Consider the following 72,089-nt stretch of genomic DNA (forward strand, 5'->3'; position numbering starts at 1 on the left):
TCTAACTATAGGTTCAGGGTAAGAGTTTTATAAAGTCTTGTGTGTAATCATTGTACAACTATACATCTGTGCACATTTATTCATTTTATTCACAAATGAGAGAGTGCTATGTTAAAACTTTAATTTTAATTATCTTACAGTGGAACATCTACAGCTAAACTTTGTTGAGTCAGTATTAAAAACTAATTTAAAAACAAATAATACAGTGACCCGATATGTCTTCTGTCTTTCAGGTCTATTCAGGTGAGTTTGGCAGTTGCAGTATAGTTTTATTCATGTGATACCAATTGTCGCACAATTCACAACAACAATTGTCCCAAGATGGATCACAGTTGGAGCAGTGGTAAAAATTTCTTTGAAGGCTGTGTGGGCCTCAGAGGACCAAGTGAACGGCACCTTAGTGAAGGTGAGACAGGTGAGTGGAGGGGCTACTTGACTGTAGTTCTTGATGAACTGCCTGGAGTTGTTTCTGAGCCTGTGCAGGAGGTGCAGGCCACCGCCTTGACCTTCCTCTGATCTGTCTTCATCTGCAGAGGTTGCAGAGAAAGAGGGAAGAAATTTGCATGTGGTGTGTCTGGATCTCACCAAGACCTCACAACTCTTACCACAACAAAGATGTGTACTCAGAGCCTTCTCAGATAGCTCCAAGGTAACATCAACATGGCTCAAATGAAGATAAAGTCAAGCAATGCAGAAGCATTTCCATCATCCAGGAAAAGTTGACTGAAAAATACTTTTATATTGGTAAAGATTTGATTCCTGCTGTGATAAGCTTGTGAAGAGCTTAGGGTTTTAGTATGGTGCACCCCTCAAGCACACTGACCTGGTAGAACGGGATAGGAAGTGTGCCATCGATGACCTGGAATCCACTGACAAAATTAGTCTCCCTGGCAAACTGAATTTGTGGTGCTTAGGACTTTTGCTTCTTTCCATGTCTCGTGTGGCCACTAACCTCATATGAGGTTCTGGTCACCGAGCTGGAGAAGCTGGAGCGGCTGCTTAGCTATGATATATTTCCATCTCCAAAAATCTTAGCCAGCGTTTTAGAGGAGATCCACTTGCTTGCTTTACTCGTCACCATCAACACTGAAGCAGACAGTGGTCAGCTACATTGTACACAGGACTGGAAGCTGCTGGAGGACCTAGGCCAAAAACTCTACTTCCCCCTTGAGATTGTCTACACTGACATTGTGCTATGGTGGGCATCACTCCAGTTTGTTTTACATCATTGACCTTACTGTACCATGAGATGATGCACTGGAGGAGGCCGATGAGCACAAGAAGCTAAAGTACACGGAACTGAAAACAACACAACTGGAAAGCAAAGGTCCAACCAGTTGAAATTGGCTCCATAGGTTTTGCAACCATTTTAGCAGGTTGCAAGGCTTTTCCAGGAGTTGGGAGTGCGAGAGTAGATCCATCAGCAAGTGGTGAAGAATCTCTCCAGAAATGCTGATAAAGGCAGTCATTGGTTCTGGCTCAAAAGACGGAACTTTAGTTTGGTCTCAATTGTGTAAGGAACATAAACACTTGCCGGACTTCGGCCAGGCCACAACTAGATGGTAGATGGTGTTTTGGGGGTGAGCCTGGGACACTGGGATTGACCACTAAACCTTCCAGAGATGTGGTTGGCTTATCAGCGAAACATCAAGGAAAAAGGTATGGAACGCCAGGACTGCCATAATGAAATAATTACACAAATTGTCGGGCTATAAGCCGCTACTTTTTGCACAAGCTTTGAACCCTGCGACTTTTAGTCAGGCGCGGCTTTTCTATGGATTGTCCATGATTTTTGTCATTTCGTAAGACGATTTGTTTTCTTTGTTCCGCTGTTGTACGGCACTACGTTGCCTGGCGGAAGGGCATGTGATTAGACACACAGTATCGGGGTTCAACAGTGGTATGTTGGTCACATGTCCATCCGCCAGGCAACATAGTGTCGTACAAGTAGCGCGAAAAAACAAACTTCAAAGTAGCGCTACGCGTTCAGCGGGAGACGTGGATGACGAGCGGCAATAAACTTGCGAAAAGCAAGTTATGCTCAACTCCACCGGTGGAATCTGACAGCGTGGAAAAGTGTGAAAACATCCATGATCACCTAATGTATGTACAAAACAGGATTTCCCCCTGATTTTAGCTTGTGCGGCTAATATTCAGGTGCGCTTTGTAGTCTGGGAAATACGGTAAATACACCATTAAATAATTAATTAAATGTGGCAATAATTAATTAAAATCAAAAATAATTAATCACATAAATATTTACGACACGAATTAATTAACTATTGACACATTTAATTAATTATTGACACATTTAAATAATTATTTAATAGCATATTTAATTAATTCATTTTGGCACAGTTGACTCCTTCTCTCATGGTCTGACCAGCCCTGCTGGGCGACCTGATCATTTATGTTTGAGTTTATTTTGCTTCCCCGGAGGCAGGTCCGCCGACCCGTAAGTACCTCCATTTGGAGCTTCGGCACACCGCCAATTAATCAACATTCGCCAGCTGCCATGAATTATCCACCATCAGACCCTGATGTATTTAACACGGTGACCAGGCTTCAGTCAGTGCTGGATCATTAGACTAAACTTATTAGTAGTGTCTTGATAGTGTGCTCTTTCCAACTCTCTTTCGGATTTCGGATTTTTTTGTCTTTCGCACCAGGAGGTACTTGTTTTGTTATCTACTTGTTTTGATTACATAATGTCAGACTTTTCAGACTTTTAGAAGAATAATTACAATTATTTAATGAAAGTGATTTAAACTGCAGCCATGCACCCTATGAAGACAAATGTTGCAGGTAACGTATAAAGCCTGTGCCACAGGAAGATTTCAGCACTAACAACAAATATGAAATTACTTTATTGATTCAAAGACTAAGAGAGACGTTAGTTACAAAACTTTCCTCTTGCTGATCTTCTATGAGTAACGCAAAAAACAAAAATAATGAAATCATCGGAGCTATGGTATAAGGTTTCTCTGAAATTAATTAAAGTTTTATATGAAACACAGACGTGATTTTAGTTTGAATACACTGACATTTGTAATTGTTTCACAGTTTCTATTATCTTGTATGAGAAAAGGGGGAGTTTCTTTCTTGACATTTGAACAAACAGAAAGTTTGTAGCAACACTGTTTATCAAAGGCTTTTAGCATTGCAATGAAACCACACGCAAAAATAGCTGAACTGCTTTCACATAAAAGTTTCACATCTCTCTTTCAGCTGTTTAGGTCAACTGCTTTAATGCATTTGAAAAGGGTGACATGCTTTTAGAAAAAAAAAACATACTGGTCCAGTAAGAGGCTCTACTCTGAATCCAAATGCCTGGTTAGCAACAGAGTTTAGAGAAGAAAGTCCAGGCTGGTTTCATTTGACAAAAAGCAGCAAAACTAAGTTGTGCCTCTGAGTCCTTTAAATTGTTCCTAATACTCAATGAGCTTGTAAAGGTTAATAATTTGCAAAGTTACTCAGGCAAGTCTGCTGGAGACGTGTGTCCCCACGTCCTTAATGCCTGTGCCCCCCAGCTGTGTGGAGTCTTCCATAAACTGTTCAGTCTGAGTCTGCAGAGGGTCTCAGTGCTGTGGATGACATCATGCCTCGTCCCTGTACCAAAGACAAAGACCCTGGAAAGGCTCATCCTGGACCAGCTCCGACCCATTGTCAGACCACATCTGGATCCCCTTCAGTTCGCTTACCAGCCCCGTCTTGGAACTTTGGATGCCATCATCTACCTGCTTAATCGTGTCTACACCCATCTGGACCAGCCGGCGAGCACTGTGAAGGTCATGTTTTTGACTTTTCCAGTGCTTTCAACACCATCAAGCCGAGCCTCCCGGGTGATAAGCTAACAACGATGCAGGTGGATGCTTCTCTGGCGTCCTGGATTGTTGATTACCTTACAGGAAGACCACAATATGTACGTCTCCCACAGTGTGTGTCTGACAAGGTAATCAGCAACACAGGGGCATCACAAGGGACTGTCCTCTCTCCCTTCCTCTTCACCCTCTACACCACAGACTTCAGTCACTGCACAGAGACTTGCCATCTTCAGGAGTTTTCTGATGACTCTGTGCTGGTTGGATGCATCAGCAGGGATGATGAGACAGAGTACCGGGCTGTGGTCGACTCCTTTGTCACGTGGTGTGAGCAGAATCATCTTCAGCTCAACATGGCAAAGACCAAGGAACTGATAGTGGATTTCAGGAAGACCAGGAAACACTTGACCCCTGTTTCAATCCAGGGGGTCAGTGTTGACATTGTGGAGGACTATAAATACCTCAGAGTATACATTGACAATAACTGGACTGGGCTAAAAACACCACAGCACTTTACAGAAAGGGCCAGAGTCACCTCTATTTTTTGAGGCGACTGAGGTCCTTCAACATCTGCCAGACTATGTGTGAGGTCACATATTTGCGACCCTTAGAAAACGGTCAGACGGGGTCGTTTACAGCCTAAATCAGCCAAGAGGAAGTGACGTAGTGTGAAGAGGACGGGCATGCGCAGTGAGAGAGAAGACGAGCGGAGCAAGAGGAAGCACACGTGTCCGGACGAGGGAAGACGCTTGGAAAGGGCCGCGGTCAGGGAAAGACCCAAGCAAAGTGTAAACGGGAGGTTAGCGAGACAGTGTACGGTACCACAGCGAGTCTAGGCTGGGTTTCCGTCCGTGTATAAACTCTGACTCCGGCTACAGCGGCCTTACGGGTGCAGCGCTGGGGCAAAGTGTCGGCGGAGATAGCGCTAGCAGAGGGGCTAATCGAGAGCTAAGGGCTAGCGGCCGCTCCCCTCCAATCTGCCTCAGTTTTTCCCGGCGTTACCGGTAGAGTTTGACGGTGAAGAACGTTTAGAAAGCGAGACAGCACGGCTGGCTGTCTGGCGAAGGACCAGCGAGTTTCCGAGAGAGGAATTGGGTGGCTTCGCTTTAAACTGTAAAGACTGGAAATGTTCTTTTGGTGTCTGACATTGTAAATGATGCGATGAGACTGTGTTAACCATCCTAGACAGGATAATTACTGTGTTAACCCCTACTGTTCTTCTGTATTGTGAGTGCTTTTCCTGTGACGAGGGTGGGTTGTGCGGAGTCGAGGACTCCCAACACTGGGCCTCGCCGGCCTGTTTTGATTTATTTTACCTCATTTTATTCCTTTCATTTCTTTGGTCCTGGGGAGGCTCCTTGCTGTTTCCCCTTTGCTCTCCAGGGCCCTGTGGACATTGTTAACCAAGTTTGGGTTTTTTGAGGGCTCTCCAGACAAATAAAAGGAGCCACGTTGTTTAAAAAGTCGTTGTTGAATGCTTTTGTCCGACCCAGGTTGCCTTGGAGTAGGGGCACCCGAGTTATTTGGTTAGGCACAGGACGACGGAGTTAAGTGGGACCGTGCTAGTATTCCGTGTGTAGGCGCTGCTATCATTACAGGTCCGGGCCTGGAGTCTTCCCTTTGTGCCTACTGTTGCCAGGTAACTAACCCAATTCTTACAGAAGTAAGTGTCCGGGTCAATTGTGCTAGAGGGGGTTACGGACTTAGATCCCACCACCCGCTAGTCGTTCAAGGCAGCCTGTGCGCCTCTCTACCCCTACATAGCCGGGCTAGTAGCCCCTCACATATGCTCAGGATTTTCTACGAGTCTGTTGTGGCCAGTGCAATCCTCTACGCCATTGCATGCTGGGGGAGCAGATTGAAGGTTGCTGATGCCAAAAGACTCAATAAACTGATCCGTAAGGCCAGTAATGTCGTGGGGATGGAGCTGTACTCCCTTAAAGTGGTGTCCGAAAAGGCGGATGTTGTCCAAAATAAAGAAAATGTTGGATAATACCTCCCACCCACTCCATGACATGCTGGTCAGTCACAGGAGCACTTTGAGTGACTGAGAGTTCAGACTCAGAGTACCAAAAAGCACCACTGAGCGACACAGGAAATCATTCCTGCCTGTGGCCAACTCTCTGTACAACTCATCCACTTAACACACTGTATACTGCAAAAAGCTACACTCTTTTTGCACACGCTCTTCTTCTTATTCAGCTATTTATCAATAAGTGACTTATATGTATATAAGTCATGTATATATTGTATATATTGTGTCCATTTCTTACTTAATGTATTCTCTGTCTTTATTAATGTTTATATTGGAGCACTGTAACCAAAATACTTTCCCCTAGGGATTAATAAAGTATTCTGATTCTGATCATATTTAGAGAGGATTACTGCAAGTACGTGTCAGACTGGGCATGTGATGTGAAAATAATTGACTGTTGAAGCCTTTGCAAAGACATCAATACTGCATGACCAGTCTTATCACAAGGATTGGCCAAAATTATAACAGCTCCTTTATACCCATTGTGTGGATACAGTGGGCATAAAGGAGCATTCTTTTCCATATTTGGCAATTTTCACCATCATGCTAATGCAGACCACACCCTGTCACATACCCCCATCACCCGACAGAGGCTAGGGAACATCTGGGCGAACCTACTCCCTCTCCCGCTTGAAGGAGTGCCCTGAACCGTTGGTGCCCCCAGCCTCCAGTGGTAGCGGCGGCACAGCAGCCGTGGAAGTGCGCTGGGGCTCCCAGCCGGCATCAGTCCCTCCATCTCCCCAACCTCGGACCGCACAGGTCTTTTGGGCGCCTTGACCTCAGGCTCAGGCCGAGCAGCCCCCCCTGGCAAGTGGACCTCTGTCTCCTCGCGGAGCTCCTCCACCGCTCCCGGCTGGATCTGCCCCTCGCACGCCTCCTCCACCACCGCCTGTGCAGCTCTTCATCTACTTCCAGCTGGAGCAGCCCCTCGCGCAGCGCCTCCTCTACCTCTGGCAGGCGCCTCCAGCGATAGCGTGGCAGGCCCCTGCCAGGCACAAGTCGTCCCACCCGAGGACTGGGGATGGGTGCGGCAGCAGACTGGGTCCTGGCTGATTGCATCCTGGGCGTCAGAACGGTCCGAAAACCCTCCACTCCCCTGCCTCCAGGAAACGCCGTTGGGGGTAGCAGCAGTGGCAGCCAAGCGCTGCCAGATTCTCGAACCTCTGCTCACCGTGCTCAAGCTGGTCCTGGAGTTCCAACCACTGGTGGCGTGACACTGGTCCTGCAATGTGGCCAGTTTGGGCCAGCTCCTTCCCTTGCAGGCCCGGTCCTGGGACGCACAGATGCGTCCATCACTGCAGACCACACCTGCCACAATGTGGACCACCACACTCCCTGTTTCTCTGTGCCTGCTTTAGTGTTTGGTTTTTGGATTTCACTGTGTGTCACGATCCTAGGTCTTTTGACCCAGTGCTTTAAGTTTTAGTTTATGTTTGATGTTTATGGTTTATTTTTAAGTTCATTAGATTATCTAAGCTCATTTGTTTATTTCGATTCCCCTTGTGTCTTCTACCCCTGTGTTTTAGTCTCCCTTTGCCCTTTCTGTGTTCAAACTGCATGTCTTATGTTGTCAAGTTTATATTATCAAGTTTATATGTCTGCGTCTCATGTTTCCTGTTTTATTTTGAAAGTCTGTCCTAGTTCAGCGTAGTCAGCTTTGCTTCCTTTGTCTCGTTATGTCAGATTAGTCTTAGCTGTTTCCCCATGTGTTTCCACTTCCCCTAATCACCCTTTGTGTATTTAGTCTGTGTGTTTCTGTTCATTCCTCGTCAGTTGTTCCACGTCATGTTTCCAGGATTTTCCGTGTTAAGGTTTTTTTTTGTGCAATATTCAAGATTTTGTTCTTTACGTTTTGTGTTTAGCATTTAGTTTTCCCAGTTTAGTTCTAGTTAGGTTCTTTCTTGTGTGCATCTACCTTTTGTTTTTGTACTTTTTTTATCAGCCATATTAAACGGTTCGCTTTTTGTTGATAGTCAAGTTTTGGTCCAAGTTCCTTCATGTCTACATTTTGGGTCCACTCTTCACAATACATAGTCTGTCTCTGCCAGACTGTGACACTGTGGTGGACTTGGCTCTCTTTATAGGGAGATGGTTGGTGGGGGTGGGATGTTGGAGAGGAAAGCATGTTCATTTTTTAATAAGTTTTTTATATATATGTATTTTTAGTGGCTAATGACTTATCAGAAGAATTAATAACAAATGCTTTCTGGAGAAAGGTCTTATGGGCAGATAAGACAAAAACTCAGGTATGTTTAGAGGACTGGTGAGTCTTTTGAACTCTGTACTAGCTGTTAAGCATGGAGGTGGTAGCTGTAAAGTAAATTTACAACAGATTTTGCATCATGTTCATTTGAAACATCTTTCCACTGTTTCAGGCTGGATTTCTGTATTGGGTTGTACGTTTCAGACCACCGTGGAGTGGGTGTGATGGGTTGTCTATGATGGAGAACAGATTTTTCAGTGACCTCCTGTCCTTTGTAGGTGGCATTATTTGATTATTATTTGATGTATTTTTAAAAAAAAAAAATTAATAATAAAAGTACTATGGCCTATGAAGTTTTAAGTCAAATGGAAGTTGAAACCCAACTTTGTCATATAACAGCTTTCGTTGTTATAAAAGTGTTGACTTATCTTAACTCAAGGACTCTTTGACTGTGACTTTAATGGTTCCCAGTCCGTGACCCAGTGTTTCTACATTTTTTTTTTTTTTTAGTTCTCATTTGATATTTTCTTGTTCTTCCTACTTTAATCATGTTTTTCTAGTTCTTAGTGTCTTCTTCATTTAATCTGTTCTCTTTTGTGCTCTGGTTGTTTTGGTGTCGTCTGTGTTCTCCACAGCTCGTCATGTCAATCACCCATGCCTGTTTCTTCCCCAAGTGTCAAGCCTGTGCGTCTTGGTCGGCGTGGTTCCCGTTTTATTTTGACAGGCTCTCATCCTGTGTTCAGTTTTGCTTCCTACTGTCCTGTTAGTTTGATTATTTCCAGCTGTGTTCCCTGTTTTCCTCTGCTTATTGTCGTGTCATTCCTGCTGCAGTGTGTTTCCTTGTTCCCCTTGTTTCCATCGCTTATCCTTGTTTCTAGCTTTTTGTTTCTAGTTTTAGAGTTTTGTGTTTAGCTATGGTTTATAACTTTACAGCAATAAAACTCCCTTCTTTTGTGTCTACCCTTTGCCTGCCACACATCCAACCGTGACACTATCAGCATTTTAACAACAACCAGCTTTTTAATAATGCATGTTTTTAAAGCTGAGAAAAAATGAAACATCACTCTTCTTCTTCTTTTAAAGTAAAGACAAAAAATAATCTTGCAAAAAGCCCTTAAAGACTAAACACGTGTGTCATGACTCTATGACCTAAACGCATTTAGCTTTGAAAGCAACACAAAACTCCCACCTCTATCACATTTATCACACTGTGGCACCCTTCCTGGTGAACACACCATCTGCGGACATTGCAGGGCAGCAGTCATGTGCACGATGATGAATGTGATACAAGCTTTAGCCCTTGCTTGTTTCTGTAAGTTTGCTCTATTACTCTTTGACATCATTAGCTAATCTTTTATTGCATTTTTAACCTATAATAATTTAAACACATTTGCTTATTAGTAACTTTACACTCACAGGTGTAGCACCATGTAGAGCAATTAAACATCTCATTGTTTCCACAGTTTCAGGCTGGATTGCTGCCTCAGGTTCTAAGTTTCAGACCTCAGAGGTGCAGGCAGGTGAAACTGTCACTCTGCAGTGCCCCAGGATTTACACATATAACGTTATGACTTTCTGGTTCAGACTGGTCAACGGAACCACAGTCAGCTCTATTGCTGTTAAGTCTGCAAGTGTTAAGTATAATGCTGAATTTCAACCTGGAAAATTTGAAATGACACAAACAACTTCTGATGTCGTTCTCAAAATCAAACAAGTGGATGTGTCTGACTCTGCGCTGTATTTCTGTGGATTTCTCTCAGAAGGACGTCTAAATTTAAGCGCCATGCAATTAAAGGTTGGAGGTAAGATTATTGTAAAGTCTTTGCCTCCTCATTCTTCGGTTATTACTCTTTTAATTTATATTACATATGCAATGTAATTATTGTCAACACGCTGTATACAAAGACTATGGTGGTTATAGATTAAGATAAATATAGAAATGAGGACTAAAAAAATCAAGGCTTTATTTTTGAATAGGCACCGATGAGCCTCAGGATGACATGGACTGCATCTCTAAACGTAAGTCAACATTTCTTTTATTGCGCAGATGATTAAAAACACATGAATGTGAAATAAATTTCAGCCGTGTTGCTTTTTACCTTTATTTTTGTATTAGAGGCTCACGAAGTAGCAAAGCTGACGAGCGTCACCCTGGGTGTTCTGTCTGTTTTCCTCTTAATGGTCATCACTGGTCTGGCTCTTCAAAACATGAAACTTCAGATGGGTACTTTTTGCAGCTACAAAATCGCTCTTATAATCTTTGCTCTTCACAAATGTATAATTGGTTTATGTAATAGAATAACACTAATTTGTTTTTTGTGGATCAGCAAATAAAGAAGAACAGAATCCGGACCACAGCACGGTGAGTCAATCTAAAAATGTACTTTTATGCTCTGATTAGCAGCGCTTAAACAAAATGTGCCTGTACAGCATTACAGTGCAAAATGACATCGTATAAAGGGAGAAATAAGATTTTTAGTTTGTATGTTCCAAGTAGCTGTTGACTAATTGTCGTCTTTCCTTTAGAAATGTAAGATAAACACTTAATTGTTATTGCTTATATTTGTCTATAATTATAATTAATATGTATATAATACTCATAATAAATGTGCTTTTCACAGAATCGTGGATCTGATGAGGTGAACTATGCTGCAGTGACAGTTCGACCAAAACCAAAAAGGAGAGCGATCGAGCCGAATGTGATCTATGCTTCCACCAGATAGAATCATCAGGCGACTTGAACTGACTGATGAGGTTATCATGACTTATTGGGGAAATGAAAAACTCTTGTTAGAAAAAAAAAATACTTTGCTGTGGTGAACCAATGCTAACTGAATTTTCTTATGTGTTTTCCTGTTAATTCTGAGTTCTTACTTTGTCCATCATATTCTATTTAGCCAAACAAACATGTAACGTGATTGTTAATCAAATGGAAATCTGCACACGACCTGAACAGAAACAGTCGATACTTGATGACTATAAATGTTCTTGAAAAATAAAGACTACATTCATGTGGAATATGGATATAACTGTGACTGGATACTGTATGTATTATCTTATGCTCTTATATGTCTTGATCAAAACACAAAACATCACAAAATTATACTTCCTCTTCCTGCAAAAGACCTGTTTTTATTACTGCTGACTACACACTTATATGAAACATTTCCTCTGGTTGAAACCTTGCTATCTATGCAGATAAAATCAGCTGCGTTTTCTCAGTTTGTCCTTGCTGTTGGTGACTTAGCAAGAGTTCTGGCAGCTTCATTTTAGTTTACCGAAAATTAGCCTCAAGATCAATAAATTGATGATGGGTTCTGTTGAACTATTTAACTTATTGTATTATCAATCATAAAAAACTGAACACTGGCTATAATTATTCAAATCAGATTCATGGCTCTGACGGCTCAAAATATGCTGCAGCGACATTTCGACCAAATGCAAAAAGAAGAGCGATCGAGACAGACACGATCTATGCTGCCACCAGACGGACTCACTATGTAACTGGAAATGATGCTGTATCATATTAATGATATGATGCAGCAATTCTAACTCTGCAGTGAAGAAACAATGCTACTGTAATTGTACATGTGTATGTGCTGTTTAATTAATTCTTAATATTTTCTTGCTCATTTAAAATCTTTGTCGCCAAACAAACATGATGCTAAATGTCTTGAACAAACACAACATATATAAATAAAATAGAGTCCAGTTAATATAAATACATCTGAAACTCTTTCATCAGACGATATGATGAAACATAAGGTCTCATATATCTGTCAGAGCTCGCGGGGCAAGCTGTGTGGAATTATTAAAGGACCCAAGATGCAGGCACTTCTGATGTGAGGGAGCTTAATTAATGGAGGTTGAAAATACAAAAAGGCAAGGGTGGCGAAAAACAGAACAGAGCCTGGACCCAAACTGGGAAAACTACACATTAAACAAACCTGAAACCTAGAGACACAAACGGAGATGCAAGGAGACGTAGACAGATGCAGGAAAACCACTCAAGATGACGGAGGGGAATAACACAGATGAACCAGCAACTAAAGGACGCAGACACAAGGTTTAAATACACAGAGTGATAACGAGGGAATGAGACACAGAAGGAGGGCACAGCTGGGAGTAATCAGACATGACGGGACAGGGGGAAACGTAAACACACTGACATCAGACACAGACCTTCAAAATAAAACAGGAAACACACACACGCAAAGACACAGACTCAGATGCGGGCTTAACACAGAGACCTGACTACACTAGAGGGGACACACAGGCAGGGATGACACAAAACAGAGGGAGCACAGAATGAACACTGGGAAACCAAAACACCAACAGTCATGATTCATAATAAAATCAAAAGTAAAAGTACAAAAAACAAAAACACTGGGTCTCCGACCCAGGACCGTGGCAATATCACCCTTGTTGCACATTGCTTTTATATTCATTTGTACGTAACATTGATTCCTGCTGCAAAATAACAGCACAATCCTGAAGTGTTCATTAGTGGTCATTGCTTTCCAACACTCATTCATTATAAGGTGTTTCATCTTTATAACAACTTTACTCTCCTTAAGCTTCAGTAACTTTTTGTCATGAATTATTCTCAAATGTAGAAATTCTCCAGTGCTATTCAGGAACTGTTCATGCATCTTTTGGTTAGTTGAAAGTAAACTGTTTGTTGCTTCTGCTTGTTTCAGACTGTACATCTGTGTCAGCTCCATGTGGACAACAAACTGAAGCGCTCAAGAAATCAGTACAAACACACAAACTGTTTGTGTGTAGTTTGTCACAGTGTATCTGCTTGTAAAAGGTACAGCTGCTCTGTTTCCCAGGGAGAGAAACAAGTGTGAGATCATTTTACTCAGACATGGTAAATGGCCTGGTTCTTATATAGCACTTTTCTACTCTGAGAACAAGTGCTTTGTACAACTTGTCTCATTCACACATTCAAAAAAGCACTTTTTTATAAGCTTCCTCCAGGTAAGTGCTTTCTATCTAACATTCATATACATTCATACATATACACACACAGAGGACTCGGCCAAGGATACTTGGCAGAAGAGGAAGAAGCAAGGTTATGTTTAAAGGTAAGGACAGCTTATTGACATTGGATAATAAATGATTTTTAAATCAGGTATTGGATCTTTATAGTATGTGAAGTTACATCTTTTTCATATTGTAAAACATCCAAAAAACAAACTGAGGTGTATACTTACTCTGTATGAAACAGAAGCATGGATTATTGTTTCAAAATGAGGCCTGGATAAAATAGGTCTTATCTATGCTAAACGCCTTAAATGATAAAAAAAAAAAAAAAAAAATGTGGACTTGACTGTTGCCCGAATTCGAGTGTCCAGTTTAAAATCCCAGTCCATCTTAAAACCCAGGTTAGTAACAAATGGAATCCAAGATGGCGCCGAGTATGGCAGCCTCGTCGCGAGCTCCCCCAAGCAACAGCTTTTTTCTGTGTTTAATTTTACTTTTCCTTCATTTTTTCGCGAGTAGCACATGTCTCCTTGTGTACGACCGACAAACCTTACTGGACATAAAAGACGGTCTTTCTTATAACTTTCCGGAGTTCAAGTTTTGCAACACGGACGCTCCGTTTGCAGACCCCCCATTCATCTCACCTGAGACGCCTTTGTTCTCTGGCCCTGGAGGCCGCAAACGCCGACGCAGAGGGAGAAGATCTGGCGTTCTGGTTCGACTGAGACGGCGCACTAACAGACCACCGTTACCCAGTTTATTACTGGCTAATGTGCAGTCTCTGGAGAACAAGCTGTGCGAGCTTCGGGCACGGATCTCATTCCAGCGTGAGATGCGGGACTGCTGCGTGATCTGCCTCACAGAAACCTGGCTATCGGACAAGGTACCGGACTCCGCAATACAACTACCGGGGTTCTCCTTGCATCGCGCGGACAGGTCACAGGATCTTACTGGGAAAAGCAGAGGCGGTGGTGTATGTTTCATGATCAACAACAGCTGATGTGAATATGCGAACGTGCACCCGGTCAAATCCTTCTGCTCACCGGACCTGGAGTACCTGATGATTAAGTGCCGGCCATTCTGGCTACCGAGGGAATTTACAGCAGTGATTATTACGGCTGTTTACATTCCCCCACAAGCCGACACTGACCGAGCACTCAGGGAACTGTACAGCGCGATCAGCAGCGAGGAAACCGCACACCCAGAGGCAGCGTTTATCACAGCCGGAGACTTTAATAAGGGAAACCTGAAGAAAGTCTCACCCAAACTCCACCAACACATCCATTTTAACACCCGTGGAGACCGGCTACTCGACCACTGCTACACCTCTTTCCGGGATGCGTACAAAGCCCTCCCCCGCTCCCCATTCGGCCAATCAGATCACCGCTTCATCCTGCTCCTGCCCGCCTACAGGCAGAAGCTGAAACAGGAAGCTCCAACCCGGAGGGCGGTGCACTGTTGGAAGGACCAATCGGAGTCTGCGCTGCGGGACTGTTTTGATCACGCGGACTGGGAAATGTTTCACGTGGCTGCTAGGGACATTGATGAGTACACAGACTCAGTCTGCGGATTTATCAGGAAATGCGTGGAAGATGTCGTCCCATCCAGAACAGTTAAATCCTTCCCAAATCAAAAACCCTGGATTAACGGAGATGTTCGCGCGGCACGGAGCACCGCCTTTGCCTCCGCGAACACATCGGACTACAAACACGCACATTACCAACTCCGGAAGACGATCAAAGCAGCCAAACGTGAGTACAGGGACAGGGAGGAGCAACAGTTTGACAACCCTCGGAGTATGTGGCAGGGACTAAACACGATCACAGACTTTAGAGGGAAAACCAGCACACCGCAGACCACGGCCTCTCTGTGTGAGGATCTAAACGTATTCTACGCTAGATTCGACACAGCGAACACCATGAGACCGGACAGTGTGCGCACCGCGGATGACGTCAGTGCGCACACTGTGTCTGAGGAGGATGTGCGGAAGTGCTTCAGGAAGGTGAACGCACGCAAAGCTACTGGTCCGGACGGGATTCCCGGCTGCGTCCTCAAGTCATGCGCGGCTCAGCTGGCTGGAGTGTTCACGCACATCTTCAACCTTTCCCTCTCTCTGTCTGTAGTCCCAGCCTGCTTCAAAATGGCCACCATCGTCCCTGTACCCAAATCCTCCACCATCTCCTCATTGAACGACTGGCGACCTGTAACCCTGACCCCCATCGTAAGCAAATGCTTCGAGAAGCTGGTCAGGGACTTCATCTGCTCTGCACTACCCAACTCACTGGACCCTCTACAGTTCGCATACCTCCACAACAGGTCCACTGATGATGCCATAGCCCTGACACTACATACTGCCCTGTCACACCTGGAGAAGAGAGACACGTATGTGAGAATGCTGTTTGTAGATTACAGCTCAGCATTCAATACCATCATTCCCTCGAAGCTGGACAGGAAACTGCAGGATCTAGGACTGAGCAGCTCCCTCTGCAGCTGGATCCTTAGCTTCCTGTCTGACAGACGCCAGGAAGTGGTCAGACTGGGCAGCATCACCTCATCCCCCATCACACTGAACACTGGTGCTCCACAGGGGTGTGTACTGAGCCCTCTCCTATACTCACTCTACACCTACGACTGCACAGCCACTAACAACTCCAACATCATTGTGAAGTTTGCGGACGACACTACAGTGGTGGGTCTTATCACCAATGGTGATGAGACGGCTTACAGGGAGGAGGTCAGCGCCCTGACCCACTGGTGTCAAGACAACCATCTCACCCTCAACGTCGCAAAGACAAAGGAGTTGATAGTGGACTTCCGGAGGTGCAGAGAAGTACACACCCCCATCACCATCAACGGCGCTGCTGTGGAGAGAGTGAGCAGCTTCCGGTTCCTTGGTGTACATCTGGCTGAGGATCTTACGTGGTCAGTACACACAAACAAAACAGTGAAGAAGGCGCAGCAGCGCCTCTTCTTTCTCAGGAGACTGAAAAGATTCAGCATGAGCCCCCGCATCCTCAGGACCTTCTATCACTGTGCCATTGAGAGCATCCTCACTGGATGCATCACCACCTGGTATGGCAACAGCACCGCATACAACTGCAAAGCTCTCCAGCGAGTAGTGCGGTGCTCTGAACGGATAATTGGAGGTGAGCTTCCCTCCCTCCAAGACATCTACAGGAAGCGGTGCCTGAGGAAAGCGGGGAGGATCATCAAGGACTCCAGTCACCCCAGCCATAAACTGTTCAGACTACTTCCATCAGGAAGGAGGTTCTGCAGCATCCGGTCCCGTACCAGCAGACTGAGAGACAGCTTCTTCCACCAGGCCATCAGACTGCTGAACACTTCATAGACACCTCAGCTTCACTACTGGAACTTTAACATTATGCACTCCATACTGTACAGTAATGCCACTGTTTTGCACATGTCTCAACTCTGTATATTTTTATATATTTTATTTATTGTTTACTCTATTTAATTTGGAAAATATGTGTACACACACAGACACACACACACGTAGAAAAATATTTAGTATACACATCCAGAAATGCATATACTATTATATATTGTACATATATTTATTAGTTTCAGATGTAGCCATTCTTGTATTTTGCTTGTTTACATTATTGTATTTTGCACAACTCTGTTGCTTGTGAAGCTCGCACACAAGAATTTCACTCACATGTGCTGTACCAATGTACCTGCACATGTGATGTGACAATAAAAGTGATTTGATTTGATTTGAGTTTAAAATACTGTGCCAGTGGTCCCAAATCAGTACAGAAAGAATCACAAGGTCGTCTAGGACCAAACACGACCACATCTGTTTGAATGAATTACATTTTAAAAAGTTTAGGGCAATCAAAGTTTTGATATCTTCTAGACATGCCAGAAGCAGTTTAATAGACAAGCAGAAATATTTTTCTGCTTCAGAGGAAGATAAATCGGGCAGTGTCAGAGTGGAGAGAGTGTGGATCCCAATGCAAACACAACATACTGAAACTGAAAACATGTCTTTAGTTGAGGCAGAGCAAACATAAAGGAAAGCCCAGAAATACAATAACTAAACTAACAAAACCTAAACAGGAAAGGAAAATATCATTAAAAACCTTTAAGAGTCCTGACTCAGTGCTAAGGAGGTTTTCAAAATCCGACAGGCTCACAGGCTCAAACTGGTCAAAAACAGCAGAGCAAGGGATCGAGACAGAAGGGTCAGACTCGGGGGCAGAGATGAGAGGCTGCGTAGTTCCAACCTTCCCAATAAAAAAACATAAAATTATTAGATATTTTCAGAGAGGCCTCCAAACAGCCTGATGGATGTGTGGAGTCACGATCGTGGGCTGCACCAAAAGCTCTTCTGTTACTCATATCTCCAGAGAAGCAACCGATTCCTTCTGTATTCAGGCACATTTGGGCAACAAATGCACCGTCACACCTGGGTAGTATCAACATTGTGCTGTATAAAGGTTGTATGCTCTAGGGGCATAGTACATGAGGAAAAGCTGTTGTGCTGGATGGCAACATGTGCTCCCTGCTTCTCTCCAGGTTTTGAAGATTGAAGATCTTCTAAATGAGTGTAAACCTCATCAGATTATGCGTTATATGCTTTAAGTTGTGTGTTTAAGAGTGATACCAAAGAGTCAAGCCTACATTGTGTTATGGGCATCACTGAGACAGCCAGTGGTTACCAAAGAAAAGTGTCACTACTGCTTCAATTCAATTCAATTCCGTTTTTTAAGTTTATCTTTGTTTATACGTATCTGGAGAGGGGGTTGTAGAGTGTTGCTCATCCAATTGCGAAATAAGGTACATCAATTCAGATAGACGTTTGTTTTCTAGTATATGAACAGTATGATATAATATGGCTTTCCCAAACCGTACTGTAGGCCATGCCAGGCGTAATGTTTATTCTTATAAAGATATCAGTTTGTTTGGAAATATATTCCACAAACTCTTTATTGAATTGAATTGAATTGAATTGAATGAATGCTTTATTGGCCATATGCAGGTTGCCCCACAGAGGAATAGGACCCCCCCCCCCCCCGACTTACACACACAACAAAGACATCACATGGGAATACAGTCGGAGATCGGCAGCGTTGCAGAGAATAACACTGAAAAAATTACACAACAATGGGAAAAGTACAAGAGGAAAAAAAGAGACCTCTTCACACGCTGGGCAACCTATGGGAGGACAGCATGAGAACAGGAAACAAAAAAACTCCTCTGCACAGAGAGCACATTAATGTCCACATCACAACATTAGAGCACATGACAAGCCACAGGGGATGGATAGGGGGGTGGGGGGTAATCCGAAGGAACACAGCAGTCGTCCTACACCATGCTACCATTTCAGCGCGGCGCGCAGACCCGCCGTCTCCAGCCTTGGGCCTGAGCAGCTGGCGCCGTGGTGTCCAAATGTTGAATATTGTTGATTTCTCCTTTGTGAGCAGCTCAAATTTAGCACTCTGACACTGGTCCCTCGATCTCCCGTTGGAGAGCCGCGAGCCTCCCCATGATGGTATCAAACTTCTGTTCCATGGTGTTGTCAGTCTTTTGATTCTGAGACCTCACAACTGCAGTGATCCGTTCCGCGATGTTTTCCAACTGTCGCTCAAGGGTGTCATTTTGAGCAGGCCTTTCTCTGATGTTTCCCCTCATACGCTCAATGGTGTTGTTTTGAGCCTTCACAGCAGCTGTAAGCGTCTCCAAGGTGTTGACCATATTACGTTCGTTGTGAGAGGTCGCGCCTCGTCCCGTCGCTTCGAATCCAGCGGGCAGCCTTGTGGGGGTTTGAACAGCCGGTTCCGCTCTCTTATTTCTCTGATAGACCAGGGCTAAGCCAACGCCGATCAGCATGAACCCTGTTATCATGGTTCCGAATAGGTAGATATCTTCAGCGTCCTCGATCGACAGTCCCGCCAGGCACACGGTCCTCCAGTTCTGCCACCCGTCCATCGTGTAACCGGCAGGGAAAGTCCCTCCAGGGCACTCAGGCTCTCCCGAGCCCCGACTTCTCGTTGAGAAAAGGGTGTCAATAGCATTCAGAGACCAGTTGATCAAATCCATAATTCTCTTTTAGGTTTTAGAGAACAACAGTGAGAGACTGTTCCAGGGAAAGTAAATGCACACAAGACAAGACAAGGACATAGAGGCTAAGCAGGGAAGATAAGGGTGAGGAGGAGAGGAGAAAAGTGCGACCGCCTTCACTGAGAGCTCAAGAGAACATCTGACAAAAGAAGAGGATTGAATCCCCAGAAGTACACAAGAGGTTCATCCGGGAAGCTGAGTTCGAAACAAGTGGACTATCAGATATTACTATACTATCATATTTACAAGTCTTGATATTAGGATGAAGTTTTTTGTCAACAAAAAAGTAATCTATACGCAGTGTTGGGAAGGTGACTTTTAAATGGTAAATGGTAAATGGCCTGTATTTATATAGCGCTTTACTAGTCCCTAAGGACCCCAAAGCGCTTTACATATCCAGTCATCCACCCATTCACACACACATTCACACACTGGTGATGGCAAGCTACATTGTAGCCACAGCCACCCTGGGGCGCACTGACAGAGGCGAGGCTGCCGGACACTGGCGCCACCGGGCCCTCTGACCACCACCAGTAGGCAACGGGTGAAGAGTCTTGCCCAAGGACACAACGACCGAGACTGTCCAAGCTGGGGCTCGAACCGGCAACCTTCCGATTACAAGGCGAACTCCCAACTCTTGAGCCACGATCGCCCCAATAAATGTATTCCACTACAGATTACAGAATAAATGCACCAAATGTATTTTGTAACATATTCCGTTACGTTACTCAATGAGAGTAACGTATTCTGAATACTTTGGATTACTTAATATATTATCATGCTTTTTACAATTAGGTGAATATACTATTGCTGTGTGATTTATTACAATTACTGAAGGTGAATTGCCATACCGATAACAACTGGATTTTTAAATCTTAATATAAAATGAGTAACAGTAGGGTGGACATTAGGTAAGGCTGCACTTTTTGCAGCGATCTCGTATAGAAAACTATTCCACGCGTATATAAAACAGGTCCGCGGCTCCGAACTGTAGTAAAGGGACCTCTGGCTAATACGTCGGGTTCATGTCGGGCTCTTAGATGAAAACTAGCTTTACTTTGTTGTCTGGTTCAACTTTGCTAGCGAGAGACAGAGAGAGGCGTTGAAAGGCTGCACCAACGGAACTTATTGCTTCGGAGGAAAACACGAACACGGTGTACAGTCGAGTCTTAATAGCTTACTTACAACTGGACTACACTGCCCATGAGGCTACATTCTTTAGGGCTATGCCTGTAACACTTTGCCTATTGCCTTCATATTAAATCAGTTAGATAAGCAATAATTTTTAAAAATATTTCTTCACGTCATTATGCGGCCACAAGCAGAGGTGACATGTAGGGGTGCAACGATACTCGTATCGATATTGAACCGTTCGATACAGTGCTTTCAGTTCGGTACGAATATGTATCGAACAATACAAAATTTTTAATTTATTTTATCAACTTTCCTTCTGACGATGGTGTCTGTGTTGAGCGCTCAGTGGATCTGCGCTCGACAGTGCAGCCTAGACGGAGCAGTCGAACGCAGATTCACTGAGCGCAGGGCAAGCTAGAGAGACAGAAGTTAAGCTCTCCTTGCAACATGGCAAATTGAACCTCCCCCACCCTCATTCAGATCTGGCGTTTGGAACTATTTTGGTTTTCATGTGATGTATGACCCTGAAGGTAAGCGCGTCATGGACAAAAGTAAAACAGTATGTTGGATGTGCCACGCAATGCTCAATTACAATTGGGTGGGAGCTAGTGTGTTAGTGCAGTTGGCTCGTTAACGTGTTGGCCGTCCAGCCCCACGCATGGGGCGATCCGCGGTAGCTCGTTAACGGAGATTTGCCGTGTTGTGGCGTTAACGTCATTTCAACGAGATTAATGCTGACAGCACTAGTGGGAACACAACGAATATGACTGCACATTTACGCCGACATCATCCTAGTGCAAAGACAAGTGGAAGCAGACAAAAACAACAAGCACGCATGCTACAAACTTTACCCGAGTCATTTAGACAGCCGTTAGCACATGATTCTCCTTATGGAGACCTGATATATTTAATATGCTGCTGAGAGTATACCCCAGAAGAAACGTATAGTATAGCTTTTATTTTGGAAAGAGCCATTTCTCTGTAATAAACTCTCTTTTCCAAAGATGAGTGATTTCTCGATCAGATAGATTTTTTTTTATTACTTTGTTGTTTCAGCAACATTAAATTTAAAAACTGTACTTTTGAGTTAAAATATATATTTATAATTTTAATAAATGACAAATTAAAAAGGCATGAACATTTTTTGTATCGAAAAAATATAGAACTGTGACACCAAAGTATCGAACCGAACCGAACCGTGAGTTTTGTGTAGCGTTGCACCCCTAGTGACATGGGTCGCCAGATAAAACACAGGCTTTTGAGCCTCTTAATGCGTGTTCTGTTTGCGTTTCCACCAGCGTGGAATTACCAAAAATAGAGAGAGCATAGCCGAACATATCAAACAGGAAAATACCGCCGTGTAATCCCTTTATTTCAACAAAGTAACTGTATTCTGAATACCACCTTTTTAAACGGTAACTGTAACGGAATACAGTTACTCATATTTTGTATTTTAAATACTTAACGCTGGTACATGTATTCTGTTACTCCCCCAACACTGTCTATACGAGAATATGTTTGATGCACTGCAGAAAAAAAGGAATATTGTTTAGTGGAGGGGTAGCTGGATCTTTTTTGTTTTTAACCCGAACTAATTGTTCTGCCACCAACAATCATGCCAAGGTCAAAGTTAATCAAGGTGAGTTTTTTTCATCCAATGTTTGGCTGTTTGGATTCATGCATAAATAGACACACAGTTGACCTGAAGATTGGGTTTTTCATGGTCTGTAAGGAGTCTTAGTTTTATTGCTGATTCTTCTCATTTGTTCAGGCACAAATGGGATTGATTCAGTCAGTTTATCTGGAAAAGCTGCTCAGAGTGAATTTATTTCTACACAGTAAACAAAACTTGTTGACGTGACTTCACACACGGTAAACCAGTCTAACATTGTTTCGCAGCATCCTGAGTACTGATCAAACTTAACTGACTTAAGACTTGCATAAACTCACATCACCCTCTGCTACAGCAAGGTTAAACTTATACTGGTATTATTCCATTGCTGTCAATTAATTATCACTTTTATAGAGGTCAGATATCCACTAAAGATATAATCATGTTGTTAATGTGCTTGTGTTATTTGTGTACATGCACTCCAGCCTGTAATTTATGAAGCAACTGGCTTTCTTATTGCATGACTGTTCTAAAATATTAACCTGAATATAAACTTTTAACTGCAGGAGCTATCTAGTTAGCTAGCTGGATACTGTACCTTTATAATGACAAAGCTGCTAGTTTAGTAAAAAAGCTTAATGACATAGACTGTGAAGTCCGTAGTTATCGTCATGTTCTGCAGTTATAAAAATCAAAGACAAAGTTAATGTGCCAGTGTCAGGAAAAGTTTACAAAAGCATTACTGAGACTGTCTATCAAACAACCTAACAAACAAGCGATGATATCCTGATTTTTGTTGCTGTGCTTTTCTACAAGCTCCCGTGCAGTTGGTCTGCAGTCAGTTTACACATATAAGAACAGCCCACCTCTTTATCTAGAGATCACTTTTGCAGGAGCACCATTCAGTTAGTGCCGTTGCAGTGGCCGTGTGCACAATGGTGAACTTCAACTTGCTATCATTTTTACTCTATACTCTCAGTAAGTACACCTATCTATTTTTTATCAGTAGTTAGTTGCAATTTGTTGTTGCCATTAAATTACGTTTACAAAAGTTAATTGACAACATAAGTTTTAGGTGTTGTTTCGTTCTTTGGAAATTTGTCTTTTATGAATACTTGTTGATTCTTTCAGGTTGGATATCTGTTTCACTCGCACAGTTTTACACTGTGGCGGTTGAGCCTGGACAAGAAATCACACTGCAGTGCTCCAACTTCAGCAGTTTTGCAACCCACATATTCTGGTTCAGACTGGCCGACAGACTTAATGCCAGTCGCATCTCTTTTATGCCCACTGCTAATAGTCGTGCTACCTTCTGTGACGGATTTCAAGATACTAAATTTAACATGACATCCAACACCTCTGTGCTATTTCTCGAAATCAAACAATTGGATCCATCTGACTCTGGGTTATATTTCTGTGGAGAGTTGCACACGGGACGGCCAAGTGTTTTCACTGCAACATATTTGAAAGTTCAAGGTAAGATTGTTCTTTTACTTTAATGTTTGAGTAATTGTCAAAAGGCAGAATATCCTATATGTGCTACTTTTTTTGTAGTTGACGTTCTTTTAGAAGATGGGTTAACCAATCTATCAACTGTGATCCTCGGCAGTTTAACTGTTTTCCTTCTACTGGTCATCATTGGTCTGGTTGTTAGCATCAGGAAACTTCATACAGGTATTTATGTGTTTGAATTTAAACTGAAATTGCAAAGGTTTTGAGTGAAGAACTGATAGATGTACTGTTTCTGCCATTTAGCTCATGACGAAATGCAGAATTTGCAGCACAGTGAGGTAATTATTTTAACCTTGGATTCCAGTTGATTTATTGATATATTGTCTGATTCAGTTATTTAAACTGTTAGCTTCCATCAGTCAACAGCAATCCATCTAAGTTATGGTTTAATTGTTTTAGCTATGCTGAAAATGCAGAAAACAGAAAATGTTACCAAATTTCCATCTCTCCCATTTGGGCGTTACTTCAATAAATATCAGTTGGATGTCAATCTTATACTAACCACAGCTCTATCCATTGATGGACTGCCTGTGACCTGGTGGATGTCAACAGGTTAACATTTAATCCTTTGAGATTAGTGACTTCAAACATTTTCCATTACAGAATGCAGAGTCGGATGCCATGAACTATGCAGCACTGAGTTTCCATACCAGAACAAAAATGAGAAGGCCCGCACCACAGAGGGAGCTGGAGCCAAATGTTTTGTACGCTGCTACGAGATAGACTCCCAAAATAACCGAACATCAGCACAAAGTGAAAGCTATCATATTTCTGTTATTTTCTGTTTGTAGAGTTGTGTACAGTTGGTGTATGTAAATCTTTACAACCACCTTTAACAAAAAAGACATTTTTTCTAATAAAGATTTAAACAAAATGTGCTGTACCTGCTAATACTTTCTGATTTTCTAGCTATATCTCCGTCTCCCACCACAGCTGCTATGACTTTATCTGAGCGCAAACCACTGTAGATGGTAGGTGATGGAGGAGTTAGTGAAGACTGATAAATAATGCAGACTATTTTATATTGAGAGTGAGTGAGACTCTTTCAATGTAATAGTGAGAGAGGCATAAAGGTGTGTGAGATGTGTTCAACAGGAAGAGACAAAATGCTCTTTTGTCTCTCATCAGGGCCACAGGCAACTGTTGTGTATGCTGCCACCACACAGGTTCAGGAGGGAAGTGATTTGCTGCTCAGAGTGGAATGAATGACGTTTTCCCCCTGCTATTTGTGAGACAACTGTGGGTGCAGTTGTTACTTTTGCTTCTCATTTTGCACTGAAAAGTGCAAGAAAAAATATTCTTGCCCACACTGTATTTTAACTTGAATAATATCTACACTTAGCAATGAATCAGGAATAAAAAAAAGTTCTGTGTCAATGTAATATTTTGCATTTTTACCCCAGAGTCACCTCAAACCTTCTGTTCTTCAGTAGTGAACGCAGCCTGTCAGTCCACTGTTCATCTCAGCTGTATACATGACGGGTGTGCACGTTATTATTTGTAAAACTCTGTGATACAGGCCAATGAGTCCGAGAAGTTCTCTTCTGTCTGATACCAGTGACACTGAACTTTAGTGAAACTCTCTTTGAAGTGGATCCAACGTTATCAGACACCAAGCAACAAGTAGATAAACTGTCATAGAGGAACAGGATGCTTGATGCTGATATTTCAACACTTTGTCAAACTTGTGTTTCAGAACATCTGCACTAAATTTTTGTCTATAAAGGTGACTGTAGAGGTGACTGTTGTTGTAATTCAGGGCTATATAAATAAAACTAAAGTGAATCCGATTATTAAGTGATGACGTGACAAATCCTACTTCCGGTCCTAAAGTAGTCTGCATTTAATATGGCTTTTGTGTTGTTAACAGGTTTAATGTTTTGTATTTTCTTCTATTTAATCTCAAAAAGCTCCTAAAAAAGTCAGTGATCACCTTTGACCTCCCTCGGCTTTTATTACCGCTAATCATTTATTTAAGCTCAGTTTTTAAAACCTTACGATGTAACTACAGCCCAGCCCATGCAGCAGTATATGAATGACTAACCTTGTATTGTGGATGGATTATCTCAGTTGTTCTCCTGGCTGAAGTTTGGTCCTTTTACAGCATAGGTGTCAAACTCTGGCCCGCGGGCCAAATTTGGCCTGCAGCCTAATTACATTTGGCCTGCGAAGCCATACCAAATTACTATTAGAGCAGGCCTACTGGTATTATACAGCTAATATATATATTGTTTAGTATTAAGCTTTGCTGTTCCATATTCAGTTTTTCAGCTAAACTTGTTTGAGTCCATAAGAAAAGATTCATTCTTATATCTGGAGGAAGATTTTTTTTTTCAATAAATATTAATGTTAGCCCGCGACTTTGTTCCATTTTGAATTTTGGCCCACTGTGTATTTGAGTTTGACACCCCTGTTTTACAGCATCCTGCCATGCAATTACATTTGTTCCTGACCACCGAGAACACTCACGTTAACTTTTATCGAGTGGAAAAAAAGTTAGCTTGTTTATATTATGCTAACATAGCTGTGTCGCTAGCGGTCACGTAGCACATCATTATATACCAGCTAGTCAAACTTCAGTAACCCTACAAACGTCACTGCTGTTTAGTTTTCTGTCTTCATTTATGTTGGAAGTGATAAGAAAGCTGTACGTTTTAATTTGTTTCCAAAACCCCGCAGTCAGGACATGCTATATTGTATTTAGATTGAAGCTAGCGAGCTAACTTCCTGCTAACTTCTAACTCCGTTAAATGTCATAAATTCCGTTTTCATGGATGCCTGGATGTTAAACTCAGTTGTTACACCTGGTAGAGCAGAACGCTGATAATTTTATTAAAGATGAAAGACTTAAGACAGTGTTTTAACTCTCAGTAATGCCACAGTGATCATTTGAGATATGGACCTGCAGCAGAGTTTAGGCCCAGACACGGCTAGTGACGTCAGACTGAAGTGTGGTCCTAAACAAATCATGTAATGTGACCATCGCAAACTGAGGTTTTGGTAACAGTTTCGACAGCTGGTGAGAAGCAAGGATTCGATTTGCACATGTATATTAAAAAAAAACTACCCAATCTCTCACTATTTCTGCTGTGGACTCTGAAACAATATAGAAGATCAATTAACTTAAACCTTGAGATTTAAAAGATAATTAAATAAATATTGTCATATTCAAATGATTGATGTCATTTAGAGAAAGAGAGAGACATCTGGGTGAGTTCCACTGACTTTTATCAGCAGAGACAAGCACACTGCAGTATGAATCCATAAATTCATCACAGCCTACGGTTTTGAGGAGACAATAACCAGACAGGAATTTCCAGCTCTAACTGCCATCTATGTAACGTGACCATTGCAAACTGAGGTTTTGGTACATGTGTACACACACTATTTTTTTCTACTTTCAAACAATTAATCTTATTTGCTGCATCAAGTAATAGAATCCTCACTTTAGCTCATTATCCATATTCTGTGGGGGGGGGGAAATAACAGTGTGAAAGCCTAAATAAACATTCAAGAAAAGCGATATCTGATAATTAGATCATCCTGTTTCTTTTTATTCCCGTTGACACTTCTGGTATAAATATCTCTAAACAGCAGGAGAAATGCATGCAGGTTCAGCAGTTAAAACCTCAGACAGAGTGAATGCACCATGCACATGTCAAAGAATTCACAGCAGGATATGTTGCAAATAAACTTAAGGAGGGTTTTGCTCAGATTTAAAAGGTATTGGTATTGGTGAGAATTACTCTGATCATTTTATAAATACTGCCTTTAGCTTTTTCAAGGAAAAACACGTTTAAACTTTTGAAATGATTAAAAAAAACATACCAACTACTGGAAAACTTCAACATCAACCAAATACATGAAAGCTCTGAGAGTTTTCTTTTATTTATTTTGACCTTACAAAAAGGGAAACTGATTCAGCCTCAAAATACCTAAAAACAATTTTCTACTCTAAACATTCACACATTCATACACTATTTTTGCAGCTAAAAACAAACATTTGCTCCCGACAGCATGAAGACTGGAGGAGTCACCAACCTTCTGAATGGCAAATGATTTACTCTGCCTCTGAAATAAAAACCACTATGGCTGTGACTGTTGCTCGGGATCATAGCCAGTACCTCTGCTGTCAGGTTAGAAATGAGAAATTTAAGGCTAGAGTGAGTAACGGCTAGGTGGTTCAACTCAAAAGTTTAAGATGTGAGAAATGAAATTTGAGAAATTTAATGTGAGACAGTTTTTCCTCTTTAATGGAAAAGAGACCAGACAGGACATTGACAAGTTTTGTTATTTAGTTATTTTCAAAGTTATAATGGAGGTATCAACACTGAGTGAGGTACACATTATATATTAACAGGTGTTTTGCCTGAAATGAACTTAAATGAAAACATGAACTATTGACACATACTGTCACGGCTAGACGGTCCTCACCGATCGCCTTGCCAATTTTTGGTGGTGTTTGTGTGTACTGTGTCGTGTTCTCCTCTCCATCCTGTGCATGTGTTTTTCTGCTGGAACATGTACCTCCGGAAGCCGTGGCACGGAACGGCAGCTGACCCGAGGGGAGTGTCCTGAGCTGGAATCGTCGCACCTGTGCGTAATCACTTCGCCGGCTACAACTAATCTGAAGCAGACCTATTTAACGGTGCAGTCGAGTCACAACCAACGCTGGAACGTTGAACTAAACCGGGATTCAGGGATCGGAGGAGGAGCAGGCACAAGGAGTTGTTTTGGATTGTCCCTGCACTGTCACCGCGGGGAGAAGTCACCGTATCACTGCACTGCCCTTTCTGGATTACAGACTCGAACTGTTGACTCACCTTTTCACTGTGAATAAATTCACTGTCATTCTGCAAGGAGTCTCGCACCTGAGTCCTTTAACCCAATTCTCCATGACACATACAGTACTTTCAACACTTTCTTTGGTTGTCTAAGTGTCCATATCACAGTGAACAAGTACATTCTCACATACATTTCATTCTCCTTGTGGTTGTGCTGCTTATTTTCCTGTAGTATTTATACGTTTTGTGTGACGAATCAGAAACAGGCTGCCCCTTTACTTACAGTAGATACACTGTTACTGGAGCACAGTTTAGAGCTGCAGTCCTACTGTGTGCATCGCGATAAGCCTGCTAACTGCATTTCTCAATAGGTAAGTCCAGGTGTTGTCTTCAATACAACAAACACCAATGAATACTTGCAATTTCTTTCAGATTCAGCGTTTGATACCTGTAGAATTGTCAGGTCTCAGTCTCATATTTTCATGGTGACGTCATATAGCAATGTACCGACATTAGTTCACCTGGTAACATTGTTTCTTTCTGTGATGGATTTTTAAAGAATGCCAAGTTTAACATCAAACACTGTATTGTGTATCTTAAAGTTAAGTAAGTTGATTCTTAATCAGGTCTGTATTTCTGTGTAGAGTTCAATAATGGGAGTAATTGTCAGGATAATCTAACTATAGGTTCAGGGTAAGAGTTTTATAAAGTCTTGTGTGTAATCATTGTACAACTATACATCTGTGCACATTTATTCATTTTATTCACAAATGAGAGAGTGCTATGTTAAAACTTTAATTTTAATTATCTTACAGTGGAACATCTACAGCTAAACTTTGTTGAGTCAGTATTAAAAACTAATTTAAAAACAAATAATACAGTGACCCGATATGTCTTCTGTCTTTCAGGTCTATTCAGGTGAGTTTGGCAGTTGCAGTATAGTTTTATTCATGTGATACCAATTGTCGCACAATTCACAACAACAATTGTCCCAAGATGGATCACAGTTGGAGCAGTGGTAAAAATTTCTTTGAAGGCTGTGTGGGCCTCAGAGGACCAAGTGAACGGCACCTTAGTGAAGGTGAGACAGGTGAGTGGAGGGGCTACTTGACTGTAGTTCTTGATGAACTGCCTGGAGTTGTTTCTGAGCCTGTGCAGGAGGTGCAGGCCACCGCCTTGACCTTCCTCTGATCTGTCTTCATCTGCAGAGGTTGCAGAGAAAGAGGGAAGAAATTTGCATGTGGTGTGTCTGGATCTCACCAAGACCTCACAACTCTTACCACAACAAAGATGTGTACTCAGAGCCTTCTCAGATAGCTCCAAGGTAACATCAACATGGCTCAAATGAAGATAAAGTCAAGCAATGCAGAAGCATTTCCATCATCCAGGAAAAGTTGACTGAAAAATACTTTTATATTGGTAAAGATTTGATTCCTGCTGTGATAAGCTTGTGAAGAGCTTAGGGTTTTAGTATGGTGCACCCCTCAAGCACACTGACCTGGTAGAACGGGATAGGAAGTGTGCCATCGATGACCTGGAATCCACTGACAAAATTAGTCTCCCTGGCAAACTGAATTTGTGGTGCTTAGGACTTTTGCTTCTTTCCATGTCTCGTGTGGCCACTAACCTCATATGAGGTTCTGGTCACCGAGCTGGAGAAGCTGGAGCGGCTGCTTAGCTATGATATATTTCCATCTCCAAAAATCTTAGCCAGCGTTTTAGAGGAGATCCACTTGCTTGCTTTACTCGTCACCATCAACACTGAAGCAGACAGTGGTCAGCTACATTGTACACAGGACTGGAAGCTGCTGGAGGACCTAGGCCAAAAACTCTACTTCCCCCTTGAGATTGTCTACACTGACATTGTGCTATGGTGGGCATCACTCCAGTTTGTTTTACATCATTGACCTTACTGTACCATGAGATGATGCACTGGAGGAGGCCGATGAGCACAAGAAGCTAAAGTACACGGAACTGAAAACAACACAACTGGAAAGCAAAGGTCCAACCAGTTGAAATTGGCTCCATAGGTTTTGCAACCATTTTAGCAGGTTGCAAGGCTTTTCCAGGAGTTGGGAGTGCGAGAGTAGATCCATCAGCAAGTGGTGAAGAATCTCTCCAGAAATGCTGATAAAGGCAGTCATTGGTTCTGGCTCAAAAGACGGAACTTTAGTTTGGTCTCAATTGTGTAAGGAACATAAACACTTGCCGGACTTCGGCCAGGCCACAACTAGATGGTAGATGGTGTTTTGGGGGTGAGCCTGGGACACTGGGATTGACCACTAAACCTTCCAGAGATGTGGTTGGCTTATCAGCGAAACATCAAGGAAAAAGGTATGGAACGCCAGGACTGCCATAATGAAATAATTACACAAATTGTCGGGCTATAAGCCGCTACTTTTTGCACAAGCTTTGAACCCTGCGACTTTTAGTCAGGCGCGGCTTTTCTATGGATTGTCCATGATTTTTGTCATTTCGTAAGACGATTTGTTTTCTTTGTTCCGCTGTTGTACGGCACTACGTTGCCTGGCGGAAGGGCATGTGATTAGACACACAGTATCGGGGGTCAACAGTGGTATGTTGGTCACATGTCCATCCGCCAGGCAACATAGTGTCGTACAAGTAGCGCGAAAAACAAACTTCAAAGTAGCGCTACGCGTTCAGCGGGAGGCGTGGATGACGAGCGGCAATAAACTTGCGAAAAGCAAGTTATGCTCAACTCCACCGGTGGAATCTGACAGCGTGGAAAAGTGTGAAAACATCCATGATCACCTAATGTATGTACAAAACAGGATTTCCCCCTGATTTTAGCTTGTGCGGCTAATATTCAGGTGCGCTTTGTAGTCTGGGAAATACGGTAAATACACCATTAAATAATAATTAAATGTGGCAATAATTAATTAAAATCAAAAATAATTAATCACATAAATATTTACGACACGAATTAATTAACTATTGACACATTTAATTAATTATTGACACATTTAAATAATTATTTAATAGCATATTTAATTAATTCATTTTGGCACAGTTGACTCCTTCTCTCATGGTCTGACCAGCCCTGCTGGGCGACCTGATCATTTATGTTTGAGTTTATTTTGCTTCCCCGGAGGCAGGTCCGCCGACCCGTAAGTACCTCCATTTGGAGCTTCGGCACACCGCCAATTAATCAACATTCGCCAGCTGCCATGAATTATCCACCATCAGACCCTGATGTATTTAACACGGTGACCAGGCTTCAGTCAGTGCTGGATCATTAGACTAAACTTATTAGTAGTGTCTTGATAGTGTGCTCTTTCCAACTCTCTTTCGGATTTCGGATTTTTTTGTCTTTCGCACCAGGAGGTACTTGTTTTGTTATCTACTTGTTTTGATTACATAATGTCAGACTTTTCAGACTTTTAGAAGAATAATTACAATTATTTAATGAAAGTGATTTAAACTGCAGCCATGCACCCTATGAAGACAAATGTTGCAGGTAATGTATAAAGGCTGTGCCACAGGAAGATTTCAGCACTAACAACAAATATGAAATTACTTTATTGATTCAAAGACTAAGAGAGACGTTAGTTACAAAACTTTCCTCTTGCTGATCTTCTATGAGTAACGCAAAAAACAAAAATAATGAAATCATCGGAGCTATGGTATAAGGTTTCTCTGAAATTAATTAAAGTTTTATATGAAACACAGATGTGATTTTAGTTTGAATACACTGACATTTGTAATTGTTTCACAGTTTCTATTATCTTGTATGAGAAAAGGGGGAGTTTCTTTCTTGACATTTGAACAAACAGAAAGTTTGTAGCAACACTGTTTATCAAAGGCTTTTAGCATTGCAATGAAACCACACGCAAAAATAGCTGAACTGCTTTCACATAAAAGTTTCACATCTCTCTTTCAGCTGTTTAGGTCAACTGCTTTAATGCATTTGAAAAGGGTGACATGCTTTTAGAGAAAAAAAAACATACTGGTCCAGTAAGAGGCTCTACTCTGAATCCAAATGCCTGGTTAGCAACAGAGTTTAGAGAAGAAAGTCCAGGCTGGTTTCATTTGACAAAAAGCAGCAAAACTAAGTTGTGCCTCTGAGTCCTTTAAATTGTTCCTCATACTCAATGAGCTTGTAAAGGTTAATAATTTGCAAAGTTACTCAGGCAAGTCTGCTGGAGACGTGTGTCCCCACGTCCTTAATGCCTGTGCCCCCCAGCTGTGTGGAGTCTTCCATAAACTGTTCAGTCTGAGTCTGCAGAGGGTCTCAGTGCTGTGGATGACATCATGCCTCGTCCCTGTACCAAAGACAAAGACCCTGGAAAGGCTCATCCTGGACCAGCTCCGACCCATTGTCAGACCACATCTGGATCCCCTTCAGTTCGCTTACCAGCCCCGTCTTGGAACTTTGGATGCCATCATCTACCTGCTTAATCGTGTCTACACCCATCTGGACCAGCCGGCGAGCACTGTGAAGGTCATGTTTTTTGACTTTTCCAGTGCTTTCAACACCATCAAGCCGAGCCTCCCGGGTGATAAGCTAACAACGATGCAGGTGGATGCTTCTCTGGCGTCCTGGATTGTTGATTACCTTACAGGAAGACCACAATATGTACGTCTCCCACAGTGTGTGTCTGACAAGGTAATCAGCAACACAGGGGCATCACAAGGGACTGTCCTCTCTCCCTTCCTCTTCACCCTCTACACCACAGACTTCAGTCACTGCACAGAGACTTGCCATCTTCAGGAGTTTTCTGATGACTCTGTGCTGGTTGGATGCATCAGCAGGGATGATGAGACAGAGTACCGGGCTGTGGTCGACTCCTTTGTCACGTGGTGTGAGCAGAATCATCTTCAGCTCAACATGGCAAAGACCAAGGAACTGATAGTGGATTTCAGGAAGACCAGGAAACACTTGACCCCTGTTTCAATCCAGGGGGTCAGTGTTGACATTGTGGAGGACTATAAATACCTCAGAGTATACATTGACAATAACTGGACTGGGCTAAAAACACCACAGCACTTTACAGAAAGGGCCAGAGTCACCTCTATTTTTTGAGGCGACTGAGGTCCTTCAACATCTGCCAGACTATGTGTGAGGTCACATATTTGCGACCCTTAGAAAACGGTCAGACGGGGTCGTTTACAGCCTAAATCAGCCAAGAGGAAGTGACGTAGTGTGAAGAGGACGGGCATGCGCAGTGAGAGAGAAGACGAGCGGAGCAAGAGGAAGCACACGTGTCCGGACGAGGGAAGACGCTTGGAAAGGGCCGCGGTCAGGGAAAGACCCGAGCAAAGTGTAAACGGGAGGTTAGCGAGACAGTGTACGGTACCACAGCGAGTCTAGGCTGGGTTTCCGTCCGTGTATAAACTCTGACTCCGGCTACAGCGGCCTTACGGGTGCAGCGCTGGGGCAAAGTGTCGGCGGAGATAGCGCTAGCAGAGGGGCTAATCGAGAGCTAAGGGCTAGCGGCCGCTCCCCTCCAATCTGCCTCAGTTTTCCCGGCGTTACCGGTAGAGTTTGACGGTGAAGAACGTTTAGAAAGCGAGACAGCACGGCTGGCTGTCTGGCGAAGGACCAGCGAGTTTCCGAGAGAGGAATTGGGCGGCTTCGCTTTAAACTGTAAAGACTGGAAATGTTCTTTTGGTGTCTGACATTGTAAATGATGCGATGAGACTGTGTTAACCATCCTAGACAGGATAATTACTGTGTTAACCCCTACTGTTCTTCTGTATTGTGAGTGCTTTTCCTGTGACGAGGGTGGGTTGTGCGGAGTCGAGGACTCCCAACACTGGGCCTCGCCGGCCTGTTTTGATTTATTTTACCTCATTTTATTCCTTTCATTTCTTTGGTCCTGGGGAGGCTCCTTGCTGTTTCCCCTTTGCTCTCCAGGGCCCTGTGGACATTGTTAACCAAGTTTGGGTTTTTTGAGGGCTCTCCAGACAAATAAAAGGAGCCACGTTGTTTAAAAAGTCGTTGTTGAATGCTTTTGTCCGACCCAGGTTGCCTTGGAGTAGGGGCACCCGAGTTATTTGGTTAGGCACAGGACGACGGAGTTAAGTGGGACCGTGCTAGTATTCCGTGTGTAGGCGCTGCTATCATTACAGGTCCGGGCCTGGAGTCTTCCCTTTGTGCCTACTGTTGCCAGGTAACTAACCCAATTCTTACAGAAGTAAGTGTCCGGGTCAATTGTGCTAGAGGGGGTTACGGACTTAGATCCCACCACCCGCTAGTCGTTCAAGGCAGCCTGTGCGCCTCTCTACCCCTACATAGCCGGGCTAGTAGCCCCTCACATATGCTCAGGATTTTCTACGAGTCTGTTGTGGCCAGTGCAATCCTCTACGCCATTGCATGCTGGGGGAGCAGATTGAAGGTTGCTGATGCCAAAAGACTCAATAAACTGATCCGTAAGGCCAGTAATGTCGTGGGGATGGAGCTGTACTCCCTTAAAGTGGTGTCCGAAAAGGCGGATGTTGTCCAAAATAAAGAAAATGTTGGATAATACCTCCCACCCACTCCATGACATGCTGGTCAGTCACAGGAGCACTTTGAGTGACTGAGAGTTCAGACTCAGAGTACCAAAAAGCACCACTGAGCGACACAGGAAATCATTCCTGCCTGTGGCCAACTCTCTGTACAACTCATCCACTTAACACACTGTATACTGCAAAAAGCTACACTCTTTTTGCACACGCTCTTCTTCTTATTCAGCTATTTATCAATAAGTGACTTATATGTATATAAGTCATGTATATATTGTATATATTGTGTCCATTTCTTACTTAATGTATTCTCTGTCTTTATTAATGTTTATATTGGAGCACTGTAACCAAAATACTTTCCCCTAGGGATTAATAAAGTATTCTGATTCTGATCATATTTAGAGAGGATTACTGCAAGTACGTGTCAGACTGGGCATGTGATGTGAAAATAATTGACTGTTGAAGCCTTTGCAAAGACATCAATACTGCATGACCAGTCTTATCACAAGGATTGGCCAAAATTATAACAGCTCCTTTATACCCATTGTGTGGATACAGTGGGCATAAAGGAGCATTCTTTTCCATATTTGGCAATTTTCACCATCATGCTAATGCAGACCACACCCTGTCACATACCCCCATCACCCGACAGAGGCTAGGGAACATCTGGGCGAACCTACTCCCTCTCCCGCTTGAAGGAGTGCCCTGAACCGTTGGTGCCCCCAGCCTCCAGTGGTAGCGGCGGCACAGCAGCCGTGGAAGTGCGCTGGGGCTCCCAGCCGGCATCAGTCCCTCCATCTCCCCAACCTCGGACCGCACAGGTCTTTTGGGCGCCTTGACCTCAGGCTCAGGCCGAGCAGCCCCCCCTGGCAAGTGGACCTCTGTCTCCTCGCGGAGCTCCTCCACCGCTCCCGGCTGGATCTGCCCCTCGCACGCCTCCTCCACCACCGCCTGTGCAGCTCTTCATCTACTTCCAGCTGGAGCAGCCCCTCGCGCAGCGCCTCCTCTACCTCTGGCAGGCGCCTCCAGCGATAGCGTGGCAGGCCCCTGCCAGGCACAAGTCGTCCCACCCGAGGACTGGGGATGGGTGCGGCAGCAGACTGGGTCCTGGCTGATTGCATCCTGGGCGTCAGAACGGTCCGAAAACCCTCCACTCCCCTGCCTCCAGGAAACGCCGTTGGGGGTAGCAGCAGTGGCAGCCAAGCGCTGCCAGATTCTCGAACCTCTGCTCACCGTGCTCAAGCTGGTCCTGGAGTTCCAACCACTGGTGGCGTGACACTGGTCCTGCAATGTGGCCAGTTTGGGCCAGCTCCTTCCCTTGCAGGCCCGGTCCTGGGACGCACAGATGCGTCCATCACTGCAGACCACACCTGCCACAATGTGGACCACCACACTCCCTGTTTCTCTGTGCCTGCTTTAGTGTTTGGTTTTTGGATTTCACTGTGTGTCACGATCCTAGGTCTTTTGACCCAGTGCTTTAAGTTTTAGTTTATGTTTGATGTTTATGGTTTATTTTTAAGTTCATTAGATTATCTAAGCTCATTTGTTTATTTCGATTCCCCTTGTGTCTTCTACCCCTGTGTTTTAGTCTCCCTTTGCCCTTTCTGTGTTCAAACTGCATGTCTTATGTTGTCAAGTTTATATTATCAAGTTTATATGTCTGCGTCTCATGTTTCCTGTTTTATTTTGAAAGTCTGTCCTAGTTCAGCGTAGTCAGCTTTGCTTCCTTTGTCTCGTTATGTCAGATTAGTCTTAGCTGTTTCCCCATGTGTTTCCACTTCCCCTAATCACCCTTTGTGTATTTAGTCTGTGTGTTTCTGTTCATTCCTCGTCAGTTGTTCCACGTCATGTTTCCAGGATTTTCCGTGTTAAGGTTTTTTTTTGTGCAATATTCAAGATTTTGTTCTTTACGTTTTGTGTTTAGCATTTAGTTTTCCCAGTTTAGTTCTAGTTAGGTTCTTTCTTGTGTGCATCTACCTTTTGTTTTTGTACTTTTTTTATCAGCCATATTAAACGGTTCGCTTTTTGTTGATAGTCAAGTTTTGGTCCAAGTTCCTTCATGTCTACATTTTGGGTCCACTCTTCACAATACATAGTCTGTCTCTGCCAGACTGTGACACTGTGGTGGACTTGGCTCTCTTTATAGGGAGATGGTTGGTGGGGGTGGGATGTTGGAGAGGAAAGCATGTTCATTTTTTAATAAGTTTTTTATATATATGTATTTTTAGTGGCTAATGACTTATCAGAAGAATTAATAACAAATGCTTTCTGGAGAAAGGTCTTATGGGCAGATAAGACAAAAACTCAGGTATGTTTAGAGGACTGGTGAGTCTTTTGAACTCTGTACTAGCTGTTAAGCATGGAGGTGGTAGCTGTAAAGTAAATTTACAACAGATTTTGCATCATGTTCATTTGAAACATCTTTCCACTGTTTCAGGCTGGATTTCTGTATTGGGTTGTACGTTTCAGACCACCGTGGAGTGGGTGTGATGGGTTGTCTATGATGGAGAACAGATTTTTCAGTGACCTCCTGTCCTTTGTAGGTGGCATTATTTGATTATTATTTGATGTATTTTTAAAAAAAAAAAATTAATAATAAAAGTACTATGGCCTATGAAGTTTTAAGTCAAATGGAAGTTGAAACCCAACTTTGTCATATAACAGCTTTCGTTGTTATAAAAGTGTTGACTTATCTTAACTCAAGGACTCTTTGACTGTGACTTTAATGGTTCCCAGTCCGTGACCCAGTGTTTCTACATTTTTTTTTTTTTTAGTTCTCATTTGATATTTTCTTGTTCTTCCTACTTTAATCATGTTTTTCTAGTTCTTAGTGTCTTCTTCATTTAATCTGTTCTCTTTTGTGCTCTGGTTGTTTTGGTGTCGTCTGTGTTCTCCACAGCTCGTCATGTCAATCACCCATGCCTGTTTCTTCCCCAAGTGTCAAGCCTGTGCGTCTTGGTCGGCGTGGTTCCCGTTTTATTTTGACAGGCCCTCATCCTGTGTTCAGTTTTGCTTCCTACTGTCCTGTTAGTTTGATTATTTCCAGCTGTGTTCCCTGTTTTCCTCTGCTTATTGTCGTGTCATTCCTGCTGCAGTGTGTTTCCTTGTTCCCCTTGTTTCCATCGCTTATCCTTGTTTCTAGCTTTTTGTTTCTAGTTTTAGAGTTTTGTGTTTAGCTATGGTTTATAACTTTACAGCAATAAAACTCCCTTCTTTTGTGTCTACCCTTTGCCTGCCACACATCCAACCGTGACACTATCAGCATTTTAACAACAACCAGCTTTTTAATAATGCATGTTTTTAAAGCTGAGAAAAAATGAAACATCACTCTTCTTCTTCTTCTTTAAAGTAAAGACAAAAAATAATCTTGCAAAAAGCCCTTAAAGACTAAACACGTGTGTCATGACTCTATGACCTAAACGCATTTAGCTTTGAAAGCAACACAAAACTCCCACCTCTATCACATTTATCACACTGTGGCACCCTTCCTGGTGAACACACCATCTGCGGACATTGCAGGGCAGCAGTCATGTGCACGATGATGAATGTGATACAAGCTTTAGCCCTTGCTTGTTTCTGTAAGTTTGCTCTATTACTCTTTGACATCATTAGCTAATCTTTTATTGCATTTTTAACCTATAATAATTTAAACACATTTGCTTATTAGTAACTTTACACTCACAGGTGTAGCACCATGTAGAGCAATTAAACATCTCATTGTTTCCACAGTTTCAGGCTGGATTGCTGCCTCAGGTTCTAAGTTTCAGACCTCAGAGGTGCAGGCAGGTGAAACTGTCACTCTGCGGTGCCCCAGGATTTATACATATGACGTTACGACTTTCTGGTTCAGACTGGTCAACGGAACCACAGTCAGCTCTATTGATGTTAAGTCTGCAAGTGTTAAGTATAATGCTGAATTTCAACCTGGAAAATTTGAAATGACACAAACAACTTCTGATGTCGTTCTCAAAATCAAACAAGTGGATGTGTCTGACTCTGCGCTGTATTTCTGTGGATTTCTCTCAGAAGGACGTCTAAATTTAAGCGCCATGCAATTAAAGGTTGGAGGTAAGATTATTGTAAAGTCTTTGCCTGTTCATTCTTCGGTTATTACTCTTTTAATTTATATTACATATGCAATGTAATTATTGTCAACACTCTGTATACAAAGACTATGGGTGGTTATATATTAAGATAAATATAGAAATGAGGACTAAAAAAATCAAGGCTTTATTTTTGAATAGGCACCGATGAGCCTCAGGATGACATGGACTGCATCAACATTTCTTTTATTGCGCAGATGATTAAAAACACATGAATGTGAAATAAATTTCAGCCGTGTTGCTTTTTACCTTTATTTTTGTATTAGAGGCTCACGAAGTAGCAAAGCTGACGAGTGTCACCCTGGGTGTTCTGTCTGTTTTCCTCTTAATGGTCATCACTGGTCTGGCTCTTCAAAACATGAAACTTCAGATGGGTACTTTTTGCAGCTACAAAATCGCTCTTATAATCTTTGCTCTTCACAAATGTATAATTGGTTTATGTAATAGAATAACACTAATTTGTTTTTTGTGGATCAGCAAATAAAGAAGAACAGAATCCGGACCACAGCACGGTGAGTCAATCTAAAAATGTACTTTTATGCTCTGATTAGCAGCGCTTAAACAAAATGTGCCTGTACAGCATTACAGTGCAAAATGACATCGTATAAAGGGAGAAATAAGATTTTTAGTTTGTATGTTCCAAGTAGCTGTTGACTAATTGTCGTCTTTCCTTTAGAAATGTAAGATAAACACTTCATTTTTATTGCTTATATTTGTCTATAATTATAATTAATATGTATATAATACTCATAATAAATGAACACTGAATGTGCTTTTCACAGAATCGTGGATCTGATGAGGTGAACTATGCTGCAGTGACAGTTCGACCAAAACCAAAAAGAAGAGAGATCGAGCCGAATGTGATCTATGCTTCCACCAGATAGAATCAACAGGCGACTTGAACTGCCTGATGAGGTTATCGTGACTTAGTGTGGAAACGAAAAACTCTTGTTAAGAAAAAAATAAGATTCTTTGCTTTGGTGAACCAATGCTAACTGAATTTTCACATGTGTTTTCCTGTTAATTCTAAGTACTTACTTTGTCCATCAAAGTCTATTTAGCCAAACAAACATGTAATGTGATTGTTAATGAAATGGAAATCTGCACATGACCTGAACAGAAACAGTCGATACTTGATGACTATAACTCTCAAATCAGATTCATGGCTCTGACGGCCCAAAATATGCTGCAGCGACATTTCAACCAAATGCAAAAAGAAGAGCGATCGAGACAGACACGATCTATGCTGCCACCAGACGGACTCACTATGTAACTGGAAATGATGCTGTATCATATTAATGATATGATGCAGCAATTCTAACTCTGCAGTGAAGAAACAATGCTACTGTAATTGTACATTTGTGTGTTCTGTTTTATTAATTCTTAATATTTTCTTGCTCATTTAAAATCTTTGTCGCCAAACAAACATGATGCTAAATGTCTTGAACAAACACAACATATATAAATAAAATAGAGTCCAGTTAATATAAATACATCTGAAACTCTTTCATCAGACGATACAACATAAGGTCTCATATATCTGTCAAGGCTCGCGGGGCAAGCTGTGTGGAATTATTAAAGGACCCAAGATGCAGGCACTTCTGATGTGAGGGAGCTTAATTAATGGAGGTTGAAAATACAAAAAGGCAAGGGTGGCGAAAAACAGAACAGAGCCTGGACCCAAACTGGGAAAACTACACATTAAACAAACCTAAAACCTAGAGACACAAATGGAGATGCAAGGAGACGTAGACAGATGCAGGGAAACCACTCAAGATGACGGAGGGGAATAACACAGATGAACCAGCAACTAAAGGACGCAGACACAAGGCTTAAATACACAGAGTGATAACGAGGGAATGAGACACAGAAGGAGGGCACAGCTGGGAGTAATCAGACACGACGGGACAGGGGAAACGTAAACACACTGACAGACACAGACCTTCAAAGTAAAACAGGAAACACACACACGCAAAGACACAGACTCAGATGCGGGCTTAACACAGAGACCTGACTACACTAGAGGGGACACACAGGCAGGGATGACACAAAACAGAGGGAGCACAGAATGAACACTGGGAAACCAAAACACCAACAGTCATGATTCATAATAAAATCAAAAGTAAAAGTACAAAAAACAAAAACACTGGGTCTCCGACCCAGGACCGTGGCAATATCACCCTTGTTGCACATTGCTTTTATATTCATTTGTACATAACATTGATTCCTGCTGCAAAATAACAGCACAATCCTGAAGTGTTCATTAGTGGTCATTGCTTTCCAACAGTCATTCATTATAAGGTGTTTCATCTGTATAACAACTTTACTCTCCTTAAGCTTCAGTAACTTTTTGTCATGAATTATTCTCAAATGTAGAAATTCTCCAGTGCTATTCAGGAACTGTTCATGCATCTTTTGGTTAGTTGAAAGTAAACTGTTTGTTGCTTCTGCTTGTTTCAGACTGTACATCTGTGTCAGCTCCATGTGGACAACAAACTGAAGCGCTCAAGAAATCAGTACAAACACACAAACTGCTTGTGTGTAGTTTGTCACAGTGTATCTGCTTGTAAAAGGTACAGCTGCTCTGTTTCCCAGGGAGAGAAACAAGTGTGAGATCATTTTACTCAGACATGGTAAATGGCCTGGTTCTTATATAGCGCTTTTCTACTCTGAGAACAAGTGCTTTGTACAACTTGTCTCATTCACACATTCAAAAAAGCACTTTTTTATAAGCTTCCTCCAGGTAAGTGCTTTCTATCTAGCATTCATATACATTCATACATATACACACACAGAGCAACTCGGCCAAGGATACTTGGCAGAAGAGGAATATGTGAGGTTATGTTTAAAGGTAAGGACAGCTTAGTGACATTGGATAATACATCATTTTTAAATCAGGTATTGAATCTTTACAGTATGTGAAATTACGTCTTTTTCATATTGTAAAACATCCAAAGAACAAACTGAGGTGTATACTTTGTATGAAACAGGAGCATGGATTATTATTTAAAAAATGAGGCCTGGATAAAATAGGTCTTACCTCTGCCAAATGCCTTAAATGATAAAAAGTGGACTTGACAGTAGCCCTAATTCGGGTGTCCAGTTTAAAATCCCAGTCCATCTTAAAACCCAGGTTAGTAACAACAAGTTTAAAATACTCTGCCAGGGGTCCAAAATCAATAGAGAAAGAATCACCAGGTCTGCAAGGACCAAACACGATCACCTCTGTTTGAATGAATTACATTTGAAAAAATTTAGGGCAATCAAAGTTTTAATATCATCTAGACATTCCAGAAGTGGTTTAATAGACAAGCAGAAATATCATTTTGCTTCAGAGCCAGAAAGATGCCTCTGAAGCATTTTCCGCAAAAATGACGTCATTTCCGGTTTCGGGCAGGTAATGGCGGACATCAGACAGATCGTGCTGACATTTATTCCAACGTAGGAAGAGTTATGTATAGTTGATCAGATCGTCAAAAGGTGTTTCTGGAATATTATGTTTTTGTTGCCGCAAATGCTTTTTAGACAATTTTTGCAAAGCCATATGTGGAAGGAAACCGTGACCTAGGACAAGCTGAATGCATAAATTGGAAGTACACTTCCTCCGGTTTCATATGCAAAAAAAACTTTATTGCGCTTGCTTATGTGGTTGCTGATAGGTTTGTAGCTTGTTTAAACCTATTCACTGGAACGTTCAAGATAATTTAATTACACAGCAAAAGCATTGAACACCAAGTAGGCAAAGTTCTTCATGTTACTCATGCATGAGGGAGGCCTGCCTGGAGCCAAGTTTCGTTCCACCCACTTGACCTCCGTCAGATTCTCATCTGATCCCCCGTAACACTGCTCTTTTATTGAGGTTACATGAATAAGCATAGGTTCATTAACATATGACGTCTACATACAAACTGTAGCTCTCTTCACGACAACACAGACACAGGTCGGTTCTTTGAAACGGGCGTTTATTACTTGGGCCTTCTCTCCTCAGCTTCACCATCACCAGTACGCCGATACGCCATTACGCCAATTCGCCGTGAGAACTGGTCACGAGCGAACAGTACAAACCAATTAGCAACTTTACAGTACACATATTAAGTCAAACACAAATAAAAAAAACATTTTTCAAATGACAAATACCTCGTTGGCTGCTTGTCCTGAAAAGAGGTCCTTAAGTCCTTGTATTGCCTTTTCTTTTAGCAAACTTTTAGCTTAAAATCGCTTCATGAGAGACATCTGCTCACTCGCAGTCCATGAAAAGTCTCGTGTACTCTCGTTAAGGGTATTCTCACGAGACACTAGCTCTTACACTTTACACATGTACATTTCAAATAAAGACATTTCAACACAAACTATATATATTCATGAAATTATGTAACTTATTATAAATCAGTCATCTACATCATGAAATCTACACAGAACATTTTAACAGCATTTACACAAACAAAGAGCAGCTTGCCTGTGCGTTGTGTAAGTGTGCGTGTGTGTGTGGTCAGAGTGTGACCCCATAAACGACTTCCCTAAACCTGCTGGTCTGGAAGTCCAGCAGTTCATCTAAACAAAAGGCACTTAGACTAAAACAGATATAGCTACGTTTATCCTACCATAAAACAATAAGAGAAGGTATGCCCTCTCCCATGCTCCCAGGATGTGGGTGTGAAAGCCAGAACACTCTGGAATGCACACAAAGCCTTTGCAGACTATTAAGGATCACACATCCTATCACTACACAATTGATTATACACCTCTAAGCATATATGGCTAAATATTTCTAAGCATAAATGACAATAAACAATACAAATCTAACAGTTGCAGTTCTACCGGGATTTAAAAATAGTTACGTAAAATGGAGCGTGCCTGCTCTGACCAGCCATAAAGGGTTAAGCAAAACTGGGAGGAAGGTCCAAAAAAAATTTATATTCAATACATTCCGAACCTGAGACCAAAAAGAATCACAAGGTCCGCTTGGACCAAACACGATCACCTCTGCTTGAATAAATGACATTTTAAAAAGTTTAGGGCCATCAAAGTTTTGATATCTTCTAGACATGCCAGAAGCGGTTTAATAGACAAGTAGAAATATCTTTCTGCTTCAGAGGCAGATAAATCTGCCATTGTCACGTCTGCCATATAGTAGAGAAAATGTTGACCCTAATGCAAACACTGACAATATACTTAAGCTGAAAACATGCCTTTAATTGAGGGAGAGCAAACATAAACAAAAACTCAGAAATACAATAACTAAACTAACAAAACCTAAACAGGAAGGAAAATATCATTAAAATGGCCTGTATTTGTATAGCGCTTTACTTAGTCCCTAAGTCCCTAAGCACTTTACACTACATTCAGTCATTAACCCATTCACACCCATTAATAACCTTTAAGAGTGCTGACTCAGCACTATGGAGGTTTTTTCAAATCTGATTGTCACAGGATTACTTTCAAGCTTGGGTTCAGATTCATGTTCATGTCACTGTTGTCATAGTTAATCCTTGCTTCCCCAGTTTAGGTTATATTTTAGTTTTGCCATTGCCTTTTTGTTTCTATGTTTCTCTGTCAGTCTTAATTAAAGGTTTGCTTTTTGTTAAATTCAGTTATGTCCCTCGTGTTTTCCTGCTCTTGGGTCTGCACCACAAACACACCGGACATCCCGGCAATAACAGTAGAGCTCGAAAACGAATCAGCATTATCAGGCTTAGCAGCCTAATTAAAGGAGGGTACGATAACTGACCTTTTTGCTTACATTCAATATATTCTTATTTTGTGCTGTTTGAGTTTTTCTTGACCCTACTGGCAAACATCTGTATTTAGAACGTGATAACTGAAATAGATTCATCTTGGGAAATGAAGTGAAATTAAATGAAGATTAAATTAAATTAGCTGTTACTTGTTAACAGTAATGTGTGGGTTCATGTTACTATCTACATGAACAGGAATAAACACTGTCTGAGTGAGCCAGTTTGAAATTATTTAAGCACCGGGTGACACTCCGCCTCTATTGCCTTCACAGTAGGAAACTGAGAGCAACCTTTCTAGTGAACACACCAACTGCGGGCTTGCAGAGCATCAGACACACAACGATGAACTTCAGCTTTATAACAGCTTTAAGTCTCTGTAGCTTCTGTAAGTATAGTTTCTTAACTTGATCATTAACTTATCATTGTTTGTTTAACCCATCATCGACTACATTTGCTTATTACTAACTTTACTATTTAAAGATATCGAATTCCCCATCATGTTATCTTACAGTAAGTCTCTAAGGAACATTTTGTCTATTTTCTTTTCATTGTTTCAGGGGGGATTTCCATTTCAGCTTCTGATTTTCAGACCACAAAGGTCCACCCAGGTGAAGATGTGACTCTGCAGTGCACTAACACCTCCAAAATGGACTCTATGACTTTCTGGTTTAGATTGGTCAACAGTACCACAGTCCAATATATCTCTCGTTTGGTAAATTCTAAACGTGAGGCTACATACAGTGATGGATTTCGAAATGGAAAATTTGAAATGACAACCAACATCTCCACTCTTTTCCTCAAAATCAAGAAAGTGGATCAATCTGACTCTGGGCTGTATTTCTGTGGATTTCACTCAGATAGACGTCTCCTTTTCAGTGTGACGCGTTTAAACGTTGGTGGTAAGATTATTGCATTATTGTTCTGTAGACTATTATTGTAGTCTTTGGTTTGTTTTGGTTCCCATTGTTTTAATACTTCTTTTTCTAATTATGCTACACTTCCTGCATTGCATATACAACAATTTTCTATAATTTGATTATTATTGAATCAATAAAAAAACAAATTCAGTGTCTTGTTTTTGAAAAGACACCGATGAGCCTGCAGATGGCATGGACAGCAAATTTAAACGTAAGATTTTCCTAAAAATGTATTTTATTGTGCATGTGCACATGATTTGAAAGCCATAAAACAGTTTTGGAAGTTTTAATTTTCTGGATTTTTCTAGCAGAAGAACCTGACGTTGTAGCTAAGCTGACGAGCGTCACCTTTGGTGTTCTGTCTGTTTTGCTCCTAATGGTCATCATTGGACTGGTTGTTCAAAACAGGAAACTTCAGCAAGGTACTTTTTAAAACCTACAAAACTTTTTTTGTATTTAATCTTTATTATGTGCTCTACTGAACAGTCAGAGTAACTGTGTTGTTTTTGCCTCCTAGCTTTTAAAGAACAACAACATCTGGACCAAAGTGAGGTGATTAAATTTAAAATGCACTTTTGTACTTTGACAAGGCCAAAACAAAACTAGTTCATATACCACAAACTAACATTTGATATGTTGCTATATGTATTATGGTAAATCTATTTGTGTATGTCTGTATGTTGTATTGCACATGTTCTACTAAGCAAAACTTAATGGATGTTTATCCATCAAAATAATAATTACTTTATAAGTAATTATTATTCATTGTGAATGTTCTTTTCACAGAGTCGAGACTATGATGACTTGAACTATGCTACAGTAACGTTTCAGCCGAAAGCAAAAAGAATCCAAATGGAGTCAAATGTGATCTATGCTGCTACCAGATAGTCTCTAGTTTCTCTGCTTTTATAGTGGCACTTTTTTGGTGCATGGTTTAAACACAACTGAGATGAAAATCCTGACACCTGTTAAGTTGCATCTTTCTTGTTACAGAATCTCTAATGAAACAGTAAATACCGCCTATATTTCTGAACAACAGGGAGTATTTCGTTGTGGAACCTGGATCAAACTTTGAATTGTATATTGTTTATATCATGTGTGGAACCATATGGTAAAAGTTTATATGTTACCAAATAATACAAACGCATGTGAACCGATGAGGTAACACACAGCACTGTGTTTGAGTTAGATATATATCTTTGTTCATGACTGGAAAGATTTAATGCTGTCTTATATAGTTTGACTCATACACTTAGTTTGTTTATACCTAGTTTGTTAAAAAAAATTATCTTTCTATTTTTGCTTAAATTGTTTAAACATGCTATGTTTCTGTGTTCTGTTGCAAATAAAATGCCGTTTTATGAGGTTTGCAAGTTATTGTACACTTTTTTTTAAATTTATATTTGAAACATATAACTTGGTTTAACATAACTGAAACATACTAGTGCTGTCAACATTAATGTGTTAACGCAAATTAATCCTCCATCACGGTCAACGCAATTAAAATTTTTAACACAATTAACGCATCTGGAGTGCAGAATGACTCAAAATCCATGGATGTTACTGTCAACGCATTTCCAGCAGTTTGTCCAAGTAGAGTTGCCTTCACACATGCGCAAATGGGTAGTTGATCTGGTAGTGACGGGCAGCTGAACCAATCAACTCAGTATGGAAGATGATAAACGCACATTGGCCCTCTCGATTGGAAATTTGAGTATTAAAAAAATTACAAGACGGAATAGTCGACTGACATAAAATATTATGCACATTGTGGAAGAAGGAATTTTCTTTTCACCAAAGCACTTCCAGCTTGAAATATCACATTGACGCGATGCATACGTTAGTCGGAGATGCTGCTAGGACTTTGAGTAATGCTTCACCCAGCTTGCGACAAACCGCTCACGGAGCATCGGGGACTCAGTAAGTCTACCACGGTCATATTTACTGACACAATGCCAAGTGGATTACAACAAACTACTGACCTATTAATATCATTGACAAGACGCGCTTTACATAGCTTTGATTCCTCGTTTCAAGGACTTGAAGTGCCTCCCCAAGACTGAAGGAGAAAAAGTGGATAAATGAAAGATTTCTTTGTTAACATGAATGTTCAAGATGTTCAATAAACATGTTAAGTGTGTATGTTTTCCCTTTTTTCTCGAGTCTCTTTGCTCATTCAAATTCTGTTTGTTATTCAATTTCTGTTTGAATTTAAGCATACATTCTTTGTGTTTATTCTGAATTAACTTCATTATATTGTATAAATGTCAGTTACAAGCTTAAATATAAAGTTGAAAAAATTTAATTGCAACCAGGATATTGATCAAGTAATTGCGATTAATCGCAATTAATTAAAGAGATTGGACGATTAATTGCTTTTTTAAAAATTTTACTTTTCTTTTTTTTACTTTTTAAAAAAAAATAAATGATAAAGTGACCTTTTATCAAAAACCACAAAGAGAACCTAAGGCTAGAGTGAGTGACGGCTAAGAGGTTCAACTCAACAGTTTAAGATTTGAGAAATGTAGCTGATCGGATCTAATCATTGACAAGTTTAGTTATTTATTTATTATCAAAGTTATAATGGAGGTATCAACACTGAGTGAGGTACACATTACATGTTAACAGGTGTTTTGTCTGAAATTAACTTAAATGAAAACAAACTATTGACACATACAGTACTTTCAACACTTTCTTTGGTTGTCTAAGTGTCCATATCACAGTGAACAAGTACATTCTCACATACATTTCATTCTCCTTGTGGTTGTGCTGCTTATTTTCTTGTAGTATTTATACTTTTTGTTTGACCAATCAGAAACAGGCTGCTCCTTTACTTAGATACACTGTTACTGGAGCACAGTTCAGAGCTGCAGTCCTACTGCGTGCATCACGATAAGCCTGATAACTGCATTTCTCTGTAGGTAAGTCCAGCTGTTTTCTACTATACAACTGTTAACATCTCTTCAATACACCAAACAGCGATGAATACTTGGAATTTCTTTTATATTTGGTGTATTATTTGATACTTGTAGAATTATTAGGTCCCAGTCTCATAGTTTCATGGTGACATCATACAGCAATGTACCGACATTAGTTCACCTTCATAAGAGAGTTTCAAAAATGCCAAGTTTAACATCAAACACTGTATTGTGTATCTCAAAGTTAAGTAAGTGGATGCTTCTGAATCAGGTCTGTAGAGTTCAATAATGGGAATAACTGTCAGGAGAATCTAACTAAAGGTTCAAGGTAAGAGTTTTATAAAGTCCTGTGTGTAATCCTTCTACAACTATACATCTGTGAACATTTTAGTCATTGTACTCACAGATAAGAGAGTGTTATGTTAAAACTTTTATTTTAATTATCTTATAGTGGAACATCTACAGCTGAACTTTGTTGAGTCAATATGAAAAACTTTAAAAACAAATAATACAGTGATCTGATATGTCTTCTATCTTTCAGGTGACAATCAAGAACAGAATCCACACCGTTAGTTATCAAACTGAGTTGTGGTTAAATGTCAAATCAGTGAATCTGATTAAATTTAGTTTTATTCATGCAATACCAGTTGTTGCACAATTCACAGCAACAGTTGCATCAAGATGCTTTACATTGTAAGATAAAGAGCAAACAATGTTAGAAAGAAATCCCACAATCACACAACCCCTTATTAGCAAGCATTTAGCGACAGTGGGAAGGAAAAACTCCCTTTCAATGCTTGAACCACCAGGAGGGGTTGTTTGACCTGTCCTGCAGCAACAGCAGTAATGCCAAAGAAGAAGTTAAGTTTTTAATTCTCATAATTTTTGAAGAGATTGCACCTCTTGGCTGGCCTGGGTGTTTCCCCAGATAAGCTGGAAGAGGTGGCTGGGGAGAGAGAGGTCTGATCTTATCTGCTTAGGGACTTATCGGGACCAGACCCCAGGTAAGAAAAGAAAGTACATTCATTGTGTAACAAAAACTCACTGCCTACATTTTAAGAACAGGCATACATTGTAAAACTGGTCTCACAGCAGACCACAAAATGTATACATATTTTAAATACATCAAGTACTGTATGAAAAAAAAAAAGAGATTGTAATTATCGTATTTGTTCTGTTACCATGTAACCGTGGTCTGTTTAAATAGATTTTCCCTGAGAAAGTTGCTCTTTAGTGCCTCCTTCTGGCATGACCTGATGTAATGTGCGCAAATCTGTCTCTATTCTATGATGTCATCAGAAAGTGCATACTATTGTTTGGGGGAAAGACTTCTGCTGTAGTGACAATTGTCTCCCTTAAAATGGTCTTTAAGGGCATTGTCGGTATGTAATTCTGTTCCATCCTTACTAATGAACAAAATCTACTTGAAGAAATGCGATTGCAGTTGTACTGCCTCTGCTATGGTTGGGCAGTCATCTACACTCCTTCCCCACATCAAGACTCTGATGACACGATTCCCGGTTCACAGGTTTATTGACACAGGGAAAGGTGAAACGGTAACAAACAGTACAAGGCATAATCACTGTACTTATTCACCATGTACATATATAACGATGAAAATATATTAACCCAGTTTTTTAATATGTCAACATGCAATGTTCATATGAATTACTTCCCTTTTTAAGTCAAATACAAACATCAAATTATGATTTTAACAAGTCTTGCTATAATGAATGCCTCCAATTCGTTTGTCGTTCCCCTTTAACTAGCTCCATAAGCAATTGCTAGCGTAAACTGCATAAGATTGGTTTTATCATTAAACTTACAGAAAAATGAACTTACTTGAAAGAAAGTGGTCTATACATGCACAAAAAAAAAAAAAAAAAAAAAAAAACACACAGCATGCCCCTGCGGGCGGTTTATCCTTCAAGCTCGGGTCCTCTACCAGAGGCCTGGGAGCTTGAGGGTCCTGCGCAGTATCTTAGCTGTTCCCAGGACTGCGCTCTTCTGGACAGAGATCTCCGATGTTGTTCCCGGGATCTGCTGGAGCCACTCGCCTAGCTTGGGAGTCACCGCACCTAGTGCTCCGATTACCACGGGGACCACCGTTACCTTCACCCTCCACATCCTCTCGAGCTCTTCTCTGAGCCCTTGGTATTTCTCCAGCTTCTCGTGTTCCTTCTTCCTGATATTGCTGTCATTCGGAACCGCTACATCGATCACTACGGCCGTCTTCTTCTGTTTGTCTACCACCACTATTTCCAGTTGGTTAGCCACCACCATTTTGTCCGTCTGTATCTGGAAGTCCCACAGGATCTTAGCTCGGTCATTCTCCACCACCCTTGGGGGCATCTCCCATTTTGACCTCGGGACTTCCAGGTTATACTCGGCACAGATGTTCCTGTACACTATGCCGGCCACTTGGTTATGGCGTTCCATGTATGCCTTGCCTGCTAGCATCTTGCACCCTGCTGTTATGTGCTGGATTGTCTCTGGGGCATCTTTACACAGCCTGCACCTGGGGTCTTGCCTGGTGTGATAGACCCCAGCCTCTATGGATCTTGTACTCAGAGCTTGTTCTTGTGCTGCCATGATTAGTGCCTCTGTGCTGTCTTTCAGTCCAGCTTTGTCCAGCCACTGGTAGGATTTCTGGATATCAGCCACCTCCTCTATCTGCCGGTGGTACATACCGTGCAGGGGCCTGTCCTTCCATGATGGTTCCTCGTCTCCCTCCTCTTTCTTGGGTTTCTGCTGCCTGAGGTATTCACTGAGCACTCGGTCAGTTGGGGCCATCTTCCCAATGTATTCTTGGATGTTCGTTGTCTCATCCTGGACTGTGGTGCTGACACTCACCAGTCCCCCGGCCCCCTTCCTTGGGGGCCGGGGACTGTGTTTTGGGGGTGAGCCTCGGACACTGGGATTGACCGCTAAACCTTCCGGAGACGTGGTGGGCTTATCAGCGAAACATCAAGGAAGGAGGGTGCCCACTTGATAATCGAAAAAGACTCCACCACTCAGTCGACAGCTCCATAGTCTAACTTGCAGGTTTCATGTATACAGTTTAGTGATACAAATAATGTACCTAGTCCTTTAAACAAACAATAAAAAAATGTAATTGAATTTAACTGAACTGAATTAATTCAGTGATAACTTTGTATGTATTTATTTTTTCCGATATTAGCACTTTGAACAGTATTTTTTCCATCTGTAAGTTAAATTTCAGGCAATCATTTCATAAATTTTGATAATTATCTCACACTTTGCTGTACAGTGGTTTAGTTATTGCCTCGCAGCAAAAAGGTCCTGAGTTCGATGTTCTTCCCGTGGTTGCATGGGTTTTCTCTGGGTCCTCAGGCTTCCTCTCACAGTCCAAAGACAGTTAGTGGGGTTAGGTTAATTAGTGAATGTATGTTAGTGTTGTTTATCTGTATGTGTTAGTCCTGTGACAGACTTTTCAGAGTGTACATTGCCTCTCGCCCTATGTTAGCTGGAATAGGCTCCAGCTCCCTTGCGAAATGGAAAAGAATGGATGGATATCTTAAACTTTCAGGTTGGGTTTCTTGAAATTCCTTCTTGCCCAGAAGTTTGTGTGAGTAAATAAAAATTGTGAGATCCCTTAAAGCTGATGAGTGTTAAGCTGAGTGGTCTGACTATTTTCCTGTTAACGATATGCGCTGGTTTGGTTGTTTAAACAAAGAACATTCAGACAGACACTTTTTAGATCTACAACCTACAACTGGAAAAAGTATGAATGTTGCTGCAAAAACAGACCAAAGTTTTATCTTTTAATGTCACCACATGGCTCTGTTAACTCATCAGTTATACTGTCTCTTTAGATTAGCAACTAAAGAAGAAGAAGAAGACAAGTATCTGAAACAACAGTTGGGGTCCATTTTATACTGGTTTTAATGTTTAAATATTTTGATGATTGTACCATTAGTCCAGTTCAAGTCAGTGTACATTCTTTTATATATATAGTAGTATAGTCCTTTTATGACTGTGCATAAACATTTTTTATTTTAAAATTCATTGCCATGTTTTGGTGGAGCTAATACTAATTTGGTAAATGGACTGGTTCTTCTATAGCGCTTTTCTACTCTGTCCGAGCACTCAAAGCGCTTTATACAGCTAATTCATTCACCATTCACACAAGCACTTCTTTCTTTTTTTTTCTCAAATCTCTTTATTTGGTTTTCCAGTGTTCTTTATCATAGAGGCAACTAAGATTCAAATATAAATGATTACATATATACAATAAAAATTAAACAAAGTAAAAACAAAACAAAACAAAGAAAGCAACAACAAACAACGAAAGAACGTTGGACAGAGGATGCTATTTATCGAACTACCAATGAGGCTCAGTGATCATTTATATCTGTAAAGTATTGAAGAGATCTATAAAAGGTTGCCAGGTTGAATGGAATTCCTCCAACCTCCCCTTTAGTAGGAGTTTAATTCTTTCCAGCTGCAAGTGTCTCAATACATCTTGTATTAACGCTGATGTGGTAGGAGGCACCTTTTGTTTCCAATTTAGTAGAATCAAATGGCGTGCCAGCAGCGTCACAAAACGTATCACATTATTTTGGGTGGCTGATAGGTCTACAACAACCGGCTTCACTCCAAATAAAGCACAGATTGGGTCTGACTTAGGTGTTTTTTTTTAGAATTTTAGACAAGATGTGAAAGACATTATTCCAATATGTTGCTATACAGGGACAATTCCAAAACATATGCACCAGTGAAGCAGGGTGCTGTTTACATCTTTCGCAGGAGTTTACATTGGGGAACATTTTTGACAGTTTCAACTTTGATAAATGGAATCTATGTAGCACTTTAAACTGTAAGAGTCCATGACAAATGCAAACAGAGGAAGAGTGTACATTTTCCTGGGCTTTTGTCCATTGATTGTCTGTAATTCTCGTACCAAGGTCACACTGCCAGGCCTCTCTCAGATAGTCAAGTGTGATAATTCCATCCAGTTGTGACAATGCGTTACACAAGCACTTCTAAGCTTAAGTGCTAAGTATCTAACATTCATACACATTCACACTCCGATGGATGCATTGGAGAGCAACGTGGGGTTAGTATCTTGCCCAAGGATATTTGGCATGCAGACTGGAGCAGCCTGGGATCGAACCACCAACCTTCTGGTTACCTGACAAGAGAGTTATATAGCAAGCAGGTCCTCAGCTAGTTTTTAAACTTTATCTCAGCACTTCTTCTGCTAATTATTTAGCACAGTGTGTTTCGGCTGCATCTGCATCCCATCAGCCCCTATTTGTTTTGTTTCCTACATAGACTGCCTGCCACTGTATGCAGGAAGCTGCTGTACACTGTCCTTTAACAGACATGATCAGACGTTTTTTTCAGTATGTGATTCCAGATTTTTTGTTGTGTTTACCTCAACCTCGAACCAACAGGAGACAGAGAGGCTGCAGCTGAGAGAGAAGTAAAGTTCATGTTGCTTAAGCTGCCAGCAGATAGTAATGTGATAGTAAAGTTTAAAAAGAAGCTGTGAAACCTCATCTACTTGTTTTGATTACATAATGTCCAAGATTGCAGACTTTGAGAAGAATAATTACAATTTTTTAATGAAAGTGATTAAGACTGCAGCCATGCACCCTTTGAAGACAAATGTTGCAGGTAACGTATAAAGCCTGTGCCACAGGAAGATTTCAACACTAACAACAAATATGAAATGACTTTATTGATTCAAAGACTAAGAGAGACGTTATTTACAAAACTTTCCTCTTGCTGGTCTTATATGAGTAACGCAAAAAACAAAAATAATGAAATCATAGGAGCTATGGTATAAGGTATGTTTCTCTGAAATTAATTCCATCAAGTTTCATATAAAACACAAAAGTGATTTTAGTTTGAATACACTGACATTTCTATTATCTTGTATGAGAAAAGAGAAGTTGTCTTTCCTGACATTTGAACAAATAGAAAGTTTGTAGCAACACTGTTTATCAAAGGCTTTTAGCATTGCAATGAAACCACACGCAAAAATAGCTGAACTGCTTTCACACAAAAGTTTCACATCTCTCTTTCAGCTGTTTAGGTCAACTGCTTTAATGCATTTGAAAAGAGTGACATGCTTTTAGAGAAAAAAAAACAAACAAAAAAACATACTGGTCCAGTAAGAGGCTCTACTCTGAATTCAAATGCCTGGTTAGTGACAGAGTTTAGAGAAGTCCAGGCTGGTTTCATTTGACAAAAAGCAGCAAAACTAAGTTGTGCCTCTTTGAGTCCTTTAAATTGTTCCTCATACTCAATGAGCTTGTAAAGGTTAATAATTTAAAACGTTACTCAGGCACGTCTGCTGGAGAAGTGTGTCCCCACATCCTCAAGGCCTGTGACCCCCAGCTGTGTCTTCCATAAACTGTTCATTCTGAGTCTGAGTCTGCAGAGGGTCTCAGTGCTGTGGAAGACATCATGCCTCGTCCCTGTCATGAACTGGCTGTGTGGAGGCAGATGAGGACCCAAACGCAAAACTCACGGAGGCAGGAACTGAACTCAAAATCACTGCTTTATTGCAGGTTTCACAAAGGAACAGAACTAAACTGGGAATACTAACAGAAGACCGTGGGAACACAGAAAGACACACAGGTTAGGGGAGAAGACATTGACGACGCGACACTGACCTGAGGGAGACATGCACATAAATACACAGAGGGTTAACGAGGGAAGTGGGAGCACACGGGGAACACAGCTGACACAGATAATTATAACGAGACAGGGCAGGAGTAAACACAACATGACGCATACTGACGAGAGACTGTCAAAGTAAAACAGGAAGTACACAGAGGTTCAGACAAGAGGAGAGAGAGCACGGGGAGAACACAGGCATAACAGGGTGGGGAAAACATGGAATAAAACACAAGGAGAGACGAGGGCTCACAGATACACAGGGGCACACAGGAGGTAACCAAATAAGGAACATCTTAACTAAATAACCTAGGAACCAAGGCATAAATAGGGAACAAAATACAAAAACACACAAAACTAAGAACACTGGGCCAACATGGCCCAGGACCATGACATCACCCCCCCCCCTCAAGGGCTGGCACCCGACAGCCCAAACCCGAGAACCAAAACAAGACAAACAGAAAACAACCCACCCAGGGCGGGAGGCGGGGGACCAGGATGGAGGGAACGAAACCAAACAAAAGACAAGGAGCACGAGAACAAAACTGAGTCCACAAATACACAAAAAGAGTTCAAAACAGGGAGGCAAAGTCCAAAGAGGTCAGAAGGTCGACTCGCAAGGTGACAGCACAAAAGTTCAGTTCGGCTGTTCCGGGGGCCGGCCACGTGAAAAGTGGCAGTGGCAGCAGAGCGGGTCCGGAGGCCGGCCGCGTGGAAGACGGCGGCGGCAGCAGAGCGGGTCCGGAGGCCGGCCGCGTGGAAGACGGCGGCAGCTCCCAAGCGTCGGGCGTACTGGTTGAGGCTTGGTGGGCACAGGACCAGACGATGCAGGACCAGACGGAGACGAGGCAGGACCAGTCGAGGCAGGACCAGACGAGGCAGGACCAGACGGTGGCGTGGCAGCCACAGGCGAGGGAGCCGGACCAGACAGTGGCATGGCAGGCGAAGGCGATGCGGGAGCCGGACCGGGCGTGGGTGCAGCTGATGCAGAGGCCGGACCGGGCAATGGCTGAACGGGTCCCTCGGACCCTCCAGCGGAGACGAGGAGGAGCGGCTGGAGGGGTTCCCCTGAGCCGCCAGCGGAGACGAGGAGGAGCGGCTGGAGGGGTTCCCCTGAACCCCCAGCGGAGACGAGGAGGTGCTGGCTGGGCTGAGCAGAGCCACCAGCGGAGACGAGGAGCGGCTGGAGGGGTCCTCCTGAACCCCCAGCGGAGACAGATGCAAAGCCAGCAGGTGCGGGGACCTCTGGCTCAGCGGACGCTAACTGTAGCTGTACAGGGCACGCAGTCGGCTTGGGATGCAACGGCTGGGGCTGTGCAGGGCAAACAGTCTGTCCGAAGTCCGTCAGTACCACGCAGTCCTCAGCTGGCGGAGAAAACCCACAAAGGCTCCCAGCTGAGGTTGGCAGTGTCTGAGCGGGTTGCTGAGCTATGAACTGAGCTGGTGACAGAGGTAATGACAGAGCTAATAATGACTGAGCCGTTAACTGAACAGGCAATGGAGTAAGACACTGAGGTGGTAACAGAGCGGATGACTGAGCAGGTAATGGAGCCGTTAACTGTGCTAAAGACTGAACTGGTGACAAAACAGGAAACTGTGCTAATAACTGAGCTAATGACTGCGCTATGGACAGAAGTGCAAGTTGTAGTTGTGGTTGTAGTGATGGTGGAACAGCTGGTAGTTGAACTTGTGATTGAGCAGGTGACTGGCTCTTGGCTGCTCTCCTCCGGGGAACAGGAATGGGTGCTGGGCCTGGCCGAACACCAGCCTTCCCCACCCGAGGAACAGATACGGGTGCAGGGACGAGCTGGGCCCTGGCTGCCTTTACCCTGGGGGCCGGTGTAGGTGCAGGAGCTAGCTGGACCTCTGTCGCTCCCACCCGAGGAACTGAGACGGGTGCAGGAGTCGGCAGCGTCACGGCTGACCTCACCCGGGGAACCGGAACAGGAGCAGGCAAAGGCTGGATGTCCATCAACCCCACCCAAGGAGTAGGTACGGGCGCCGGGATGAACGGAGCCTCTGCCAGGCTGGGGACAGAAGCAGGGACCAGCTGGACCTCAGCCACCCTCTCCCGAGGAACTGATACGGGAGCAGGGGAAAGCTGGGCCCGCGCTACCCTGGTTACAGGAACTGGAGTTGGAGAGCTGAGTTCAGGAGCAGTAACAGACACTGGGAAAACCAAGTTAGTGGAGCCAAACACAGTTTTAGCAAACAGAGACGTATGGCTGGCCACTTTTAGCAACTCTGCTGTTCTTAAGCTGTCCATGTTAGAAGTAGCAGTCTTTAAAACAGTCATTGTACAGAAGGACCCAGGCCTAGCAAAGTTAGAGTCCGTTATTCTTGGCTCAGAGGGGCCCGTTAGAGAAACAGAAGCATTCTTATAGACAGTTTCCAAATACGCTGGTTGGAGAGCAGCATAGCCCAGGAGTGAAGAAACACCATCCACAGTCTTATACTCAGCAGGTAAGGGAGTAGGGGAGTTAACACAGGTGGTGTCCGAAGCAACTGGGTGCGACACTAACTCTGAAATATTCAATCTGAGCTCCCCTAGCAGTTTACTCATGACAGACGGTAGCTTGTTTTCCTTAACCTTAACAATCGTGATTGAATGCACAGTCTTAGTGTTGTCAACACCTGAGTTACCAGACTTCACATCTGCCATCGTTAACTCGAGGGGTGCAACATTCTTTAACCCTGGAGAAACAGTTTCAGAGCTAAGAGACAAGGCAGGAAAATCTACATGTGGCAGAGGGTCACAAGCAACCTGAAGAACAGAAAGCGCAGCCTTTGAACGTTGGAAGACACACTGTTCATTTTCCAGGGGGTACCCTCTGGTTTCAGCAGGAAAAGGAACCTCAGGACTGTTTGTTTTGATATGTAGTTCACAGGTATGCAACCCAAAAATAGTCTTTTGTTTTTCTAAAGTGAGAGTGTCAGTCTGTGTGTTAATTACTGCTGACCTGGGAGGAACAAAGGAAAAACAGTCAGACTCTGGATTAACTGACCCAGAATTACCAGACACAGAGTTAACGGTCTCTGGGATGACGCACACAGAGTTTACAGTGCCGGAATCTTTTAATTCAGCCTGAACAGCAGTCTCTAGGGGGGCAATGAACTCAGTCTCATGCTTAATAGGTGCAGAGGTGAACTTAGAAATGTTATGAGGCCTGGAAACAGTCATTTTCAAACTTACTGTTCATCTCTGATGAGTTACAGACGTGAAAAACTGCGGACTCAGGAACAGAATATCGTCCGAGTCGGTCCGACTTGGAAGTGGCATGGAAAAAACAGTCAGATTCACTCACCACCGGAGTTTGCTCAGTAACTTTAGGGTGGTGACGGCGTGAGCGCCGTTTATTCCTGGGAACTGTGCCGTGAGTTCCTGAGGCTGTAGACGCGGGTACCCCAGAGACGTCGGCTGACCGAGCCGATGACGGGCCGGGCTGCACCGAAGAGACAGGGAGCTTGTGCAGCTCCGAGCGTGGAAGTCCCAGGAAGAGCGCAAAGGACTGCAGTGGAGAAAGGCTGCTTGTCGGAGGCACGAAATCTCTCCTCGGCCGCCGAGTAACCCTCTTCTTTGCGCGGGACATGGGCGGCGACTGGGGAGGTGAACCGGAAGTTGAAAAGGCCGGAGAAGTTGCTGGGTCCATTACTGGTCGCGTCGTACTGTCATGAACTGGCTGTGTGGAGGCAGATGAGGACCCAAACGCAAAACTCACGGAGGCAGGAAATGGTAAAAATGGTAAATGGCCTGTATTTGTATAGCGCTTTTCTAGTCCCTAATAGAGATGGCACGATACCACTTTTTTATGTCCGATACCGATACCGATATCATAAATTTGGATATCTGCCGATACCGATATGAATCCGATATAGTGTTTTTTAATCAACAAAACTGTTTTTTAAATATCTTGCTGCATTTTGTATAAGTTCATACTCAAGTTTAAAACAACAACTACACTAAAGCTATTCTGTTATACCTGTATGCAAAAAAAATATTTCATAGTTCAGCAATACTGATCAATCTGATAAACTTAAACCTACACCATCCTCCCTATTCTGGTATTTTAAAGAGTACTTAGCATAAATATTAAGCAACCTAACTAATAGGGTTCCAACTCCCAGCAACAACAAAAATAAATAAATAAAAAATAGGGAACCACCCCTCACGCTCCACCTCATGATGCTTAATCGACGTAATCAACCTTAATTTGATGCAGTGTGAAAAAAAATGCACAGAAATCAATTCTTTTTCAAGAAATATTAAATAGATTCAACATCTTTCTTCAACAAAATTGCAGACTGCACAGATGGTACCTTCCCAAAGGAAAAAGTACTATAGCTTACTAGGGTATATTAGACTTAACAGTTACTATATGCAGTAATGGACTTCTATACATTTTACATCAGATTAAAACTTTGGGTGTAAGATTCAGATAAATATTAAATAATTAAAAGCGAGACATTTTAAATGAGAATAAGAAAGAAAAGTATGTCTTTGTGCCCCCTTTTCCCTGTTCATGCCCTATCGGCCCCCCTGGCTAAACTTTGCTAGATCCGCCCCTGCACAGTTACAGCCGTCAGCTGCGTAGAAAAAGATCCTCGAGTAGAAAGTAATATTAAATAAATTCTAACAACAGCTGATCAAGCTTAAACGTGCTGCTGTTGTTTAGCCGCTGGTTTCCTCTTTCTGGTGCAAAGTGGGCCAAAAGCAAACAAGAGAGACGGAGTCGCGACAGAAAAGCCGATCAGCTGATCGTTAAGCAGTTTCATGATTGAAGTAGCAGCCGGAGAGCGAGAGGCAGTCGCTCGTTAAGCTTAAGCAGGAATGCTTTACATTCAGAGATGGACTTACACACTTGCTTTACTTCTCTCGGGATAACTTTGTCGGAGATGAAATGCCGGGTTGCTAGCAAAGCTCCAAATGCTATCCAGACCACCACAGGTCCCGCATGCCACAGCCGCTCTATCACGTGATGCATACTGCTCCGACGTGCTAACGTTCTGAGGTGAGTTACGGCGTGTTGCAAGTTTTGTGAGGTGCTTTCGTGATATTTAATGGATCGGATTACATTTTTTATTTTTCTCCGATATCCGATCCAGTAATTTAGGTCAGTATCGGACCGATACCAATACGTAATATCGGATCGGTCCATCTCTAGTCCCTAAGGACCCCAAAGCGCTTTACACAACCTGTCATCCACCCATTCACACACACATTCACACACTGGTGATGGCAAGCTACATTGTAGCCACAGCCACCCTGGGGCGCACTGACAGAGGCGAGGCTGCCGGACACTGGCGCCACCGGACCCTCTGACCACCACCAGTAGGCAACGGGTGAAGTGTCTTGCCCAAGGACACAACGACCGAGACTGTCCGAGCCGGGGCTCGAACAGGCAACCTTCCGATTACAAGGCAAACTCCCAACTCTTGAGCCACGATCGCCCCAACTGAACTCAAAATCACTGCTTTATTGCAGGTTTCACAAAGGAACAGAACTAAACTGGGAATACTAACAGAAGACCGTGGGAACACAGAAAGACACACAGGTTCGGGGAGAAAACATTGACGACGTGACACTGACCTGATGGAGACATGCACATAAATACACAGAGGGTTAACGAGGGAAGTGGGAGCACACGGGGAACACAGCTGACACAGATAATCATAACGAGACAGGGCAGGAGTGAACACAACATGACGCATACTGACGAGAGACTGTCAAAGTAAAACAGGAAGTACACAGAGGTTCAGACAGGGGGAGAGAGAGCACGGGGAGAACACAGACATAACAGGCTGGGGAAAACATGGAATAAAACACAAGGAGAGACGAGGGCTCACAGATACACAGGGGCACACAGGAGGTAACCAAATAAGGAACATCTTAACTAAATAACCTAGGAACCAAGGCATAAATAGGGAACAAAATACAAAAACACACAAAACTAAGAACACTGGGCCAACATGGCCCAGGACCATGACAGTCCCTGTACCAAAGACGAACCTGCAGCAGCATTGCAGACCACATCCTGCCACATACCCCCATCACCCGACAGGCTAGGGAACATCCGGGCGAATCTACTCCCTCTCCCGCTTGAAAGGAGTGCCCTGAACCGTTGGTGCCCCCAGCCTCCAGTGGCAGCGGCGGCACAGCAGCCGTGGAAGTGCGCTGGGGCTCCCAGCTGGCGTCAGTCCCTCCATCTCCCCAACCTCGGACCGCGCAGGTCTTTCGGGCGCCTTGACCTCAGGCTCAGGCCAAGCAGCCTCCCCTGGCAAGTGGACCTCTGTCTACAAAACACAACAGGTGATAAGATGTACCACAATCTAAGGAGTGCTCTGACACGTTGATAAATATGTTTTTTTCCTTTCTCGCAGTCGATTAGATGAGATGATAAGGCAGTATGAAAAAATGTTCCTATTAAGTTGGAGCAGCCCCTCGCGCAGCTCCTCCTCCATCTCTAGCAGGCGCCTCCTGTCATGGTCCTGGGTCGAGCGACCCAGTGTTTGAGTTTTATGTATCTTTTGTATTCATTTGTGCTCTAGTTTAGTTCATCTAGTTTATTTTGAGATGTTTAGTCCTTTGTTTAGTCCTTTGTTTCTTAGTTGTTTATGTCATCTCCCCCTGTACTCAGTCTCCCTGGTTCATGCGTCATGTCTGCGTGGTTATGTTTAGTTCATGTCATGTCTAATCGTCATGTTTCCTGTTTTACTTTGAAAGTCTGTATTCAATGTCAGGGTATTTAGTTTCACTTCTCCTGTCTTGTCTTTAGGTTCATGTGTGTCAGCTGTGCTCCCATGTGTGGCCACTTCCCCTGATCATCCCTTATGTGTATTTAGTCTCTGTGTTTCATGCACTCTGTGTCGTGTCGTCTGTGTTCTCACCCACCATGTTTGTAGTCATAGTTTTCTGTGGCATCATAGTACCAGTTTCCCAGTTTAGTTTCATCACTGTGCTTCTGCCTTGTTTGACCCCCATGGCATCAGCCAAAATAAAGGCTCGCTTTTCGTTTGAACTCAGTTTCGTGTCTTCGCCTGTGTCTGCACCTGAGTCCTCCACACACTCTCCACTCGGCCTGCCACTGCGGATCGTGACACCTCCAGCAGCCAAGCGCTGCCAGATTCTCAAACCTCAGCTCACCGTGCTCAAGCTGGTCTTGGAGTTCCAACCACTGGTGGCGTGACACTGGTCCTGCAATGTGGCCACCATTTGGGCCAGCTTTTTTTTGGATTTCACTGTGTGTCACGATCCTGGGTCTTTTGATGTTTATGGTTTATTTTTAAGTTCTTTATCTACATTCATCTTTATCTAAGCTCATTTGTTTATTTCAATTACCCTTGTGTCTTCTACCCCTGTGTTTTAGTCTCCCTTTGCCCTTTATGTGTTCAAGCTGCATGTCTTATGTTGTCAAGTTTATATGTCTGCGTCTCATGTTTTATTTTGAAAGTCTGTCCTAGTTCAGTGCAGTCAGCTTTGCTTCCTTTGTCTCCTTATATCAGATTAGTGTCAGCTGTTTCCCTGTGTGTTTCCACTTCCCCTAATCACCCTTTGTGTATTTAGTCTGTGTGTTTCTGTCGTCTGTTGTTCCACGTCATGTTTCCAGGATTTTCCATGTTTAGGGTTTTTGCAATATTCAAGATTTTGTTCTTTACGTTTTGTGTTTAGCATTTAGTTTTCCCAGTTTGGTTCTAGTTAGGTTCTTTCTTGTGTGCATCTACCTTTTGTTTTTGTACTTTTTTTTATCAGCCATATTAAACGGCTCGCTTTTTGTTGATACTCAAGTTTTGGTCCAAGTTCCTTCATGTCTACATTTTGGGTCCGCTCTTCACAATACATAGAGTCTGCCTCTGCCAGACTGTGACACTGTGGTGGACTTGGCTCTCTTTAAAGGGAGATGGTTGGTGGGGGTGGGATGTTGGAGAGGAAAGCATGTTCATTTTTTTTAATAAGTTTTTTATATATATGTGTATTTTTAGTGGCTAATGACTTATCAGAAGAATAAATAATAAATGCTTTCTGGAGAAAGGTCTTATGGGCAGATAAGACAAAAACTCAGGTATGTTTAGAGGACTGGTGAGTCTTTTAAACTCTGTACTAGCTGTTAAGCATGGAGGTGGTAGCTGTAAAGTAAATTTACAACAGATTTTGCATCATGTTCATTTGAAACATCTTTCCACTGTTTCAGGCTGGATTTCTGTATTAGGTTGTAAGTTTCAGACCACAGTGGAGTGGGTGTGATGGGTTGTCTATGATGGAGAACAGATTTTTCAGTGACCTCCTGTCCTTTGTAGGTGGCATTATTTGATTATTATTTGATGTATTCTTTTAAAAAATTAAAATAATAAAAAGTACTATGGCCTATGAAGTTTTAAGTCAAATGGAAGTTGAAACCCAACTTTGTCATATAACAGCTTTTGTTGTCATAAAAGTGTTGACTTATCTTAACTCAAGGACTCTTTGACTGTGACTTTAATGGTTCCCAGTCCGTGACCCAGTGTTTCTACATTCTTTAGTTCTCATTTGATATTTTCTTGTTCTTCCTACTTTAATCATGTTTTTCTAGTTCTTAGTGTCTTCTTCATTTAATCTGTTCCCTTTAGTGCTCTGGTTGTTTTGGTGTCACGTGTGTTTTGGTTTGCGTCTCCATGTGTTTCCTGTTTTATTTTTGACAGGCTCTCATTCTGTGTTCAGTTTTTCTTCCTAATATTCTGTTAGTTTGATTGCTTCCAGCTATGTTCCCTGCTTTCCTCTGCTTATTGCTTTTGTGTTTAGCTATGTTTTCTAACTTTACAACAATAAAACTCCTTCTTTTTATTAAACCCTTTGTGTTCTCAGTCCTTCATTTGGGTCCAGCCTTTGCCAGCCAAACAGCCAACCCTGACACTATCAGCATTGTAACAACAGCCAGGTTTTTAATAATGCATGTTTTTAAAACTGAGAAAACTGAAACATCACTCTTGTTCTTCTTTTTTAAAATAAAGACAAAATAAAACCTTGAAATAACACTTTATGACTAAACACGTGTGTCATGACTCTATGACCTAAACGCATTTAGCTTTGAAAGCAACACAAAACTCCCACCTCTATCACATTTATCACACTGAGAGCACCCTTCATGGGATGTGCCTACATATACACTACAGCCCCCCTCACCATTCAACAGGCTGGGGAGGGGAACAGAAACACAAGAATGTCTTTGATCCTACAGCTTGAACTAAGGATTACAAATTTAACTAACACAATGACAACATTTAACAATTTCAACCTAACACCTACCTAACTCTATAAAGAGCATACACCTTCTGGAGTTCTCACACCACTTGATTTTTCAGTACAGAAATGCAGTGGTTGACTGAGGTGTCGAGCTTGTGTTGTCATGCCTAAGTTCCATTATGCTTCCTATTTTATTTTGAAAGTCTTGTTTTTCCATGTTCAGTGTGTTTAGTTTTGCTTCCCCTGTGGCGTCATGTTGGTTTGTGTCAGCTGTGTTTCCCCAGGTGTTTCCACTTCCCTCATTACCTTTGCGACCGTGGCTCAGGGGGTTGGGAATCGCATCTGTAACCGGAAGGTCGCCGGTTCGATCCCTGGGCTCTCTGTCCTGGTCGTTGTGTCCCTGGGCAAGACACTTCACCCTACTTGCCTGCTGGTGTTGGCCAGAGGGGCCGATGGCGCGATATGGCAGCCTCGCTTCTGTCAGTCTGCCCCAGGGCAGCTGTGGCTACAACTGTAGCTGCTTCCACCAGTGTATGAATGTGAGCATGAATGAATAGTGGTATTGTAAAGCGCTTTGGGTGCCTTGAAAAGCGCTATATAAATCCAATCCATTATTATTATTATTATTGTGTATTTAAGTCCTCTGGCCGTGTCCCAATTAAGAGACCGCACGCTTGAAGTACTCGCACTACGCGTACGATGCGTACTATGAGTACGAGAAGTGTGGAAGTGAGAGTCTTGTGAAATGGGATGTGCTAGCCTTCGTGGCGCTGTTCAGGTTGCCTAGCAACCATGACACTGACCACGAGAAACGTTACATACAGCATTGTGTGACATAAATGAAGGAGAAAAAAATTTTGTTGGTCATATATATATATACATATATATACACATATACATAGGTATTACACATACATATTACACATACACATATATATATACACATATATATTTACATATATACATATATATACTAGGGGTGCAGCGATATTCGTATCGATATTGAACCGTTCGATACAGTGCTTTCGGTTCAGTATGCATATGTATCGAACAATACAAAATTTTTAATTTATTTTATCAACTTTTCTTCTGACGATGCTGTCTGTGTTGAGAGTTCAGTGGATCTGCGTTCGACTACTCCGCCTAGGCTGCACTGTTGAGCGCAGATCCACTGAGCACAGCGGAAGCTAGCGAGACAGAAGCTCAGCTCATTGCAACATTGCAAATTGAACCTCCCCCACCCTGGTCTTCATGTGAAGTATGACCCTGAAGGTAAGCGCGTCATGGACAAAAGTAAAACAGTATGTTGGATGTGCCACCCAATGCTCAATTACATGGGTGGGAACTAGTGTGTTAGCGCAGTTAGCTCGTTAACATGTTGGCCGTCCAGCCCCACGCACGGGGCAATCCGCGGTAGCTCGTTAACGGAGATTTGCCGTGTTGTGGCGTTAACATCATTTCAGATTAACACTGACAGCACTAGTGGGAACAAAATGAATATGACTGCACATTTACGCCGACATCATCCTAGTGCAAAGACAAGTGGAAGCAGACAACGACAAAAAGCACGCATGCTACAAACTTTAGTTATTTAGACAGCTGTTAGCACATGATTCTCCTTATGGGGACCTGATATGTTTAATATGCTGCTGAGAATATAGCCCAGAAGAAGCGTATAGTATAGCTTTTCTTTTGGAAAGAGCCATTTCTCTGTAATAAACTCTCTTTTCCAAACATGAGTGATTTCTCGATCAGATTTATTATTTTATCCCTTTGTTGTTTCAGCAACATTAAATTTAAAAACTGTACGTTTGAGTTAAAATATATATTTATAATTTTAATAAATGACAAATTAAAAAAGCATGAACATTTTCTTGTATCGAAAAAATATCGAACCGTGACACCAAAGTATCGAACCGAACCGAACCGTGAATTTTGTGAATTTTGTGAATTTTGTGTATCGTTGCACCCCTAATATATATATATATATATATATATATATATATATATATATATATATATATATATGTGCCTCTGTGCTGTCTTCCAGTCCAGCTTTGTCCAGCCACTGGTAGGATTTCTGGATATCAGCCACCTCCTCTATCTGCCGGTGGTACATACCGTGCAGGGGCCTGTCCTTCCATGATGGTTCCTCGTCTCCCTCCTCTTTCTTGGGTTTCTGCTGCCTGAGGTATTCACTGAGCACTCGGTCAGTTGGGGCCATCTTCCCAATGTATTCTTGGATGTTTGTTGTCTCATCCTGGACTGTGGTGCTGACACTCACCAGTCCCTGGCCCCCTTCCTTCCGCTTAGCGTACAGCCTCAGGGTGCTGGACTTGGGGTGAAACCCTCCATGCATGGTAAGGAGCTTTCTTGTCTTTATGTCAGTGGCTTCTATCTCCTCCTTTGGCAAGCCTATTACCCCAGCAGGGTACCTGATCACGGGCAGGGCATAGGTGTTGATGGCCCGGATCTTTTTCTTACCGTTCAGCTGACTCCTCAGGACTTGCCTGACCCTCTGCAGGTACTTGGTGGTTGCAGCTTTTCTAGCGGCCTCTTCATGGTTCCCATTCGCCTGCGGGATCCCCAGGTACTTGTAACTGTCCTCTATGTCTGCAATGTTGCCTTCTGGTAGTTCAGTCCCCTCAGTTCTGACTACCTTCCCTCTCTCTGTTACCATCCGACTACACTTCTCCAGTCCGAACGACATTCCAATGTCATTGCTGTATAGCCTGGTAGTGTGGATCAGTGAATCGATGTCTCGTTCACTCTTGGCATACAGCTTGATGTAATCCATGTACAGGTGGCTGACAACTGCTCCGTCCGGTCTTGTTCCAGTAGCCCACTTCTCGTCAGGGTGCCCTGGTTCCTCAACACCTGACGCAGACCTTGTTGATCCGGGCGACGTCCGAGCCGGCATGCCTTCGTATTAATCTGTCTCATGGCTGGGGTCTATCACACCAGGCAAGACCCCAGGTGCAGGCTGTGTAAATATGCCCCAGAGACAATCCAGCACATAACAGCAGGGTGCAAGATGCTAGCTGGCAAGGCATACATGGAACGCCATAACCAAGTGGCCAGCATAGTGTACAGGAACATCTGTGCCGAGTATAACCTGGAAGTCCCAAGGTCAAAATGGGAGATGCCCCCAAGGGTGATGGAGAATGACCGAGCTAAGATCCTGTGGGACTTCCAGATACAGACGGACAAAATGGTGGTGGCTAACCAACCGGAAATAGTGGTGGTAGACAAACAGAAGAAGACGGCCGTAGTGATCGATGTAGCGGTTCCGAATGACAGCAACATCAGGAAGAAGGAACACGAGAAGCTGGAGAAATACCAAGGGCTCAGAGAAGAGCTCGAGAGGATGTGGAGGGTGAAGGTAACGGTGGTCTCCTTGGTAATCGGAGCACTAGGTGCGGTGACTCCCAAGCTAGGCGAGTGGCTCCAGCAGAACCCGGGAACGACATCGGAGATCTCTGTCCAGAAAAGTGCAGTCCTGGGAACAGCTAAGATAATGTGCAGGACCCTCAAGCTCCCAGGCCTCTGGTAGAGGACCCGAGCTTGAAGGATAAACTGCCCGCAGAGGTGTGCTGGGTGTTTATATATACATATATATGTATATATATTACAGGATATCTTACAGCAGTGAGCTTGAACTCTCGGTCAAAGATTCAAGTTGCAGTTATTTATATTTCCTATCACCTTAAATCTTCACTCAAAGACAAGTACCTTTGACAGTGTATATACAAATGCATTATACATAAGAGACAAATATTGTTCGTTTAATATGTTGGCATTACATTACATTTGGCTCAATACTTACATATATGTGTAAAAACAAAATGTACGAGTTGTGAAAACTGTTTCTGATAAAATGAAGAGTAGACTGATATATGAAATATTCCTTTATTAGATGAGAAAATCAGACCATGTCATAGCTGCTTTAAGTTATACAGAATAGATATCAAACATATAGATATTAAACAGGCTGACTTCTGCTAAATGGGTCAAGCTGGGCAGAAATCACACAAACACATAACATCCTTATAGAATATGATGTAACACTATAGATCAACTTACCTCAGAATATATAAAGCATATAAACAATTACAGCAATATGATGCAACAAACACAGCAGTGCTACTAATCCAAAATACTCAAAGCTTCATAGAACTGAAACAAACATTTATTTTTAGCTCCATTCTGCTGCTGATACATACTTTAGATTTCTGAACATTAAACTTGTTGCTGCCTTTCATAGTGTGTAACCTGAAGGCCCTGAGTACTTTCTCCCACACTGAAAACGCTGGGATGATAAAATTATTTGAACATTACCTAATAAGACTGATTCAGGACAGACAATTAGTGATTCTAAACTTTCCTAGCAGTCCTTCACAAACAGGGAACAGTCTGTCTATTCTCTCCATCTGTCAGCTGCTGCTGGCTCTTCCTCCTCCTCTTCCTCACACACTGCTGAGTTCGTCCTGGTGGATCATCAGGGGTGCAAAGCCTCACAGATGATGTGCAGCAGTGGGTCCCTCAGTCTGTCCTCACTCTGGACACTTGCAGTTGTCACACATGGAAATCAAATGTGTGATAAGCTGCAAGATTCAAACACAAGTGTAACTTATAAATGAATGTTCATACTTTTATTACACAATCAGAGAGAAAGACAAGGAGAGAGAGTGCAGGACAGACAGACAGGTGACAGTCTCAGGTGTATACACTGCTACAAAACAGCACAAGAGAAGGAGGATTTAGTGTTTGTGTTATTACGAAACAAGAAGAGTTCCCAGATGGTACAGTGGACACATGTGTGACTCCTGTGAATAAAGCATCTTTCTTTCAGCTTAACGAGTGAACCGTCAGCTCATTCAAACACACGTTAAAGTCCGTTTGGCTTGACACCACCGAACAGAGGCAGCAATATAACATAGCTAACATTAACAGTGCAGTGAATCCTGCTTGTGCCGTGATATTCAGGACTGCAAACCGAGCAGCATCACTGACTTTCAAATTGTTGTGTTTGTGGATATATGACTGACTTTAATTATCCATAAAATCATCACATTCTCTGTAAGATTAAGGTCGACTATATATATATTTTGAAGTAGAGGCTTTAAAACCAAGTTAACGCTGAAAGTACAAACATCACTAATGTCACATAACTTTGCCGACATGTGGCCAACAGTAATGTTTTAATATTCTTCATTATTAAACATTTGCACATAAATAAGTGACATCATATTCAGTACTTCCTTCTGCTGTATTTTGCCACAAAATTATCCACACCCACCGCCGCGCTATGAATTGTGGGATATATGGGACCACGAAGCGTGCACCGGACCACGCTTGATATTTGGGGATATCGACGGCGCATTTGGAGTATGCATTTGGAGTACACTTCGGATTGGGACAGACGTCGTTGCGTGGCGGTGACGTAATCGCACTCAAAATGCGTACTTCAAGCGTGCGGTCTCTGAATTGGGACACAGCCCCTGTCTTCCTCTGTTAAGTGTTGGGTCATCTGTTTTTCTAGCATCACGTACTTCAAGTCACAGGATTACTTTCAAGCTTGGGTTCAGATTCATGTTCATATTTATGTTTCATGTCACCGTTTTCATAGTTAATCCTAGCTTCCCCAGTTTAGGCTATAGTTTAGTTTCATCATTGCCTTGTGTTTCTACGTTTCGCTGTCAGCCATAATTAAAGGCTTGCTTTTTGTTAAATCCAGTTATGTCCCTCGTGTTTTCCTGCTCTTCTGGCAGGAAAACCTAAAGCTTATTTTGTGCTGTTTGCGTTTTTATTGACCCTACTGGCAAACATCTGTATTTAGAAAGTGGTAAATCAAATAGATATTCATCTTGGGAAAGGAAGTGAAATGAAACAAAGATTAAATTAAATTTGCTGTTACTTGTTAACAGTAATGTGGGGGTTCATTTTACTATCTATAAAATGGCTGAACAGGAATAAACACTGTCTTGAGAGAGCCAGTTTGAAATAGTTTAAGCACCACGTGACACTCTGCCACTATTGCATTGACAGTAGTACACTGAGAGCAACCTTTCTAGTGAACACACCAACTGCGGAGTTGTTAAAGATTTACTTAAAAAGTTTAAACATGCTATGTTTCTGTGTTCTGTTAGAAATAAAATGCAGTTTTATGAGATTCACAAGTTATTGCATACTTCTTTTATTTATATGTTAAACATAACCAACATAACTTAAACATACTACACATGTGAACTATGCCACAGTGACTTTTAATCAATGCCATAGGCAACTGTTGTGTATGCTGCCACCAGATTTGTTCAGGGGGAAGTGAATTGCTGCTCAGAGTAGAAGAAACGCCTTTTCCCACCTGCTGTTTGTGAAACCCCTGTGGGTGGAGTTGTTACTTTTCATAATGCACTGGAGATCCTAATTTCTCTTTGTGCACATTCAAAGTGCAAGAAAACACTTTCTTGTCCACACTTTATTGTAACTTGAATAATATCTACACTTAGCAATAAACCAGGAATAAAAAACAGTTCTGTGTCCATGTAATAATTTGAGTTTTTACCCCAGAGTCATGTAACAGCCACTATGGTGTGGTGTCCCTTTAAGACACCCAAGTCGAGGGTTGATGGTGTCATCAGTGTGTGTCACTGGTCTCTCTGCTCTCTCTCTCTGTGATGGTGTGGACGTGTGCCTTCACGCTCGTGCTTAATGAGGGACGGACTTATGTTTTCTTTTCCAGACCCTTTTTTTGTTTTGTTTGCAACGCTTGGGTTGTATGAACGCTGGGCATTTTGTTGTTGAGCCGCAGCCGTTCAGCCGGGCTTTTATACGGTTGCTGAAGAATGCGTATTAAAGAACCACCGTGGATTACTGATACCAGCGTGGGTGTGTATCCTTCCGCCTAGCCTGCTAGGTGTTTTGCCGCCTCTTCTCAACCACACAACACAACCCAACGTTACAAAATGGCGCCCGAACATCTTCTCTTGGACCTCAGTATGCAGTATCTTCGAGTAGCTGATGATTGATACACTAAAAGGTACATCGCGGCAAAGTAGATCTAGTAGTAGCCCGCCATACTTCGCGGAAACAGACCAGGCTGGCCTCGACGCGGACGTCCGATTCGCCGGATCACGGAGGTGTGTTTCCACAGCAACGAGTGAAGCCGCCGCAGCGCTGTTTTCGGGATGTATTATCGTCATCTGCTGAACGCCTTTACTGCGACATTTTTGGATTAACGTGGATTCACGCTACTTGGACGCGAGACGGATGCCGCTTCTTCATAGTTTCTGAAGTGCATGTATGCGAAGTGAAGAGCACCGGATTTTTCTTCCTCACCAGCTGAGCTCACGCTGCAGACTTTGCTTCGTTCGTACGGTCTCTGCAAGTGGGAACTTTTCCACGGGACAAACCTCTATGCCGTGTCAGGACTGGACAAGTTTGGAGTCCTCTGGAAAATCGCCGAACTGATGTTGTGAGTGTATATTAAAAAAAAAAAAAAAAAAAAAAAAAAAAAAAAAAAACGCTGTCTATATTTCAAACTGATTTGCTATTGATTCTCACTGGCTTAACTGTTCTTATTGAGATGCTGTTTTAAGTGCATTTGACTTGAAAAGGTGTTACTCATACACAGCTACTCGTAAGTTTGGATCTATTTTACACCTAAATGCTTTTGATCCGGGGTGTTTACTCCTTCTACCTCCACGTTTCAAAGTCAGCTGTGTAGCTAAACTTCAGAATTCACGTTTCATATATTTTTGTGTGACCAGAACTGAAGTTGATTTCTGCTTAACTGCTACCTTGTATAGATTTGGGTCTTTGATAAGTGTATTATGGCTACTCATCCTGACTTGAATGACATGTGTGATGATATAGACTTTATATTACACCCCAACCGACTTACTGC

At 42.4% G+C, this 72,089-nt stretch overlaps 2 protein-coding genes and 2 long non-coding RNA genes across 4 annotated transcripts; all 4 read left to right on the forward strand.

Annotated features, from left to right (window-relative positions):
* The first annotated feature begins 9,218 nt into the window (after nt 1-9,218).
* LOC120722815 lies at nt 9,219-11,609 on the forward strand. Its single transcript, XM_040013952.1, has 6 exons — nt 9,219-9,371; nt 9,523-9,861; nt 10,037-10,078; nt 10,176-10,283; nt 10,387-10,421; nt 10,681-11,609. The coding sequence occupies exons 1-6, from the start codon at nt 9,323-9,325 to the stop codon at nt 10,780-10,782; spliced, it is 675 nt and encodes a 224-aa protein (XP_039869886.1). The 5' UTR covers nt 9,219-9,322; the 3' UTR covers nt 10,783-11,609.
* A 6,454-nt stretch (nt 11,610-18,063) lies between these two features.
* On the forward strand, nt 18,064-32,886 carry LOC120722824. The gene is made up of 4 exons (XR_005693607.1): nt 18,064-18,187; nt 18,971-18,977; nt 32,411-32,415; nt 32,875-32,886. It is a non-coding gene; the product is annotated as an uncharacterized LOC120722824 (long non-coding RNA).
* Nucleotides 32,887-38,935: 6,049 nt separating this feature from the next.
* LOC120722811 lies at nt 38,936-39,656 on the forward strand. Its single transcript, XR_005693606.1, has 3 exons — nt 38,936-39,122; nt 39,226-39,260; nt 39,531-39,656. It is a non-coding gene; the product is annotated as an uncharacterized LOC120722811 (long non-coding RNA).
* Nucleotides 39,657-44,810: 5,154 nt separating this feature from the next.
* LOC120722812 lies at nt 44,811-47,467 on the forward strand. The gene is made up of 5 exons (XM_040013944.1): nt 44,811-44,868; nt 45,041-45,382; nt 45,709-45,822; nt 45,918-45,952; nt 46,187-47,467. The coding sequence occupies exons 1-5, from the start codon at nt 44,826-44,828 to the stop codon at nt 46,286-46,288; spliced, it is 636 nt and encodes a 211-aa protein (XP_039869878.1). The 5' UTR covers nt 44,811-44,825; the 3' UTR covers nt 46,289-47,467.
* Nucleotides 47,468-72,089: the final 24,622 nt, after the last annotated feature.

Source organism: Simochromis diagramma, unplaced genomic scaffold (assembly GCF_900408965.1).
Source record: "Simochromis diagramma unplaced genomic scaffold, fSimDia1.1 OVJJ01000811.1, whole genome shotgun sequence".
Taxonomy (NCBI): domain Eukaryota; kingdom Metazoa; phylum Chordata; class Actinopteri; order Cichliformes; family Cichlidae; genus Simochromis; species Simochromis diagramma.

Bases quoted from the DNA above. Each gene is read 5' to 3' on its own strand.
- LOC120722815 (XM_040013952.1), top strand. From the start codon at position 9,323: ATGTGCACGATGATGAATGTGATACAAGCTTTAGCCCTTGCTTGTTTC. The intron at 10,079-10,175 runs GTAAGTCAACAT...TTTTTGTATTAG, and splicing joins CATGGACTGCATCTCTAAAC to AGGCTCACGAAGTAGCAAAG. The intron at 10,422-10,680 runs GTGAGTCAATCT...TGCTTTTCACAG, and splicing joins AGAATCCGGACCACAGCACG to AATCGTGGATCTGATGAGGT.
- LOC120722812 (XM_040013944.1), top strand. From the start codon at position 44,826: ATGAACTTCAGCTTTATAACAGCTTTAAGTCTCTGTAGCTTCT. The intron at 45,823-45,917 runs GTACTTTTTAAA...TTTGCCTCCTAG, and splicing joins AAACAGGAAACTTCAGCAAG to CTTTTAAAGAACAACAACAT. The intron at 45,953-46,186 runs GTGATTAAATTT...TTCTTTTCACAG, and splicing joins AACATCTGGACCAAAGTGAG to AGTCGAGACTATGATGACTT.